We start from the raw sequence: 60,948 nt of genomic DNA on the forward strand, positions 1-60,948 counted from the left end.
GAGGTCAGGAGTTCAAGACTAGCCTGGCCAACATGGCGAAACCCCATCTCTACTAAAAAATACAAAAATTAGCCGGGCATGGTGGCGGGTACCTGTAATCCCAGCTGCTTGGGAGCCTGAAGCAGGGAGAATTGCTTGAACCCAGGAGGCAGAAATTGCTGTAAGCTCAGATGGTGCCACTATACTCCAGCCTGGGCAACAGAGTAAGATTCCATCTCAAAAAAAAAAAAAAAAAAAAAAAAAAAAAAAAAACCCCAAATACTTAGTAAGCATCTCCTGGTACTAAGTGAACCAGACCGATTGGATTCTTGCCTTCATGAAGTTTACAGTACAACAGGAAAGATAGGCATTAAATAAATAAATGCATGAATGAGTATATAATTGCAAATTGTTGCTAAGGCTGTTTATTTATATTTATTCATTAATTTGTCTTCAATGCAATGAGAAAGAATAACATTAAGGAATAGCTTTGGAATGGGAAGGCCTCTCTGAACTCTGAAGGATGAGAAGTCTGGAAAAGAGAGTGGGAAGAGTAGACCAGAAGGAGGAAAAGCCACATATTTAAGGGTTTGCTTCTTGCTGCAAGCAGGTGAATAAAATTTACTGGTGCCTAGTGGGAGAAAAGGAATCAGGAAAGAAAGACCTAAGTTCAAATTTGCTTTTGCCACATTACAGTTGTGTGGCCTTGGGCAAGTTACTTCTTTCAATTCTGTTGCCTCATCTATAAAATAGAAATGATCATATTTTCCACTTTATAGGATTGTTGTGAAAAATTAAGTAAAATAATGTTCTAAAGTGCTTACCAGTGCTTGGCATATGGTAAGTGTCAATAAATTACTATTACTGCTATTATGATTATCCTTAAATGTTCCAAGTTCTTTATTACCCCCAGGCTTTGGCACAGTTTGTTTCCTTTGCCTGGATCACACACTGTTCCTTTTACTCACTCATGTTCATCTTTCAAGTAACAGCTGAAATGTATTTCCCTGGAGGGACTTTCCTGACCCCTAGATTAGTGACTCTCAAACTGTAGTGCAAGTAAGAATCACGGCCAGGTGCAGTGGCTCATGCCAGTAATCCCAGCACTTTGGGAGGCCAAGGTGGGTGGATCCCTTGAGCCCAGGAGTTCAAGACCAGCCTGGGCAACATGGCAAAACTCCGTCTCTACAGAAAAATACAAAAAACTAGCTGGGTGTGGTAGCATGCGCATGTAGTCCCAACTACTCAGGAGGCTGAGGCAGGAGGATCACTTGAGCCTGGCAGGTGGAGGTTGCAGTGAGCTGAGATCACACCACTGCACTCCAGCCTGGATAACAGAATAAAAGCCTGTCTCAAATAAATAAATAAATAATGAGTATAAGTGATGTGCACGTGTGTGTGCGCGCACGCACGTGCTTAGTACAAAACAGATTCCAAGTTTTGTCAAAGTGCCATTGTAATGTAAGATGATAACATTAGGGGAAATGGAAACCAAATGAAAGATGTGCAGGAACTCTCTGTACTATCTTTGTAACTTTTCTGTAAATCTAAAATTTTTCCAAAATAAAAAGTTCACTTAAAAAGGCAGATTCCTGTGCAGATCAAAACCACAGTGCAATATCACCACACACTATACCCCACTAAAAATAGAGAGAAAGAAAGAGGCTGGGCGCTGTGGCTCACACCTGCAACCCTAGCACTTTGGGAGGCCGAGGCAGGTGGATCAGCTGAAGTCAGGAGTTCAAGACCAGCCTAGCTAACATGGTGAAACCCCGTCTCTACCAAAATACAAAAGTTAGTCAGGCATGATGGCGGGTACCAGCTACTCGGGAGGCTGAGATGGGAGAATCATTTGAACCCGGGAGACAGTGGTTGTAGTGAGCCAAGAATGGGCCACTGTACTCCAGCCTGGGAGGCTGAGTAAGACTCCATCTCAAAAAAAAAAAAAAAAAAAAAGAAGAAGGAAGGAAGGAAGAAAAAAAAGTGAGGATGTGGAAAACTGGAGCTTTTGTGGGAGGATAAAATGGTACAGCTGCTATGGAAAATAGTATGGCGGTTCCTCAAAAAGTTAAAAATTGAATTACCATATGATCCAGTAATTTTACTTCTGGATATATATCCAAAATAATTGAAAGCAGGGCCTTGAGGAGATATTTGTACCCCCGTGTTCATAACAGCATTATTCAACAATAGCCAAAAGCGGAAGAGACTCAAATGTTCATTGATAGCTGAATAGGTAAAGAAAATGTGATATATCCATACAATGGAATATTATTCACCCCTAAAAAGAAAGGAAATTCAAACACATGCTAAAACATGGGTGAAACTTGAGGACATTAGTGAAATAAGCCAGTCGCTAAAAGACAACTACTATATGATTCCACTTATATGAAGTACCTAGAGTAGTCTGACTCATAGAGACAGAAAGTAGAATGGTGGTTATCAGGTTCCAGGGGTAGGAGGAAAAGGGGGGTTGTTTAATGGGTATAGTTTCAGTTTTGCAAGATGAAAAAGTTCTGGGTGTTGACTGCATAAATGTGAATGTACTTAATTGTACATTTAAAAATGGTTAAAATGGTAAAATTTATGTTATGTGTATTTTACTCACAATCAAAACTTTTTTTTAAAGCAGATTCCTTGGCTTTACCTTCAGAGCTTTTGACTCAATGCGGAAATGGAAAAGCTGATCCTCAAATTCATAAGGAATTGCAGGGGACCCCAAATAGCCAAAGCTATCTTGAAAAAGAAGAACAAAGCTGGAAGACTTACACGTCCTGATTTCAAAACTTATTACAAAGCTACAGTAATCAAACTAGTGTGATAGTAGCATAAAGGATAGAGATATATATTAAGGGAATAGAATTGAGAGTCCAAAAATATACTTATATAGCTATGGGGTCAATTGGGAAAAGAGTAGTGTCTTCAACAAATGGATATCCACATGCAACAAAGGAGGAAGAAGAAGAAGAAGAAGAAGAAGAAGAAGAAGAAGAAGAAGAAGAAGAAGAAGAAGAAGAAGAAGAAGAAGAAGAAGAAGAAGAAGAAGAAAGAGGAGGAGGAGGAGGAGAAGGGGGAGGAGGAGGAGGAGGAGAAGGGGGAGGAGGAGGAAGCAGCAGGAGGAAGAAACAAGAACAAAGAAGGAAGTTGGACTCCTAACCTCATACCATATACAAATATTAACTCACTAAGGAGCTTCTGGATAGCTGAACACATGAAGATACTTAGAGGGAAGGTGGCATGCCTAGAGATGTATGAAAGCTCTATGCCCCTTCCCACATGGCTTGCCCTATCTGTCTCTTCCATCTGGCTGTTCATCTTTAAAATACCCCTTACGATAAATGGGTAAATGCTACATGTTCACTTGGCATCCTAGGTCAGGCATTTGGTCTCCACCAGAGCCCAGGAACAAGTCCAGGAGCTGTATTTTTTTTTTTCAAAGTGTGAATGAGTTATTTATGTAAAAAGGCATAGCTGCAATAAAAAACTCTAGGAGTCTACATCATGATTCCTCTATCAGGGATTCTCAGATGGTTCGCCAGCATTCCTATCTGCAATAGACATTTGGAGCACTGTTGAATCTGCTGGGTCATAAGGTCCAAGCAGGAAAGCAGCTTATATCATACCTGCAATAGCTTCAGAAACTTTTCTTGCTCTGGTCCTGTATTAACTTTCTATTGCTATGTAACAAATTACCACAAACTTAGTGGCCTAAAACAAACACAAAAAACAAACAAAAATTTTGAATTCGTTATGTATCAAATACCTAAATATAAGAGCAAAAACTATAAAACCTTTAAAAGGAAACATAAGGGTAAATATTCATGACCTTGGATTTGGCAATGGTTTCTTTTTTTTTTTTTTTTTTTTTTTGAGAGAAGTCTTGCTTTCATTCCCCAGGCTTGAGTGCAATGGCTCAATCTTGGCTCACTGCAACCTCCACCTCCCAGGTTCAAACAATTCTCCTGCCTCTGCCTCCCAAGTAGCTGGGATTAAGGCACCGGCCACCACGCCTGGCTAATTTTTGTATTTTTTAGTAGAGATGAGGTTTCACCAGTTGGCCAGGCTGGTCTTGAACTCCTGACCTCAGGTGACCTGCCCGCCTCAACCTCTCAAAGTGCTGGGATTACAGGCATGAGCCACCACGCCCGGCCTGGCAATGGTTTCTTAAACATGATATCAAAATCACATGCAACAAAAAGTAAATATGGATACACTGGACTTCAGCAAAATTAAAAACTTTCATGCATCAGAGAACATCTTCAAGAAAGTATAAAGACAATTTTCATTTCATTTGTCAATTTGCAAATCACATATCCACTAAGCTTCTAGTATCCAGAATATATAAAGAACTCTTATAATTTGATAAAAAAAAGACAATTCTTTTTTTTTTTTTTTTTTTTTTTAGACAAGGTCTCACTCTGTCATCCAGGCTACAGTACCGTGGCAAGATCACAGCTCACTGCAGCCTCAACCTTCCTGGGGCTCAAGTGATCCTCCCACCTCAGCCTCCTGAGTAGCTGGGACTACAGGTGCCACCATGCCAGGCTAATTTTTTGTATTTTTTCATAGAGATGGGATTTTGCCATGTTGCCCCAGCTGGTCTCAAACTATTGGGCTCAATTGATCCACCCTCTTCGACCTCCCAGAGTGCTGGGATTGCAGCTGTGAGCACCATGCCTGGCCTAGATAACTCAATTTTTTTTTTTTTTTTTTTTTGAGACAGAGTCTCGCTGTGTCCCCCAGGCTGGAGTGCAGTGGCGCGATCTCGGCTCACTGCAAGCTTCGCCTCCCGGGTTCACGCCATTCTCCTGCCTCAGCCTCCTGAGTAGCTAGGACTACAGTCGCCCACTACCGCGCCTGGCTAATTTTTTGTATTTTTAGTAGAGACGGGGTTTCACCGTGGTCTCGATCTCCTGACCTTGTGATCCGCCCGCCTTGGCCTCCCAAAGTGCTGGGATTACAGGCGTGAGCCACTGCGCCCGGCCGATAAATCAATTTTTTAAATGAGCAAAGGACTTGAATAGACATTTCCCTAAAGAAGACATACAAATGGCCAAAAAGTACATGAAAAGATGCCCAACATCATTAGTCATTAGGGAAATGCAAATCAAAACTACAATGAGATACCACTTTATACCCACTGTGATGGGTATAATTAAGGAAAAGAACAAGTGTTGGCAAGAATGTGGGGACACTGAAACTGTTGGACCTTCATGATGGGAACATAAAATGGTGCAGCCACTGTAGAAAACAGTTGGTGGTTCCTTAAAATGTTAAACATAGGATTGCCGTATGACCCAGCAATTTCATTCGTAGGGGTATACCCAAGAGACTTGAAAGTAGGTACTCAAACAAATACTTGTATATAAATATTCATAGTAGCAATATTCACAATAGACAAAAGATGGAAACAACCCAAATATCCATCAATAGATGAATGGATAAACAAAATGTGGTATATCCACACAATAGAATATTATTTAGCAATAAAAACAAATGAAGTACTGATATATGCTACAACATGGATGAACCTTGAAAACACTTAAGCAAAGGAAGCTAGACGCAAAAGATCATGTAGTGTATGATTTCATTTCTATGAAATATCAGGAATAGGTCAATTCATACAGATAGAAAGAAGGTTAGTGGTTACCAGGGGATGGGGGGAAGGGAGAATGGGAGTGACTGCTTAATGAGTCAGGAGTTTCTTTGGGAGATGATAAAATATTTTGGAATTAGATAGAGATGATGATTGTACAACATTGTGAATGTACTAAATGCCACCGAAGTGAATACTTTTATATGGCTAATTTTTTGTTATGTAGATTTTACCTCAATTTTTTAAAAAAGCAAGTTCCTTTAGGCCCCACATTCAGAGTTTTGGATTCAGTATATCTGGCTTTATGCCCAGGACCTGAATTTTCAACAAGTACCTCAGATACCACTGATGCAGGTGGTCCAGGGACATATTTTGAGAAACATTGCTAAACAATGTAAAGCTTCCTACTGATTCTCTTCCATAGATCTTTGAGCCTTTTGCTTTTTGTAACATATATCGTAATTGTAATGGCTTATCCTGCACCTCTTTTCCCATAGACTGTAAACTCCATGAGGGCAGTACCTATGTCTTCTTTCATCATCATAATGCTAACATTTGGAAAAAGCACCTTGAGGCTGGGCATGGTGGCTCATGCCTGTAATCCCAGCACTTTGGGAGGCTGAGACCTGGGCAACATGGCAAAACCCCATCTCTACAAAAAATTAAAAAGTTAGCTGGGTGTGGTGGCGCACGTGCCTGTAGTCCCAGCTACCTGGGAGGCTGATGCAGGAGGATCGATTGAGTCTGGGAGGTTGAGGCTGCAGTGAGCTGAAATTGTGCCACTGCACTCCAGCCTGGATGAGAGCGAGACTCTGTCTCAAAAAAGAAAAAAAGAAAAAAAGAAAAGAAAAGGAAAAGCACCTTGACGTTACATATGCCCAGTAGATATAGGGTGAATTTTTTTTTTTTTTTTTTTTTTTTTTTTGAGACAGAGTCTCGCTCTGTCACCCAGGCTGGAGTGCAGTGGTGTGATCTCGACTCACTACAACCTTGCCTCCAGGTTTAAGCGATTCTCCTGCCTCAGCCTCCCAAGCAGCTGGGATTACAGGCACACGTCACCACGCCTGTCTAATTTCTTGTATTTTTTGGTAGAGGCAGGATTTCACCATGTTGGCCAGGCTGGTCTTGAACTCCTGACCTCAGGTGATGCACCAGCCTCGGCCTCCCAAAGTGCTGGGATTACATGCGTGAGCCACCGTGCCTGGCCTGATATAGAGTGAACTGAATGACTGAATTGGATTAACTAGAAGGGATCAGAGTAGAAGGGAAAAATCTTAAGGAGCCTCTAGCCCAAGAATCCACAGTGTAAGTAGTGGGACCAGCGTTTAACCCCCCTTATCCCCATGGCTTCCATTGCACAACAAACTGTATCAGCCCACAGTGTGGAAATCAGGAAACTATGGTAGGGAAAGGAGGCCTTGCCCATGGCCCCAAACTGGGCTCCCCTTGGGGAGGCACCTCTTGGAGCTCATGGCCAAGACTGAGCAGAGTAGTCTTGGCTCTGAGACCCTGGGGCGTGGCATCCATAGGTGCACAGTTCTGTTGGCATGGCCTGGCTGGAAGACTCTGGCCAGGTTTACCTGGTCTCCCTGGCTGATCCCAGTGCCTTTTGGCTTGGTGACTGCTCTCACTCTTGGCTGCTTCCACGGTGCCTTAGAGCACACAGTCAGCAGAATAGCTTCCCTCAGCATTGCTGAGATGGGTCTGGGCCATCCCACTGTCGCCTGTGCTGACTTCTGAGGCCTCATCAACACTGCAGGAAGCATGATGCACCCAAAAGGATGTAGGTGGGACATCCAGGGGATGGAGCCTCCTGCCTGGGCATCTCATATGAAGCCAGCACAAATAATTGCATCCTCACTGCTCTTACCTCTTCTCATCCACAGGCGGGCTTCCTCGAGTCAAGCAATTTTCCTTTTCTCCTCTGTGTCTTCTCTGAAGGGAAGTGTGAAATTTTTCAAGTCTTCACTAAGTTTGTGACCATCAATTAACCCTAAATCAATCAATAATCACCACCCCTATACACACACACTTATATACACAAATATAGGCAGTCAGCCAGGCACAGTGGCTCACACCTATAATCCCGGCACTTTGGAAGGCTGAGGCAAGTGGATCACCTGAGGTCAGGAGTTCGAGACCAGCCTGGCCAACATGGTGAAACCTGTCTCTACTAAAAGTGAAAAAAAATTAGCTGGGCGTGGTGGCACATGCCTGTAATCCCAGCTGCTCGGGAGGCTGAGGGAGGATAATCATTTGAAGCTGGGAGGCAGAGGTTGCAGGGAGCCGAGATCACACCACTGCACTCCAGCCTGGGCGAAAGAGCAAGACTCCTTCTCAAACAAACTACATATACATAGTCAATGTCTTTCATAGAAAAAAGTAGGACCTTTTAAAAATATTATCATTGGCTAATTATGTGACCTTCCTCAAGGCCTCAAATCCTTCCCTCAACATGAAAAGTTACTGCCAGCCAGGGCAGAGGCGTGTGCCTATAGTCCCAGCTACTACAAAGGCTGAGGAGGGAGAATCTCTTGAGCCCAGGAGTTCAAGTCTGCAGTGAGCTATCATCATGTCACTGCACTCCAGCCTGGGCAACAAACTGAGACCCCCATCTGTAAAATAATTAAATAATTTTAAAAATAAAAAATAGTAAATGAAAAACGTTGCTTCCATTGAGTACCTGCAACGCACCCGGCAGTTGAGCTTAGAGCCTTACAAATGCATCACCTCATTCAGTTCCCACACAACCCTATCAGATAAGTAACATTTTCTTTCTTTCTTTCTTTCTTTCTTTTTTTTTTTTTTTTTTGAGACAGGGTTTCACTTTTGTTGCCCAGGATGGAGAGCAATGGTGGATCTTGGCTCACTGCAAACTCCGCCTCCCGGGTTCAAGTTATTCTCCTGCCGCAGCCTCCCAAGTAGCTGGGATTATAGACGTGCACCACCATGCCCAGGAAATTTTTGTATTTTTAGTAGAGATGGGGTTTCGCCACATTGGCCAGGCTGGTCTCGAACTCCCGACCTCAGGTGATCCACCCGCCTTGGCCTCCCAAAGTGCTGGGATTACAGGCATGAGCCACCGCACCTAGCCAGGTAAGTAACATCTTAAAAAGGTAATTGTGAAATATAACAGATATACAGAAGCTGTCTAAAACATGTATATGAATCTATAATATATTAATATATATCTATTACATATGTATCTGTAGCAACATTCTCTTTCTTTCCTTATAGTTTTGTTACCCACATATGCATTTCTAAATAATATAATTTAGTCTTGCCTATTTTTGAAATATAAGTGAATGGGATCATATTGTACATATTCTTTTGAGCTTTTTTTTTTTTTTTTTTTAAACTTACTTTTATCTTTGTGAAAGACTAGAAAATGCAGACCCTGACTGGACAGCCACATCCCAGCTGAATTCTAATACCATGGAAGAAGGAGAGAATGGATGTTGGTGGATAATTAGCCATTTTGCTACAATGTATTATTCACCCACCTCCCATTATTTCTGGAGTTATTTCTTTCCTGCTCACTTTGATTAATAATTTCCCCTTCTTTTCTATCTCATGGCAACCTCAATGATAAATCATGGAACCAATGAGTAGGCTTTAGTTCAAGAAGGCAATAATTTCATTCTAGGTAGTTTTGGGCAATGTGAGCAGAAATGCCCTCCCACACCATTAAATTTTTCTTTCCCTCTTTTTTTTTTTTTTTTTGAGATGGTGTCTTACTCTGTCGCCCAGGCTGCAGTGCAGTGGCACGATGTTGGTGCACTGCAACCTCCATCTCCCGGGTTCAAGCAATTCTCCTGCCTCAGCCTCCCAAGTAGCTGGGATTACAAGCATGCGTCACTACACTGGACTAATTTTTTTTTTTTTTTTAATTTTTAGTAGAGGCGTGGTTTTACCATGTTGGCCAGGCTGGCCTCAAACTCCTGAGCTCAAGTGATCCACCCACCTCCACCTCCCAAAGTGCTGGGATTACAGGCGTGAGCCACCACACCTGGCCTCAAATTTTCTTAAATAAACATATTTTGAGGGCTTATTTACCGTAAGATACTAAGCACATGCAAAGGCATCCTGACTGCTTACCATGTATGGAAATTCCAATAAAAGGGCGTGCATAGTTAAAGGGTTAAGGGTATGTGCACCCACAGGGTAAGTCTTAGAACCAATTTATAGAGTCTTAGATGTCCAGCCATATCCTGTCCTGCAAGGACAGTCCCATGTAGTACATGCAGAGAAGGGTGGACTGGATGTGATATACATAAGGGGTTGTGGGCATAGGAGAGGTGGTGGGACAGGGTGATGATTAGAAAGACCGTAGAGTCTTACATGTCCAGCCATATCCTGTCCTGCAAGGACAGTCCCATGTAGTACATGCAGAGAAAGGTGGACTGGATGTGATATACATAGGGGGTTGTGGGCGTAGGAGAGGTGGTGGGATAGGGTGAGGATCAGAAAAACCTAGGAAGTGTTTCCTAGCTCTGCCCTAGTTGGGCGAATCTCTTAATTACTCTCAGCCTCAGTTTCCTCATCGGTAAAATGTACCTACATCTGAGAAAGAGATAGTAATTATCCTCATTTTACAGATGAGGAATCCCAGGCTCAGAGAAGTTAGCTTGCCCAAGAATTCATTAGAGGAAGCGGAGTCAGGATTCAAGCCCAGGCAGTCTGACTCCAGAGATGGAGTTCTTCATTGCTAAGAATCACTAGTGGGATGGGGGTGTGCAGAATGAGTTGGGGGAGGAGGATATACTTTTAACACACTTAATGCATCCACTGTTAGATGTTTTCTGATTTCCAAGTTGTTAAAAAGAGAGTAAGTGTGTTTTAGCATGAAGGAAACACGATACTGTGGGTGGGCAGGAAGGATGAGGAACAGAGACTCAATGATCCCCGGCTCTCTCTGCTGTTTCTTTCTTGGGTTTACAGCCTTGGGCAGGCCCCAAGTAGAACAGCCACGTAAACGCATGCCTAGAGCGCTTGCCTCCAAGATGAGGGCATGAGTGCAGGATGTCACTGAATTTCCCTCCCCCGGCAACCAAGATTTTTGGGGTTGGGGGGTGGGGTGCAACGGTTGCCACAGTTATTGTTCCTCCACAGCCTCGGAGCAAGATTTCCCCCCAAAGCCATATTAAATAAATAAAAGGAAATTCAGCAGATGGGAACATGAATCAATGAAAACTCCCATATGAGTGCAAAGATTTATGTCAAAAAACAAAACATCAACATCTGGGAGCTGCCACGTCTCCTCTTGGCTGCTCGTTTGGAATGGATTCTCAGTGTCGCTTTCCGCCTCTTTCTAGCCCTGGGAGAGGACAGCAAGAAATAAAGAATGAAGCCCATTAAAAATAGTCATTTTTAATAAGAAATGAACGCTGCTTTCCCCCTCAAGGCTGGAGGGAGCGTGATGCAGGCAGTGGAGCTGCGGGCTCGGCCCCTGGATCGTGGGGAGAGAGAGCCCCCTGCCGGGCGCGGAGGGGCGCCCTCCCTCCCGGGCCCAGCGCCGCTGTTTAGGGTCGGTTCCCTCCAGATTTCACAGCCGCGGCAGCAGCAGGAGCGCGCACACGCCCGCGCCCACTGCACTGCGGCGATGCTCGGCAGCTCAGCGGCGGTGCTCGGCAGCTCAGCGGCGGTGCTCGGCAGCTCAGCGGCGGTGCTCGGCTGCTCAGCCGCCGGGTCTTCACGTGTGTGCGGCCCGGCCCCGGGAGATTCTGGGGCAGTCTCCGCAGGCAGTCAAGCCTGCCGCCGGGGCGCTCCTCTGGCCACGGCGAACCTGCACCTGCCTTCCCCAATCCGGGGGAAGGGAGGAGGCGAAAGAGGAACCTAGGCCTTGAGTAATGTGTAGTGCGGATCCAAGTCCGCACTTAGCTCTTAAGCTGGGCCACGAGGGCCCTAAAGGGACAGGCATTGGATTCTGATATGTGGATTCAAATCAACTCTGCCACCGTCAACTATGTGACCTTGAAGAAATTTACCTCCCTGAGCCAGCAATTTCATCATCTGTAACATGGGAATAAAAGCACCAGTCTCCCAGGGAGGCTGTGAAAAGTAAATGGGAAACCATGTGAAATACTTAACATGGTGCACATATACATAAAATTTAATAAATGTTAGCAATTATAATCAGGGATAAAGACTCAAATTCTCATCATAGGTGACAAGGCTCTTACAACCCGTGTTGTAAGCTCTTGCAGCCTTGGAGAGGTCACTGACCTCTTCCATCACTGGGTTCCAGCCGCATTAACCTTGACTTCCACCGAGCAGCCTACTTCCTATCTGCCTCAGGACCTTTGCATCTGCTGTTCCCTCTGCCTGGATGGCTCTTTTCCACCTTCTGCTTCAACCCAGCCTGCTCTTTCTTTGGGCCTCTAGTTACTTGTCACATTGTCCAGGAAACCCTTCCTGATTCATTTCTGCCCAAAATATAGTTCCTCTGCTCTATGCTGTCATAGCAGCCCAGCTTCTCCTTCCTAGCAACCTTCCTAATTGAAACGTATCATCAGTTTTGTTATGTTTCTTATCCGTTGCCTACTGGACAATTCACTCCATGAGGCCAGGAGCCCAGCCTATCTCATTCGCTGCTGTATCCTCAGTCCCCAGGACCGTGACTGGCCTAGGCTCTCCATCTGTGGTAAATGACCCAGAGTGGATGGCAGGACTCAGGCCAGAGGGAATCCTGGGTCTTCTACGTTGTTTCACCAGTTCCTTCCAACAGTAAACATTCATTTATTAAGATCTTCTATATGCTATGTCCTGTGTTGGGCACCAGAGACACAGACTCATACAATTCAATCTCTGACTTAATGGAGCTTGTAGTTCAAAGGCAGAGATGGATATGGGAACAGAGGACAGCACAGATGGGGTGAAGACAGCAATGCGGGTGGTCGTTCTTACAAGGACAGGGCCCTTGGCTCCACGTGGCATAGATGGACTAAGCTAAGTGCTTTACCTGCATTATCTAACTAAAACTCACAACTATTAGAGAGGCCTATTATCATCCCGGTTATACAGATGAGACATAAAGAATTTAAACAACTTGCCTAGTGTCACAAAAAGAGTAAAAGCAGAAACGAGATTCGAACAGGCACATACACATTCTGATTCAGAGTCAGACCTCCAAACTACTTGGTCACACTGCCTCAAGAAAACAGCTGTGAGATTACCTACCTCCCACCCTCATGACTCCAGCTCTGTGCTGGGTAGAGTGCGGCCCTGCCCCTCCTGGGTTCCTGCCAATAGGACTGCCACCACCCAAGAGCAGAGAGGAGGTAGGGAAAGCAGGGCTGAGGGGCAGGGAATGCATCCACCCTGTTCCACACATGGCACTTAATGAGGAATGTTCACAAGGGTGGCAAAGGGGACCTGCAATAGCTCAACTAAAAACAGGAGCATCTCTGACTTCCGTGCTGCCAAATCCCCAGTGCTTGAGGGAGGCCCCAGCCTAAACCCAGCTCAATGCCCTGAGGGTGTTGCTCTCACCTTTCTCACCCACTTCCAAACTTCACTGATCCTGCTACACCTCCTTTCACCACCTGAGGCTTTTTTTAAAGGTTGAATTCACATCCTCCTCCATTTGCTCTCGTAATGGCAGCTCTGCCTGCCCACCTAGAACCCAAGAGTCAGCCAGCACAGGGTTTGGAGGCTTCTGGGGTAGCTGTTCTTCAGGGCCGTCTCGGCTGAGGTCAGGTACAGGGTTCCTTTGAGGATTCGATAGGACAACCTGCCTTTTTCGAGTGTCCCCACCCTCCAGCTGTCAGAAAGCTGCATCTTCCACTAGCATCTGGGGAATTCTGACAGGTGGATCTGAGGTCACAGCATGACATCTAATGGATAAATCTAGCAGGTGGTGGAGGACTGAACTGGAACTCAGCAAAGAGGACAAAGGTAAGGCTAATGATAGTCACCATTTTGAGTTCTTTCTGTGTGCCAGTCACTGTGCTAACTAAGCACTTTACATATGCTCCATTTGACAGATGAGGAAGTGAAGCTCAAAAAATTCAAATAACTTCCCAAAGTTCCCACAACTGAGAAAGTGGTGGAGGATTCAAACCCTGATTATTAGGACTCCAGAACCCAAGCTCTTAACCACTGTATTTTCATTTAAGAGTCGACAGGACAGAGGGAGTTTGAAAGCAATAGGGAAAGAATGGACATCTGGACGATGCTGGTACTAGGGGTCAGAAGGAGGAAGAAGCACTGCTAGAGAGATGTAGAGACCAGGGAAGCTGAAGAGGAGACAGATTTGAGGGTCTGATCCAAAAGAAGGTGATTTTGACAGAACCCAGTGACTTGCTGGGTATGGGAGTGTCTGACACCTTTGGGGTATCTGGGCAGATCATGAGAAATCCAGAAAGAAAGCCAGAGAGAAAGGGCTCACTTTGTTGCCTCCTGAGTCCATAATTCTGGTCTTTCCTGGGTCCCAGCTGTCTCTTGCCCTTGGGGTTCATTAAATGTCCTGTTCACTCTTCCATACCCTGATAAAACTTTTTCAAAAGCTAGCTTCAGTGAGTTTCTAATACTTGCAGTAAGAGTCAAAACTGGTGTGGGGTTATGAGAGGACCTGAACCAGAGGAAAAAAAGAAAACAGAAAACTAGTATTGGGGAGGGCAGACAAGGAAAAGTTGAGCCAATAGTGAGTTCAAGATTCCTTTCCTGGGTGGCTTGGGGAAACTACACAATAGCAGAAAAATGGAAGCGGATGATGAGGTTTTGTGTGTAAGATTTAAGGAGTGGATGGTCAACTGAGTCAAGTGCTCTGGGTCAAGGTGTCTGATTGAGCAAAGGTCCACTGGTGGTTAATGAGGTGGTCTTTGATGACCCTAGTGACCCCTGTGTCAGAAGAACAGGGATGGAAGCTGGGAGACAAGGCTGAAAAGTGAAGGAGCCATGCAGAAATGGAAGGCAGCAGGTGTGTTACTTAATTAAGAAATCTGGCAGTGGGAGAAAGAAACAGAATAGTAGCTGAAAAGGGCAGGAGGATCAAGTAAAGGATTTTTCCCCCAAGATTGGAAAGTCCTGTGTGTATTTCACAGGCAGAAAGAAAAAAGGTAGGAGAAAGATGTATGCTTTGGCATGAGGGTCAGGATAATTATAGAGACAAGGTTCTAAAAGGGACAGGAAGGGAATCGGACTGAGAACAAACAGAGTTTAGCCTTAGAACAAAGGGAAGAGACAGACCTCTCCAACTGAGACTGTGTTCTTGTCATTTCCGCCAAATCATAAACACGCCTTACATTTATTTGTTTAGTGTGCAGCTAGCATCTAGGTGTACTCACAGCTGCTCTTAAGTTAGATTCTTCTTAGTCATCATCAAATACAGCCACCATTTATAGATCATGTGCCCAGCAGTTTAACTCTGTCATCTCGTAAGAAGAGTACAATTATCATTCCCGTCATACAGATGAAGAAACTGAGGGAAAAGATATTACAATGAACTTGACCAAGATAACCCAGCTGCTAAGGGAGACAGCTGTGTTGGATGCTAGACAATTCAATTCTAGAACCCCTGCTCTCCTGTGCTGCTTTCTGACACTTCACAGAGTTTAAAATAATTGCCTCTAGAGAGTAGGATTAGAGGGTAGAGAGCGTGTGGCAGAGGTCTGCTGTCTTTTGATATAAGCCTTTAGTATTATATGACTTTTTACTAGAGTAGGAGCTTTTCAACGACTATTATTTATCTGAAGGGTCAAATCCATTGAGCTTGGCTTGCTCTATGCTCCCTGCCAGTGGGCTCTTGCTTAATATACATCACACTTAAGTATAAATTCACCCCTGGCCGGGTGTGGTGGCTCATACCTATAATCCCAGCCCTTTGGGAGGTCAAGGTGGGCGGATCATCTAAGGTTGGGAGTTCGAGACCAGCCTGACCAACATGGTGAAACCCCATCTCTACTAAAAACACAAAAATTAGCTGGGTGTGGTGGTGCATGCCTGTAATCCCAGCTACTTGGGAGGCTGAGGCAGGAGAATCGCTAGAACCCTGGAGGCAGAGGTTGCAGTGAGCCGAGATCGTGCCATTACACTCCAGCCTGGGCAACAAGAGCAAAACTCCATCTCAAAAATAAATAAATAAATAAATAAAATAAAATAAATTGACCCCTGACCAACCCCATGTCCAGATCCCTATCAGGTAGGTTTTCTACGATATGTTCTTTAAAAAGCAATTAAAACAAAAATATTTGTAGAAAGGCATTTGCACTCTTTTATAATAAAAATCCCAGCCAGGTGCGGTGGCTCACACCCATAATCTCAGCACTCTGGTCAGACCTCCTCTCCTGAGGTGAGGAGTTCGAGAACAGCCTGGCCAACATGGCAAAACTCCCTCTTTACTAAAAATACAAAAATTAGCTGGGTGTGTGATCCCAACTATTCAGGAGGCTGAGGCAGGAGAATTGCTTGAACCCAGGAAGCGGAGGTTGCTGTAAGCCGAGATTGCACCACTACACTCCAGCCTAGGCAACAGAGCGAGACTCCATCTCAAAAAATAAAAAATAAATAAAAACAAAATCCTCACTAATAAAAAGCAAAAGCAAAAAGAGCTAGTACTAGTATTAGTGCTGAGGTGATGACTCAGCTTTCTCAGTGCTGAAGGTGAGGTCACCAGCCTAGAAGGGACAGGGTGAAAATGAGGGCTCGACCCTAATACAGCAGCCAATAGTCTTTCTTGGATCCCTCTGGCCTGGTCACTCCCCTGCCAAAACCCTTCCTAGGTGTCCCATGCCTTCAGGACAGAGTCCAAATGTCTTACAGGCTTACAAGGCGTTATGACCCTGCGCCATTTACCTCTCCAGACTAAAGGCGTATCACCACCCTATCGCCATGACTCCCTGCCTCCCTCCCCAGCTCCACCTACAGTGATCTTAAATTGTGCTTTCTTTGCCTCCCTGGAACTTTGTATCAGCTGTGTCCCCTGGCTGAATTGGGCTTTCTTTTCTTCTTCTTCACCTAGTTTCCAGGCCTCATCATTCAGGTTAATTTAGCATTACTGCTTCCAGGAAGTCTTCCTGACTTCCATGCCTAGGTTATGGGCCTCCCCAGGTGTTCCCATTGCACTCTGTACTTTCTTCACCACAGCACTTGCTTCAAGTCTACTTCCCAGTATTCGTGACCTTGTGTTTTCTCCTCCCACACTGATTATGGGCTGACCCTATGAGTTGCTTTAACCAACAGAGTGCAGAAGTGATGCTATGCCAGTTCCTGCCAGCTTCCACTTGTGTACTTTTGGAAGCTCTGAGCCACTGTGTAAGAAGTTCAGCGACCCAGCTGGAGAGGTTATGTGGAGCAGAGGGGACCTGAGACTACATGGAGAAAGAGGCCCAGCCTTTCCAATGCCCTACTTGAGTCTTCATATGACTGCCATGTGACTACAGCCTCATGAGAGACCCCAAGTGAGACCAGCAGAACTGCCCAGCTGAGCCCAGTCAATTTGCAGAACTGTGAGGGATAATGATTGTTTTAAGCCACTAAATTTTGGGGTGTTCGTTATGCTGCAATAAGTAACTAAAACACCACTCCGTATTTTAATTGCCTACTGACTTTGTTTGCACTCCTAGGCTATTTTCTGTGAGGGCAGGGACCACATCCAGTTTTTTGGGTTTTTTTTCCCTCAAGACAGAGTCTTGTTCTGTCACCCAGGCTGGAGTGCAATGGTGCGATCTTGGCTCACTGCAACCTCCGCCTCCTCGGTTCAAGTGATTCTCCTGCCTCAGCCTCCCAAGTAGCTGGGATTACGGATGTGCGCCACCACACCGGCTAATTTTTTGTACTTTTTTTAGTAGAGATGGGGTTTCACCATGTTGGCCAGGCTGGTCTTGAACTCCTGGCCTTGTGAACCACCCACCTCAGCCTCCCAAAGTGCTGGGATTACAGGTGTGAGGCACTGCGCCTGGCCCACATCCATGTTTTAAAATTGTTACATACTTAGCATATCCTTTAGCACTAAATAAGCTATCATATATTTGATTAATGCAAATTAAGAATGCCTACAAAAATGAAGGCAACAAGTATCTAGAATACTCACTCTAGTGAGTGTACACAAAGTACACAATGGCATGTGTAGTAATCATGAAAGGTGATTAACTGGACAGCAGGCAATAGGTTCCCAATGTCAGACAGTTTACCTTTGTGGAGGGATTGAGTCAACTTGAGGGACTGTGCAGAGGGACTGAGCCACAATCCAAAACCACAGAGTTTGGGGTCTGGCAGTTGAGGGAGCTGCCATTCAACCAACAGCACTCCCATGGGCTGTACTGAACAGGTGGTCTGCTGTGGGCTCCAGCCACCCTCGCCATCTACCCTCACTCAAGTGGTCTGCTGATGTTCCTGTTTATGGGGACAAGAGATGCCATAATGCCATTCTATACATGGGGACAGATGTCCTAGTCTCTCCTTCAAAACTTTTCTACTAGCTTCAAACAGGGAGGGCCCTCAACTAATGTTTTTATGTGCAATGAATACATTTCTACTCATATCAGTAAATCCCCTGGCAGGGGTCTGGTACCCTTGGCTGTAATAATCATTAGTACAAGGTGTTCTGTCAACAGGCATTGTTTGGACATATTCTTTGGGCTGACAATTTACGTCAAGCCCTATGTGGGACACGGAAGAGGAAAATGCCATTCCTGCCCTGAAAGGAGAGAATTGGGAAGGCTAGAGTTACACAAATGAGATAAATACCAAGACAGCATATAATTATTTCTAAACTGTGTAGTAAGAAATTAAGTGCTATTTAGGTATTGGGAAAAGTAGGGAGCAGGGAGGGCTCAAACAGTTGAGGAGTCTACACTGAAGAGCTGGGATTGGGCTGAGCCTTGAGAAATGACACAAACTATGCATAATCTGAAAGGAAGGAGGGTACAAAAGACTCAGAAGGAAGAACACAGCCGAACCAGCATACTTGTTTGTTACTTTATTTTGAAGACAGTAACACAAGGAATGTGAAAGGTAGCCGTTCCAAATCCCGAAGCAAGGCTATTTCTGAAATAGTCGCCCAACATTCAAACTTCTGGGCCTTTATTTATTGTTTCCTCTGCTTGCAATGCCTTTCTTCCTTCTCCACCTGGCAAGCTCTTATCAATATTTAAAGGCCCCGCTCAAATGTAACTACTTTTCTGAAGCCTTCCAAGGCATCCCACAACCCACTGCTTATGCTTCTATGGGAACATAATCTATTATACTTGCCTACTTACCTTCCCTACTACTATAATTAATAGCAACTTACACTTACTGGGCTTTTACTGTATGCTAGGAACTATGCTAAACATTTTTATTTATTTTTTATTTTTTGAAGGGTATTCCTGAAACACCAAGCTAAACATTTTTTAACGTATTATTTTATTTATACCTCACAACAATTGCCATGAGGTATTATTTTCCCTATTTTATGGATGAAGCTCTTGAGACTTAGTGTGGTTAAGGAACATGCATAAGATAACATAGCTATGAAGTAAGCAAGTTGTGATTCCAACCTAGATTTGTGGGACTCCAAAGCCCACTACTAATCCACTGGACCGAGTTCCTGGAGGCCACAAATGCTCTTTCCTCATCTGTCTTCTCACATCCTAGGACGGGCTGATACATGGTTCAAAAGTTGTTTAACGGCCAGGCGCGGTGGCTCAAGCCTGTAATCCAAGCACTTTGGGAGGCCGAGGCAGAAGGATCACCTGAGGTCCAGGAGTTCAAAACCAGCCTGGCCAACATGGTGAAACCCTGTCTCTGTTAAAAATACAAAAACTAGCAGGATGTGGTAGCGGGCGCCTGTAATCTCAGCTACTTGGGAGGCTGAGGCAAGAGAATCGCTTGAACCTGGGAGGTGGAGGTTGCAGTGAGCCGAGATCACACTATTGCACTCCAGCCTGGGAGACAGAGAATCCGTCTCAAAAGAAAAATAAAAGTTGTTTAACAAATTAATACAACTTTCAAGCCACATGCCTGGGTCTAAAAGTAGGTGCCCCCAGTACACTTTTACCCCAGGTAGAGACTTCCACCCACCTTAAAGTCACATACCTGGAGAAAGGGGATAGGGAGGAAATCTAAACATCTTACACTTGAATGTGAGCTCCGTTATTTCACGAATTCAAGTGTGGTGAAAGGAACTATTTTTTTTTTTTTTTCCGAGATGGAGTCTCAATCTCACCCAGGCGCGATCTCGGCTCACTGCAACCTCCGCCTCCCGGGTTCAAGCAATTCTCCTGCCTCAGCCTCCGGAGCAGCTGGGATTACAGGCGTTCACCACCACGCGCAGCTAATTTTTGTATTTTTAGTAGAGACGGGGTTACACTATATTGGCCAGGCTGGTCTCGAACTCCTGACCTCAGGTGATCCGCCCGCTTCGGCCTCCCAAAGTGCTGGGATTACAGGCCTGAGCCACCGCGCCCGGCCGGAATTATTCTTTTCCACAAAAGAACAAACACATACATAACTTTCGCCACGTCTGAAGATGAGGGTTCTAATAGGGTGCGGGTGGTGTGTCAGGTATTTTTAAAGGAGCTACCCAAGAATCTCAGCCTGTCAGGCCAGTCATTCCATTTGACCCTATCTGGCGCGGATTGGGGCCCGGACAAGGTAAGGGGTTGACATGAAGCTGCACAGTGAGACAAAACTAGGCCCGAGCTAGAAGCCAGAATCAAAGCCTTGCTCCGTGCGGTTTCTCGTCGCAGTCGGGCCCTGGCCTGGCATCTCCAGGCAGGTGGCCTTGGACGGAAGCTCGGCCTACTGGCTTCACTTGTGGGACCCTGGGGGTCCTCTCCTCCGCCCACGGAGCCTGGTTACTCCCACCTCTTCAAGCCTAGGGCCTGGGGAAGCCTTTCCTCGTTCGCGGCCTCACGATCTGCAAGGTCCTCTTGCTCCCCCGAAGTCGCTCCAGCACCGCTTCTCAAGGTTCCCGCTTCCGAGCGGCTCGCTTCGCCACTTGCGGTCCCCAGCCTCTGCTTGGGAACGCCAAGGACATCCCCCGCGGAAGCCCGGGCCCACATCCCCATGCCCTTGCGGCACGTCACCTCCCCGCTGGCCCGGAATACGCCTCCGCCCTGCACTTCCTCCCTGTAGCGCCGTCTTTCCGGCTGGGCTCCCTTCTAATTGGCCGGCTCAAAGCTTCCTCGGGGACTCGGCCGCTCGGGGCACTGCAGCGGCCTCTGTAGCCGCTGTCCCGAGGTTTGGCCTCGCCCTTTCGGCCTCGCCCTTTCGGCTGCTCTCTATGGTGCCGGCAGCGACATGTGGCGCCTCCCGGGACTCCTGGGCCGAGGTAAGGGACGTCCCAGCAGCCAGCATCACTCTAGGCCGCAAAGACCGAACTGGAGTGGGGGCGGGCCCGAGGAAACAGCCGAAGCGATCGTGGGCGGGGTTAGAGCTAAGGAAGGTGGGGCCTGAAAGAGGGCGGGGAAGTCAGGGATTGTTGGAATTTGAGATGTGGGTGGGCCTAGCGAGAAGACGGTGGAGTCCAAGGAGATGGTGGGACTGTTGGGAGGGGGTGGAGTCCAATGGCAGGAGATGGTGGACTGAATAAATGAAAGACGATTAGGGGCCAATGGAGTAGGCATAGCCAGTGAAGAGAGGAGGGGTTTAGAGACAAAGAGACGCAAACATTAGTGAAAGTATGTGTATGAACGTTTGGTTATCTTAGAAAAGTGGTTGGCATCCATAGGAGAGCAGCAGAATCACATGGGTGCTTTAAAAAATGTGGATGCTCTACCCTGAGAAATCTTAGTTTATTGGTTCTGGGGTACTACCCTAGAATCTGTAGTAGATAAAAGATTCCCATGTGTATCCATGTTTAAGAACCTCTGCTGAGGCAGATGACAGTGATTCCTGGGTTCTTGTTGAGGTGCCTGAGTTTTGGTTGTTCTCTTCAGCTATTCCCCGTTCGCTGGGACCTAGCCTCTGGAGGGTGACTCCTAAGTCCACCAGCCCAGATGGGCCTCAGACTACCTCCTCCACTTTGCTGGTTCCTGTGCCTAACCTTGACAGGTAAGATACTGCCATTTTGCCACTCATTTCCTCCCCTGGTCTCCCCCCCCTTTTTTTTTTTTTTTTTTTTTGAGACAGAGTCATATTCTGTCGCCAAGGCTGGAGTGCAGCGGCGCAATCTCGGCTCACTGCAATCTCCGCCTCCCGGGTTCAAGCAATTTGCTGCCTCAGCCTCCCGAGTAGCTGGGATTACAGGCACCAGTCCCCACGCCCTGCTAATTTTTATTTTATTTTATTTTATTTTTTTGAGACGGAGTCTCGCTCTGTCGCCCAGGCTGGAGTGCAGTGGCGCTATCTCGGCGCGCTGCAACCTCCGCCTCCTGGGTTCAAGCGATTCTCCCAAGTAGCTGGGATTTCAGGCGTGTACCATCACGCCCAGCTAATTTTTTTTTGTATTTTTAATAGACACAGGGTTTCACCATGTTAGCCAGGATGGTCTTGATCTCCTGATCTTGTGATCCGCTTGCCTCAGCCTCTCATAGTGCTGGGATTACAGATGTGAGCCACTGCGCCCAGCCAATTTTTATATTTTTAGTAGAGACGGGGTTTCACCATCTTGACCAGGCTGGTCTTGAACTCGTGACCTCGTGATCCACCCACCTCAGCCTCCCAAAGTGCTGGGATTACAGGCGTGAGCCACCACGCCCAGTCCCTGGTCTCCCTTTGCCCCTACTTGACAGCCTCTTATTTCATCATCTAGGTCAGGTCCACATGGCCCAGGCACGAGTGGGGGTCCAAGGTCCCATGGATGGAAGGATGCCTTCCAATGGATATCTGCCCGTGTCTCCCCGAACACCCTGTGGGATGCGATATCTTGGGTAAGGCTTCCCCAGCCTTGTCCTTGACCTTCAGTGTAGATGAGAATGATCCTGCATGGATATACAGCCTACCCTGGAAACAAGGGCTAGGGAATCACTGTGTCCATTTAACAAGCAACCCATGATATTGGAGCATATTCAAGTAGATATTGCCACTTTCCCCACCCCCGCCATGTATGTTTTCCTCATTTCATTCAGTAAACGTTTATATAACACCTTCTCTGGGCCAGGCATTTTTGCTAGGCACTACACACATAGCAGAGAACAAGATAGATATATTCTTGCCTTCATGGATTTTATAATAAATAATAGTACATTGCATCATTTTGTAAATTATTTATTTTTTAATTAGTTTTATTTTTTTCTGAGATGGAGTCTTGCTCTGTCACCCAGGCTGAAGTGCAGTGGCATGATCTTGGCTCACTGCAACCTCTGTCTCCCTGGTTCAAGCAATTCTCCTGCCTCAGCCTCCCAAGTAGCTGGGATTACAGGCACGTGCCACCACGCCTGGCTAAGTTTTGTGTTTTTAGTAGAGATGGGGTTTCGCCATTTTGGCCAGGCTAGTCTCGAATTCCTGACCTACTGATTCACCCACCCCGGCCTCCCAAAGTGCTGGGATTATAGGCGTGAGCCACTGCGCCCTCATAGCATTAGTTATTAATGTAAAGTTTTATACATGCATTATCTTGTGTAATCATTACAAAATTTTTACAAGGGAAATACCACCTTCGTTTTACAGATGAGGAACCTCAGGCTCTGCAATATTAGGTAACATGCATAGGTCTCATACCTGTTAAGTGGAGGAGCCAGATTTAACCCTGGAGTTCATGTTCTACTGCTTGGTTGCTGCATCTAATACAGAGCCTAGCCCATAATAGTTACTCAATAGATATTTGTTGAAACTGATTTATAAGGTCAGATTCTTAGTAGTGAATACTAGGTCTCATAGGGCAGAGTCTTTGCTTTTCAGGCAACGCTCCAGGTAAAAGTTCTGCTTATGAGGTTTTCTGAATGAAGTTGACACACACATCACTCTCATGTTTGTCACAGCTCATCCCTGCTGCTTTCATGCTGTGTACTTTGGACAAATGACTTGACCTCTGTGACCCTTGGCTTTCTCAATCTGCAAATTGGTGACATCAGCAGAGCTGAGCCTGGGGTGTCTCCATGACAGGGTTACCTCTCTCTGAGGAGCTGTGTACTAAGGCCATATCACACCCTGAAGAGAGGAGCATTTTCCCATGTTGCCAGAGAAGATCTGAGCCCTAGGGCTGTCCCATAGTGAGAAGTAGGAAGTGGGCCTGGATTCCAGAAGTCCCAATGCCATCCCTGTGCTCTGTCACTACTGCTCATATGAAAGGGTCTGCAAGCTGTCCTCAGTACCATAGATACTTGTCTCTGTTCTTCACAATGCTGGTGCCTTTTCTTCTGGCCTTATCTCACATGTCACCCCCACAGAGAAGCTTTCCCTGACTCCTTGTCTTGTCAGGACCCCTCTTATGCTCTGTGTAGCTCCCTGATTGGTTTCCTTCTTGGCATTTAGCATCATTAGTAGTTATTGTATTCATTTCTCTCTGTACTTGTGTGTTGTCTTTTTAAACACAAGGTATAAACTTCATGAGGGCAGAAACCATGTCTGTCTTACTTGCTATTGTATGCAGTGCCTGTAGCAACAAGTAAGTATCTGGATCAACCTCAGTGTTTTTTTAGTCTGGACTGCAGTGGTGCAATCCTGGCTTACTGCATCCTCTGCTTCCCAGGTTCAAGCAATTTTCATGCCTCAGCCTCCTGAGTGGCTGGGATTACAGGTGTGCGCCACCACACCCAGCCAATTCTTGTATTTTTTAGTAGAATGGAGTTTCTCCATGTTGGCCAGTCTTGAATTCCTGGCCTTAAGTGATCCGCCTGCATCAGCTTCCCAAGTGCTGGGATTACAGGCATGAGCCACTGCGCCCGACCCTGAGGCAACCTTCTTAAGCGTAACACAAGGAGACAGGAGACAGGGAAAACCAAGCAGTCTCTGGGATAAGAGCTAGCTCAGGTCTTCTGCAGACCTGTCAGAGAAGAAACACCTTTACAAAGCTTACACCTGGAGATGTGTGTGTGCTGGGATGACTTGATTAGGGGAATGGGAGTTGGTGGAGGGAGGGGTTGTGCAAGACTGGAAAGAGAACCTAATGAGGAACTCTGACCTGTTGCTATATTTGCAACTAGGTGCCAACCTATCCCATTATCTTTTTGCCTGCCTAGTCTTTGCTTATTTAGTCACTTGATCAAGCATTTATTCAGTTTGTACTTATTAGGTCCGTACTATATTTTAGCACTGTGCTATACTTTTGCACCAGAGATACATTGGTGAGTGAAACATACATGGCCCCTGCCCATGTTGTGCTTATAGACTAACAGGAGAGACAGACCTTAGATAAATAACTGTGGAGATGATTGTTTAAATGCCGGTGTGGTCAGGGCTCCAGAGAAGTTAGGGTGTTGGGAAAGTTTGTAGTCGGGGAGCTGCGCCACCGGGATTTCCTGAGGAAGTGATGTTTGTGTGTAAGGCCGGGTCTGATGGAGTTGACTGGTGAAGGACCGTGTCCTTAATGTGCTGTCTTTCCCAGGGCACTTTGGCCGTGCTGGCCCTGCAGCTGGCAAGGCAGATCCACTTCCGGGCATCCCTGCCAGCAGGACCTCCGCGGGTAGAACACTGCTCCTGGCACAGTCCCCTGGACCGTTTCCTCTCATCTCCCTTGTGGCACCCCTGCTCCTGTGAGTTCTCAGTCCTGGGGACAGGAGGGCTGGGCTGGGAGTTTCTCTGGGCCAGGAAGCGTCTCTGGACACACCTCAGGAAAAGAGCCATCAGCAGCTCCTTGCTTTTCCTATCTGAAGTCAGAGGAAGAGGAATGTGGGGAAGTTCTATCCACCCAGGGTGTGGGCCACACCTACCCCTCAGTATCTTTCCATTTCCTCCCATCACCTCCAACCAAGGGAGCCCCGCAGGGTCCAGACTACTTTAGATTCTGGGTGTGGCTTCCTGGCCCACATTCAACCAGTTAAATTATTCTCTGGTCAGTCACTCAGTCATTCATCAATAAATGAATCTTTATTGAGCACCTATTATGTGCCATGGTGCAGAGGCAACATAGCCTAGTGTCTGAACACTGAACATAGGCTAGAATATGAACCTCTAGAGTCAGATTCTAGAGGTTCAAATCCCAAAACTGCTGCATACTAGTCTTATGTCCCTAAACAAGTCACTTTTAACTTCCTTCTGCCTCAGTTTCTTCATCTATAAATTGGGGTAATAATAAAACCCACCCCATAGGTTTCTTGGGAGGACTAAATGAGTTAGTACATGTCAAGGACTTAGGGCAGTGCCTGGCACATAGTAAGTGTGTAGTAATTATTAGTTTAAGCATTAGTTCTTATCCTTATTATGATGATAATCATTGGCAATATTGATATCAAAGAAAGTGCTAGGTGCCTCCCTGCCACTGAAGAATTTAGGCAGAGGATTGATTGATGCTTAGGGTGGGAGATCAGCACAAATACAGGCCCCTCTAGACTCCTCTGGAGGGAAGCCAAGGAAACAGAGGAGGAGGAATGTGAAGGAAGTATCACAGGAGTTTCAAAATTCTTCCTATGGCCTCTAAAACCTCAGGGAGGACTCAGTCAAGCCCGAGCAGCCTGCACTGATCCTCTTCTGACCTGATCACTCTTTTTTTTTTTCTTTTGAGACAGAGTTTTGCTCTCACTCAGGCTGGAGTAGTGGCGTGATCTTGGCTCACTGCACCCTCCGCCTCCTGAGTTCAAGCAATTTTCCTGCCTCAGCCTCCTGAGTAGCTGGGATTACAGGTGTGTGCTACTGCAACCCGCTAATTTTTGTATTTTTAGTACAGATGGGGTTTCACCATGTTGGCTAGGCTGGTCTTGAGCTGCTGACCTCAGGTGATCCACCCGCCTAGGCCTCCCAAAGTGCTGGGATTATAGGTGTGAGCCACTGTGCCTGGCCCAGACCTGACTACTCTTGCTGTCTCTTTCCAGCACTGCGACAACACGTCCTCCCCAGCCCTGATTGCCCAGCTCCCAGGCACACTGGCCTCAGGGAGCCCAGGCTTGGCCAGGAAGAAGCCTCAGCTCAGCCCCAGAACTTCTCACACAACTCCTTGAGAGCAGCTCGTCCTCAGGACCCCTCTGAGGAAGGTATGTCCCTGCCTCATGGAATCAGCAGAAGGCAGGGGGTGGTGGTGGCAAACTGGGCAGAGGGATGTTGGTTGCTGTGAAGGGAATTGGCATTCCTGTGAGGTCCCATGCCTTGTGAGGTGATTCAGGGTTATTTCGGTTCCTGGTGAGGGTGCTGGATGGAAAGCCTGGGTAGATTGGAAGAGTCGGAGAAAAGAAGTACAACTTTCTCCTTTGCCCTGGCCAGGTGTCGGCCTTTCCCTTGCAGGTCCCAGTGATTTTGGCTTCCTGCATGCCAGTGGCAGCATCGAGTCCAAGGCAAAACCAGCCCAGCCTCAGCCCACTGGTGAAAAGGTATTATCCAGATTTGGCCACCTGGCTCCTCATAACATTCTCTTGGGCAGGTGGCAATCCCAGTAAACCATCCCTTGGTAAGTCTTTATATTTCTTTTCCAGGAACAAGATAAATCAAAAACTCTTTCCCTTGAGGAGGCTGTGACTTCCTTTCAGCAGATCTTCCAGCTCAGTGTTTCCATCGCTTTCAACTTCCTGGGTAACCAAATGGACCCTGCCTCAAGGCAGGAGGGTGGGAAAATGGAAAGGGTATGGGGTAGGTCAGATATAGTCAGGATAGGGAGTGGCTTAAATGAGAGATTTTATTTTCTCCCAGGTAGGGAGATTTTATTTGGTCCCAGGTAGGTAGACTAAATCTGGCGTGGCAGGGACCCATTCTTACGCAAATGTGTCCTGCCATTTTAAAACTGGCTCCCAACTTGAGGCGCAGTTTGGTAGTTTCAGCTCCTGTCCTCCTGTCTGTATTCTAGCCAGCTGGAAGGGGCAAGGTAGGGACGCTAAAGGATCACTCCTTCCCTTTAATCTAGACGTTGCACAAATCCTTATCCAGAATGTAGGCACATGGCCACACCTTGCCACCGAGGAGAGTAGTTACTGTGTATGAAGGAGAAAATACATCTTGGAGGGCACACAGCATTCTCTGCCACACTTAGGAAAGAACAGGCTCCTGGGGTTTGGAGCAGACCCTCAGTGTGTGAACAGGAACCTCTTACCCTCATGTGGGGACTCCAAACACCCTTCCACCATTTGTCCTGGTCTCTGCAATAGCTAGGCTCCTTTTAGGCCTTCTAATGTGGAGACTCAGACTCCCCACAGCATCTGCTGGGGTCTAGTGAGCAGATAGGCAAGAGGCTGCGATTCACTCACAACAAATTTATTGAGCATTTACCCTTTGCCAGTTCCTATTTTAGATAGTGGGGATACAGTGATTTACAAGACAAAGTCCTTATTCTCAGGGAGCAGAAAAACAATAATTGAAAAACAAATAAAAAGATAATTTCAGATGTTGATAGATGTTATGAAGAAAATAAAACAAAGGAATGTGTTAGTGACTTGAACAAGGAGTAGTTTTGATTTAGAAGTCCTCACTGAGCAGAAGACCTTTGATCTAAGACCTGTCACAAGAACAGCCTTTTTTGTTTCAATCTGGAGAAGGAGCTTTCCAAGTGGTGGGAAAAGTAAGCGCAAAAATCCTGAGGCAGGATTGGATTTTGATTGCTAAGGGAACAAAAGAAAGGTGAGTGTGGCTGGAGCTTAGAGATCTTGAGAAGGGCCGAAGGAGATAAAGCCAGAAAAGCAGGCAGGGGGTCAGATCAGGTGAGGTCTTCTGAGCTACAGCAAAGAGTGTGGATTTTCTAAGTGAGACAGGAAGTCTTTGGAGGGCTTTAAGCCGGAGCTGGAAAGGGGGCAGTCACATGATCTGATGTACTTTTCCAAAGATCTCTCTGGCTGCCATGTAGACAGACATGGATTGTAGGATTGCCAGAGGGGAAAAAGGAGACCAGGTAGGCGCTGTTGGTGACAGCTAAACAAAACGTGTCGGTGGCATGGTCTAGAAGAGAGAAAGGAGAGAGCAAGGAGAGTAGATGGATCTGGGTATATTAATGAGCCAGGTGGGAAACAGGAGGATGGTGGGATCCTTTGCGCTCCTGAGTCTTTTCCCCAATGGCAGAGGGCTCTGTGAACCCTGGACAGTGAGTTTGCAGGCAGCAGGGAGGCAACTTTGTTTAATTCACTGCTGGCTGAATGGAACCTGGTTTCTCCCTCATTAGCTTTATGTGATTTTGATGGGCAAAGAGTCTCTTCTCAGAATTTTCTTGCCCATCCCTTCATTCATATATTCATGTATTCAGCAAGCACTTGGAACGGTGGCAGAACACAAAAGGAGCATAAGCCATAATCATGTTTTGCATTTGTATGGTGCCTTCACTCTCGGCGAAGTTATTTCTTCTACATTCTTTTTCTGCTTCTGCCTCCAGGATTTTACAGTCTAATTGAGGAGACAGGACTTGTTCTTTTGAAATGGTTTAGTTTGTAGAAAAGGCTTGGTATATTAAGTAAGTGCCAAAAAAGTGTTTAAAGCCTGAGTGTGGTCTGAAGGTTCTAGAGCAGACACAGGATGGGAGCTTTGATGGTGGAGGTGGAAAGAGAGATCCCAGGCAGGAGAGACAGTTGGAGCCAAGGCTTTGAGTTGAAAATTGGCCATGCCCTGATCCTTTCCTGTTTCCTCTTTGTTTGGGCAATAAAAAGAGCATGGGCTTTGGAGTTGGACGTGCCTGCATTCAGGTCTTGACACTGCTGTATTACCGCTCCCAATTTCTTCATAAAACAAGATTAACGGTATCACTTGTATCAGTTAGGGTTTGTTGGTTATGAGCAACCTAAACCCACGCTGGCTAACTTAAGCACAAAAGGAATCTATTGGGATCTATTGACCTGCCAAGCCTCAGAAAGGACAGGAATCAGGGAAGCTCCAGAGACCCAAGAGGCAGCAGCTGATAGACAGTATCTTCAGAGTGCTGCTGTCAGAATAAACCTACAAGGGCTGTTTTCTCTCCTTGTCCCAACCAGATCAAGGTTCAGATTCCTGAGAAGGAACCTCCGTGGTTAGGAAGAACACAAGCACATTGATTGACAGCACTAGGGGACGGGTTGTTCCCAATGGGAAATCTAGATGCTATTACCAAGAGAAGGAGGAGTGGTTTATAGCAGGGCAGAACCCACTGCTATCTATGGCAAACCAGTGAAATATTCAGAGGATAGAAATATATGCAAAGAGCTGGACACAGTGGCTCATGCCTGTAATCCCAACGCTGTGGGAGGCCAAGGCAGGTGGATCGCCTGAGGTCAAGAGTTTGAGACGAGCCTTGCCAACATGGTGAAATCCAATCTCTACTAGAAATACAAAAGTTAGCCAGGCATGGGGGCAGGCATCTGTAATTCCAGCTACTTGGGAGGCTGAGGCAGGAGAATCGTTTGAACCTAGAAGGTGGAGGTTGTAGTGAGTCAAGATTGTGTCACTGCATTCCAGCCTGGGCAACAGAGCAAGACTCCATCTCAAAAAAAAAAAAAAAAATACATATATATATATATGTATGTAAAGTGTCTGGCACAAAAAAAGAAAGGGAGGAGAATCAGATGTGGAGTCTGTAGGTACCTGGCTGAGGGTGTGGGGAAGTTCACTGAGGAAGCTGTGAGTGTTTGTGCCCTGTGCCTTCTTACAGGGACGGAGAACATGAAGAGTGGCGACTACACGGCAGCCTTTTCTTACTTCCAGAAAGCTGCAGCGCGCGGCTACAGCAAAGCGCAGTACAATGCGGGCTTGTGTCATGAGCACGGCAGAGGCACCCCCAGAGACATTAGCAAGGTATTCCCCTTCCCCCAAGCCCGCCCGCTGTGCTGGGCTGCTGAGATTGATGTCTAGAAATGAGCAGTGGGCAGGGATGGGGGAAAGTTTGGCTTCTTTTCTCCACTTGGTTCTAGCCAAGCTGCGAAGGAAAAATAAGAAAGAAGCTCCTAACTTCCAGGAATTTAGACTCAAAATTCAGGGAGGGCAGGGATTTTGCCTTTCTTCTTTGCAGCTATATCCTCAGCGCTAGAATAGCATCTTGATGAATGGATGAATGAATTTTTAAAAAGTGGGATAAGAACACAAAGAGGTTATATATAAGAATGTATTTCTTAGAGTTGTATGTGAAGGCAGAAAAACCCAAAAAACCCTGAAAGTTTCTTCAATAGAAAACTGGTTAATTACATCTATTTGGGCCTTAAAATGATGTGCTAGATATGTATGTCAGGGAAAGACATTCATGGTGTACCATTAAAGTTAAAAAAAATAGGTTATAAAGTAGTATAGTATGTATAGTATGATCTAAGTCTCTCTTTGCCCCCCCGCACATACACATATGTGCGTGCAAATGCATAGATGTCTAAAATGTATGTGTGTATGTCTAACACATACATGTGAGAAGATATTTACAAGGCTGTATACACTAAAATGTTAAGCAAGAATGATCTTTAGGAGGCTGAATTTCTTGGGATTTTATGTTTCTATTTTTGGTTTATATTTTAAAATTTTGGCTTATCTGAATTTTGTGACTAGTCTATAATTATTATGTATTATTTAATTAAAATAATTTTTAAAAATTTCACTGAAAGGAAAAGATGTACAGAGTTACCAGCTGACTGAGTGTTTCTCCCTTTGCCCCAGGCAGTCCTTTATTATCAATTGGCTGCCAGCCAGGGCCACAGCCTGGCTCAGTACCGCTATGCCAGGTGCCTACTACAAGACCCAGCCTCTTTGTGGAACCCTGAGCAGCAGAGGGCAGTGTCCATGGTGAAGCAGGCTGCAGACTCAGGCTTGAGAGAGGTGAGTGCCATTGGCAGGGTCTGTCCAAGGTCTCTGGGGCTTGTGGAGCCCGAAAGTGACCAAGGTGCCTTTTTTTCCTTCCTCCTTGACCACAGGCCCAAGCTTTCCTCGGGGTGCTTTTCACCAAGGAGCCCTACCTGGATGAGAAAAGAGCTGTGAAATATCTTTGGCTTGCAGCCAACAATGGGGTATGAGCTCTCTAGTGGGCAAGCATGTTGGGGATGAAGCCTGATAAGAGAAGGGATTTTGGAACTGGTACTGAGTTCTTCTGTGCTGAGGAGATTGTTTGATAGGAGCCTTGGCCTGGCTTCAAGCCTTAGCTGTCACTGACTTACTGTGTGACCCTTGGGCAGCTGCAATAGAACGCCGGAGCTGGCTTGCACCAGGCTGTGAGAGCTGTTGGCGGCTTAAAATCTGCTATGGTGGGAATATTTTCACCACAGGAATTGCTAAATGCCACAAAGCAGAACTTCCCCCCCCCCCCCCAAGAGCCAGTTGCTCAACATTTACCAGCACACTACTGGGCCTGCTCACTTCTTGATTCAAACCTGTTTCCTCCTCTGTAAAATCAGCATAATAATGCTTGCCTTACGTGTCCACTACTTCACAGGGTGGTTGTGAGGATCAAAATCTAACCGAGATAACTAACAGGTGTGACAGTGCTGTGTGACCTGTACACATGAAAAACGCATCATTACAAGTGATGGTAACCCAGGGAAATCAGAAGACGCATCAGGTGGAGACAGTAAACAGGGAACACTGCTCAGTTTGGGGTGGGTGGGGATGTCTGGTTGTTTGTGAACTGGGGTCATTGGCATTCAGACAATTCAGATGTGTTCCATGAAGCATTAGTTCTCTGGGATGTTTATAAGTCGTAAGAGGAAAAAAAAATGGTTAGATGGGTTTGGGAAGTACTGAGTTAAACAGTTCATGCAGGAAGTCTCAAAGCTTTATGTCACTGTAGATCACTGAAAAGGCCATCTGTAATTCGCTGTATTCCTCAAGTGTATTTGACTAGTGTATCTTTTGAGTTGCATCTTGAAGGACCAGGAGTCTTAGATTAAATCAAGCAATATATGCGTGAACTGTAATCTCCCTACATAGGGGACTGCTGCTTCCTTTGTTTTCTGGCCAACACACTGATAGCTTCATTGAACTCCTGGGCATCAGAATGCTTTTCCTTGTCTACTCTGTGTTGCCCAAAGTATCTGTAGTAGCTGTCCAAAGGGGACCAATGCCACCAAGTATCCACCAGATAATCAGACCAGCATGCTAGCAGGAGAAATGCACAAAAGGATATCTGTCACCTGCTATGTGACACTGTATTGGGACTCAGACCTGACACTCTTCCACCCCACAGGGAATTGTATCTTTCTGGGTTGGTACTGAGCAGCGATGCAGGGGTGGTGTTTTGGCCTCACATGTGTCCACTGCTATGTTGTAACCTGGTCTGTAGGCATGAGTCTGCCGTGTGTTATAGAAGTAGGGGGAGAATGTGTAGACAACTCTTCCCAGAAATTTGACTGCGGAGGGTAGAAGAGAAATGGGACCATGGTTGGGAGTCAATAATGTTTTGTTTTGTTTCGGTTTTTTTTCTTTTTTCTTTTTTTTTTTTTTTTTTGAGACAGAGTCTCACTCCGTCGCCCAGGCTGGAGTGTAGTGGTGCAGGCTCGGCTCACTGGAAGCTCTGCCTCCTGGGTTCAGGCCATTCTCCTGTCTCAGCCTCCCAAGTAGCTGGGACTACAGGTGCCCGCCACCATGCCTGGCTAATTTTTTTGTATTTTTAGTAGAGACAAGGTTTCACCGTGTTAGCCAGGATGTTCTCGATCTCCTGACCTCGTGATCCGCCCTCCTTGGCCTCCCAAAGTGCTGGGATTACAGGCATGAGCCACCACACCTGGCCTGTTTTGTTTTTTTAATTGGGAGAGTGAATATGATTCGTATAGTGAATGTAAGCACTTTTCATATAGTGTATTTAATCCTTGCAACAACCTAATAAAGTAGGTGCTACTAGTATCCCACTTTATAGGTGAGGAAACTGAGGCACCATGAGTTAGAGTCACATGCCTGAGTTAACACAGCTGGTAAATGGTAGAGCTGTGATGGGAGCACAGACAGTCTGGCTATGCAGCTGGACACCCAGCCTCTACCTCTACCTACCTGAGCCTATTCCTACCAGGAGCATAGTTCTCAGTGAGAGGAGAGAGAATCGAGGATCCAGAGCTGGGGCAAAGAGCATGGCTTTATTTTTTTTTATTTTTTATTTTTTGACATGGAGTCTTGCACTGTTGCCCTGGCTGGAGTGCAGTGGCGTGATCTTGGCGCACTGCAACCACCGCCTCCTGGGTTCACACGATTCTCCTGCCTCAGCCTCCTGAGTAGTTAGGATTACAGGTGCATACCACCACACCTGCCTAATTTTTTTTGTATTTTTAATAGAGACGGGGTTTCACTATGTTGGGCAGCCTGGTCTCCAACTCCTGACCTCGTGATCTGACCACCTTGGCCTCCCAAAGTGCTGGGATTACAGGTGTGAGCCACTGCGCCCAGGCCGAGCATAGCTTTTTAGAGAAGAATTGCTTTTTCTGTCAGCCCTCCCAGGCAGAGATTCAGGAAGGCACAGGGCCTTTGGGAAGACAACCCTCCACCCTCGCCTCCTTGCTGTTTCAGGGCAACGTAGGAGCCCGACTCCCAGGTTTCCTGTAACTGGGCTGTTTCCTATAGTCTTCCTTGTGCATGCTTTCAGCCACCCTGTGCAAGAGAAGCCTCTACACTGCCCTGGCTGGAATCTCCCTGGGTGGAGGGATCCCCCTCTCCTTTGTGTTGGGTGAGCTCTGAGCCTCTGGCGTTTCATGGTTGAGATCCCTTGTTATGGGACGGGCCAAGGCTGGGTCTTGTTCCTGCATGGATGAAGTCCCAGCATGCCTGACTTCACTTTCCTCCTGCCTTAGCGTTTCAGTTCCTCATTCTTGCATGTGTGTATCTGTTTGTCCATTTTCTCCTTAGGACTCACAGAGCAGGTACCACCTTGGAATTTGCTATGAGAAAGGCCTTGGTGTGCAGAGGAATCTGCGAGAGGCCTTGAGATGTTACCGGCAGTCAGCAGCTCTGGGAAATGAGGCCGCCCAGGAGAGGCTGCAAGCCCTCTTTTCCATGGAGGCTGCAGGTACAGACCCAAGTCCAAGCCAACAGGTTCATTCCCTGAGCTCAGTACTCTGTGACAGAGTAGTAGATAGCAGTAGTCTCTGGTCTCCTAATCATTTCCAACCCCAGTGGTGGCTAAGAACACAGCTTTTGGGGACGGGCACGGTGGCTCACGCCTGTAATCCCAGCACTTTGCGAGGCCAAGACTGGCGGATCACGAGGTCAGGAGATCGAGACCCTCCTGGCTAACATAGTGAAACCCCGTCTCTATTAAAAATACAAAAAAAAATTAGTCGGGCGTGGTTAGCGGTGCCTGTGGTCCCAGCTACTCAGGAGGCTGAGGCAGGAGAATGGCGTGAACCCGGGAGGCGGACCTTGCGGTGAGCCGAGGTTGCGCCACTGCACTCCGGCCTGGGCAACAGAGCAAGACCCCGTCTCAAAAAAAAAAAAACCAGGCTGGGCGCAGTGGCTCAAGCCTGTAATCCCAGCACTCTGGGAGGCCGAGACGGGAGGATCACGAGGTCAAGAGATCGAGACCATCCTGGCTAACACGGTGAAACCCCATCTCTACTAAAAAAATACAAAAAACTAGCCGGGCGAGGTGGCGGGCGCCTGTAGTCCTAGCTACTTAGGAGGCTGAGGCAGGAGAATGGCGTAAACCCGGGAGGCGGAGCTTGCAGTGAGCCGAGGTCGCGCCACTGCACTCCAGCCTAGGCGACAGAGTGAGACTCCATCTCAAAAAAAAAAAAAAAAAAAAGAATGCGGCTTTTGGAGTCAGACAAACCTGAGTTGTTTTTTTTTTTTTTTTTAATTTTTATTCGAGATGGTGTTTCACTCTTGTTGCCCAGGCTGGAGTGCAATGGCACGATCTCAGCTCACTGCAACCTCTGCCTCCCAGGTTCAAGTGATTCTCCTGCCTCAGTATCCCGAGTAGCTGGGATTACAGGCACCCACCACAATACCCGGCTAATTTTTTGTATTTTTAGTAGAGACGGGATTTCACCATGTTGGCCAGGCTGGTTTCAAACTCCTGACCTCAGGCGATCCACTCGTCGCGGCCTCCCAAAGTGCTGGGATTACAGGTGTGAGCCACTGCGCCCAGTCAAACCTGAGTTTTAACCCCCACTGTCACTGAACTTGGACTCCATGGCTTTGTGCCTCAGTTTCTTCACCTCTAAAAATGAAGGTAATGGTAGCACCTAACTCATTAGATTGTCATAGGGTTAAATGAGATGACTCTAAGGGACTTAGCACAGCCTGACAGCACAGTAGGTATTGAACAAGTGGTAGCTGCTCTGATGATTTTGTAGGAGAGACAATATCCCAAGGTTGCCTGAATTACCCTTCTAGGGCTCTGAGAGCCCTGCTCACTCATGAGTCACTGGGGTTGGGAGTTAACAATGCCTGGGGAACCAAGTCCTTGAAGAAGTGCTGGCTCCAAAGTCGGAGTCCAAGAATGTACAGCATGAGTAAGAGTTGCTCTCACCTCTTCTTGTAGCCCCAGGGCCCAGCGACCTGACAGTGACAGGACTGAAGTCTTTCTCCAGCCCCTCCCTCTGCAGCTTGAACACCCTGCTAGCAGGAACCTCACGCCTACCACATGCCTCGAGCACAGGGAACCTTGGCCTCCTCTGCAGAAGTGGGCATCTCGGAGCCAGCCTGGAATCCTCCAGCAGGGCTATCCTCCCACCCCCCTACCCACTGGAAGGGAGTGTTGTAAGACTAGGTTTTGGCTAAGGTGAGATAAAACATAGTCCGTGGTGCCTCTTAGGGGCCAGAGGGAGCAGGAGGTTGGATAACAAAAATAAAGCATCAGTAACCCTTTCCAGGTAGAAATTACAGCAGGAGTTTAGGTTCCCAAGCAATTTCACGTACATGGCTAGTAAGTGACTGATCTTCCCCCACACTTGGTAGCCTCACAGATGAGCCTTGGATGCATCCACAGTCATTTCTGGTCTGTGCGCCAAAGGATGCATTCAGTGACCTATGAAAAGCCCTACTGAAGGGTCCAGAGACCCTTGTGCGCACCTTAGCCTTTGTCTTTGAGCAAATAACTTACCTTCTCCCTTCCTATGCCTTGGTTTTCTCACACTTAATCCTGTACTGCTGTTTGCCAATGTCTGATGTGTGTATCCCTGGTTCACAAGAAGATTTTAGGTGGTATTCAAATTAATATTTTCTATTTCAGTAGCTACATATTTAATGTATAATATAAAAATATGACTAGCATATTGAGCTGTGTAGTTTGGCAGATGTTCTGTCTAGGATAAAGCTAACTGTAAAAAAAAAAAAGTGAATCAGTTTAAAGAAAAACAACGTAAAAGGGGGCACAGGTCCAGAGAGGGAGCAAAAATCATAGGGGCGGTTCTGTGAATGGCTGGCACTTAAAAATACTGAATTAGGCCATCCTCAAGACTAGCTCCACCATTCACCTCTATTCATCCCCCATGGGCTCATAATCATTTTCATTTCACCTTTGATTTGGAAGGAAGACGTTTCTTGCCCAAATGCCTGGATGTGTCTGCTTGACTTTCAGAACTTCTCACCTCAGCCCTAAAGATGGAGCCTGTGGGTTCTCAGAGAGATATCACAACTTGAGTCCCGAAGAAGAGGCCGGTTCCCCACCCACCTTCCCCCAAACCCTAAGCACCTGCGCCAGTACAATCAAGAAGAGGAAAGTATGTGAAGACCCAGGTCTGGCTCTGCCACTTGCCTGGCCATGTCACCTTGAAGCAGTGACCTGACTCCATATTGCTTCCTCAGTTGTATACCAAAGGCAATGGTGTCTGCCTTCCTACCTTACAAGACAAATGCAAGGGCATTTCACCACAGAGAGGACCTTTGTGCTCACTTTGGCCCGGGAGGCAGTGATGCTCATGGTTGCATGACTTTATGAGTTGCTGGGCCAGGATGAGGACCTGGGCCTCCTGACTCCTGGCCCAGGGTTCTTGTCCATCAGTTCAGACTGCAATTTTATGTGAAAGCATTATGACTGTCCTAGTCATGGGAGAGTAAATGTAGATTGAATGCTAGGAGTCCTAGAGCTGGAGAGTGTGATTCTGAGGTCCCCGTTTGGGAAACGTGTGCCAGAAATGTCTAGGTGTTTAATAAAACAGATATTGGATTATATCATCACTCTTGCCCTTGAGTATGTTGGGAAGAGCCAGGTAGATGGGCAGGGGGAGCTGAAAGCCGAGGCTCCGTCCTCATCTCTAAACTCTCCATTAACCAATTTAAAGGATCTTAAAAGCTTCTCTAAGAGAGAGACTTAGGGTAAAAAAAGATTTCTGAGTCAACGCTAATGAGTCCAATTACTGAGTTTGTGAATAGCTATTCCTTGGCTTCTGGATGTTCGCCCAAGTTGAATAGCATAGATGTGGTTGAGGGTGGGGGCTGGGAGGGATAGAGGGCCCACTCCTCACAATCCCGTGACTGTTTGAGTGGAGACCAACCAGCTTGGCCAATTCAAAGGCAAGAAGATTTGAGGGGGGAGAGTTGTCCACATTTCCCTCTCTGCTTCCCACCCCACCTCTCCCAACTTCTAAGTGGTCCTGCCACACTTTCCTAGCACCTCCCTTTCACCTGGGGAGCCCAAGTGTCCTCTAGCTCCAGCTCCTCACCTGCTCCCTGCCTCCTTTTCAGGGCTTCCCTGCACACTGGCTCACCGCTATTGGACCCTGCACATGGCCACCTTCCACAGATGGCACTCCTTGGGAGCAGGGATCTTATCTTTGTATTCCAGTGTCCCCAGCACTGAGCGCAAGGCCCCCCGTGCAGGGTAGGAAACCTGAGGTTTCAAACTCAGGGTTTTAAGCTGTGCGTGCACTAAGCTCTCTGCCAAAAAACAAACAAAAAAAGGTTTCTGTGGTTAAATAAGTTTGGGAAACGCTGTACCAGACGTCCCCTTTTTATAGATTCACAATATACATCAGCATATTTGAGGTTCCAAGAAGTCCTCCAGTAAAGAACTCGGTTAACCCAATGTTTTCCCTCACTGAGTTGAGCCCAGAGCCTGTTTCCCTACAGATTGCTTTTGAGCCTTCCTGGGGCACCCTCTGCATGAAGTGTCACTGTGTGCCCTCCCTGTGGAGCCACTCCCCAGCCTCCTCCCCTCTGTGGTCATTTTGGATTTTCTGACTACTGCCTTGTAGCCATAGCCGGGGCCAAGGGCTGGTTCACAGTCTGGACACTCGGGGTCCTGTGGTGAAGGCCACATGCAGCCCTCCCTGAATGGCTTTCCCTCCCACTCAGTCACTACTGAGCTAAATACTGATTCAATTTGGGGTACCAAAGGTTAGGGGTAGGATATTTTTAAGCTCTCCAATTTAAAAAGGAAGGGCCTCTCCTGTGGAAAGAGAAGGATGGCAGAGTTGTGAGAAAGGTGTTGTCAAGGGACCAAAAATCCTTGGCTGTTAGTCACTGCGGTCTTGATCCAACACCAGGGGGATGGGCTTCATTGGCAGAGCTGAGGACTGCTGTGCTTTTGCCATTAAAATTCTGTTATTAATGACTCATCATCAGTGCCCCAGAGGAAGTGTGAGAGGACGAGAGGGAGGTGGCTCCCATCAGCAGGGCCAGCCTGGGTCAGGATGCTGGGTTAAAGCCTGGCGTCCTCACCAATGAGACCTCTGTGGGAAGCTCTACTGCCTCAGTTTCCCTATCCGGAGATGCTGTTTTCAGGGAGTCCTGACACTACGATGAGAACAAGGCTATTTGGTTCACTATATCTTTAGTGCTAATATAGTGTGGGACACCCAGATGTTCAGTAAATATACATTCAAAAACCCCCCGCCCCACCCAGTGCCCAGTACCAAGCCTACCCAGCACATAGTAGGCACTTTAAGTAATTTGAATGAATAATTTTAAATAACTTGAATGAATAATTCTGTATTGCCCCCCACTCGCCACCTACACACACACACACACACACACACACACACACACACACACACACACACACACGGTTCCCTGTGCTACTTCTGGCACTCAGTAATTGTTCAATAAATACAAAATGTTTGTTGCATGAGTGTTTCCGATCATGTCCTACTACTTCTCCGCCATCGTACCCGAAATTTAGTAGGAGCTAGAAAATGCTTATCTATTCTCTAGGTACACACTATGTACCAGGCCAGGCCTCTCCCTCCTCCTGTCCTCTCTTTTGCGGGATTTGGTTCTCTCCAGAGTTTCAAGGGTAGTGGTTGCCACATCACTCTTATTTCAGCCAGAGAAGAGGCAGGGTCAGTGAGCTGCCAAACTGAAGTTGGGTGACAGACAAGGCAGCTGCCTGTCAATCTCTGAGCTGCCCCCAGGCTCTGAGTGAGTACTGCATTGCACTCCTGGTGCTGGAGAACGGCTGACTATTGATTTAAAAAAAAAAAAAAGTCCCTCTATGCCTCTATGCTTTCCAAATTAAGACAACATTTAACTGAGTGCTTGTTGGCTCGCCTGCTCCCTCAGTCTCCCAGGGGACAGAGCCCATCTTGGTGGAAACTGTTTTGAGCATGTCCAAAGTCTCAGCTTTGACATCTTGGCTGATGTCAAGAAGTTTCTGTAACCTTCCTGTTCAGCACACCCGGTTCTGTCACCATAGACACGGTCTCACTCTGAGCCTGTTATCAGGCAAAGTGCCGGTAGCAGCTCATCAGGAGGGGATACATGGTGCAGGAGAGAACACTGTCCCTCACGTACATACACCCCCATTCTGATCAAAGTTCAGAACAGGAGCAGCTCTACCCATGAGTTCTCCAGGTTCTGCAGGGAAGGCAGGGCTGAGGGCTGACCTAGAGGATTGTAGTGCTTCCTAATCTTAATTGGACCCTAAATCTCTTTGAGAATCTGATCTAAGCACCTACTTCTTTCCATAGAAAAAATGCATATCCTTCCAATTTTGCATGCAGTTCAGCAGGTTCATAGATCCTGAAGTCCAACCAAGGACGTCAGATTAAGAATCTTTGACGTATTAAAAAGACCACCATACTAAATCCCAGATCCAAATCCTGATTTGAGCAACCACTCAGTTAAATGTCATCTTAATTTGGAAAGCTCTCCTCCACAAACCTGCCAGGTGGCCTTTGGCAAGTCATCTGCCGTTTCTTTCTATATTCTTGGCTATAAAATGAAGAGTTGAAATAGATAAAGTTCAGACTCCTTATGACAATTGCCCATGTCTGTGGATGTTTAGATAGTATCTTAAAGCAATGCTGCGTAACCTTTTAAAGGTCAAAGTTTCCTTTAGAGAATCTGATGAGAATTTTGTATCTTCTACCTAAAAAAAAAAATGCCTAGACACAAAGTTTTACCTAGTATTCAGGGAGCCCAATGAGTACAGATTTATAGCTTTTGAACTAGAATGATGCAATGGTCCCATGTGTCTAGTGATCCAGTTGCCACCTATAATTCCAGCTTCCTCAGGTCATCTCCCCATGCCCACTGTCTTCTCTCTACCCTCCCAACATCTGCTCAGCACTGAAAATCTGCTGGTAACTGGGAGGTCACCATGGTCTACTCTAGTACTGTGGTTCTCAGACTTTGCTTTTGCATAACAATCATTTTTTCTAATGAAGTCCTACCTGGAGCTCCAATATGGATAAAAGGGGCCTCTGAAGCATTTACTGACACATTTATTCATTCATACATCCATTCAACAGGTATTTATCAAGCGTTGCTTTGTGGCAGGCACCTGGCTGTTCAGGCTGGAGACCCTGCCTGTCTGCTTGGTTTCCCCCAGCTTCTCTCACTGGCCCACAGAACCCAACAGTTCTGGGATCCAGCCTGAAAATCACAGATTCTGTAAGGAGATCGCTCTGGCCTAGAGTGAGGTGAGGAGAAACCCAGAGACTCTGCCCCGGAAACTCATAACTTTGGGGAGCCTCATTTTCTTCATCTGTAAAATGGAATAATGGAATAATGACACCACACTGTATTCCAAGTATGTATGAGGCCTATTATCCCTAGTTGGGAGTATAATTGGCCCATTTCTGTGAACAGTGAACATGAGCACTGAGCTCCAAGAAAGGACAAAAAGAGGAGCAGATAGAGGAACTTTTGCCTGCAGTGTCCAGGAGAGACCCACGCTATTTAGAAGCTAGCTGATTGGCTGCTCGGAAATTTCCAAGAAAATTATAAAGCTGAACCTTGGGAAAATATCTGCTATTTCTTCCCTCCTCCATCCCCTGGAAGGCTGGCTGCTGTCAGTGCGGATTTCATAGACCCAGTTCACACAGTGTCCTCTGGGATTCACAAGCCTAAACCTGCAATAACAGAGGAAGGTTTACCGGCAAATGGGGTCCAGAAAGATGACATCTGCACTTGAAGAGCTACTTGCTCAGAAAGAACAGGGGTCTGCATCAGTTCAGATCCAAGTTCCTTTTGCCTTGTGCTTGGAAATGTAGAGAGGTGCGGGCCTGCATGACTTTGGAAATGTTCCTTTCAACAGTGTTTCCCGAGGGAGCTCTGTCGGGCAAGTTCACTGCTGCCAACAGCTCACCTCCAGGGCCTTTCCTTCTCCTCTCCTTGGTTGGCAGGCCGGTGTCAAGGTTGAAGGCCTGGGTTTTGGTGTTGGGCCAGCCCGGGTCCAAATCCTGGCTCTGGCTGTACTCCCTGCTTGATCTTGGGAAAGCCATTTGACCTCTCCAAGCCCCAAATCAATGTCTGTGAAATGGGGTTAATCATACCTCCCTCCCAAGACTGTTGGAAAATCAAATTAAATCCTATTGTAAAGCCTGGTGCCTGGCTCATGGAAATGCTTTATAAATAGTTGTGCTTTCTTAGCTCTAATTTTGCAGCTGAGAAGCAGATTAGTTGGTAACATAGTGGTAGGGGAACGGGGTTAAGAGCACACATGTCTGCTATTTGTGTACCTGTCACTGTGTACCAAGGTGCCCCACGCCTGTCCAGGCCCGGTGTGACAGTCTTGCCAGGGATTGGATGACAAAGAACCCTCACTCTATTACTCTTCCCTTCTCCCTCTTGACAGGTGCAAACAGCAGAATGAATCACTGCTTTTCCTTTATTGGTAGGTCAGAGAGCATTTCCTGGCACCCCCAGGGTACAGCCCCCTGACTCCTGCTACTCAAGAAGGCCATCCTTTCCTGCTTGTGGTACTCCGTGGCATCTGTTCTGCCAGAGGACTGACCCTTTGTGCTCTACATATGTTTTGCCAGCAAACACTTGCCTCAGCCACAAACTGTCCCTGTCCTCCAAAAGACTCAGAGCCGCTTACAAGGGGCTGCTTTGGTCAGTCAGGTGTTAGTCCTGGGGCTCCTGCCTCCTCTGTGGGGGTAGCATCAGTCACCCTAAAGTTCTCAGACCACCACTAGCTAGTGAGTTATAAGATTTTAGAAACCAGCTCATGTCCCCAGATCCTCAGGCCCCTGATTCTTGGATCCAGAGGCGTCCGAGGTATGTTCACAGGCAACTGCCACTGCTGCTGCTGCCTCTGCTCCTGCCCTCAGTCCCCGTCTTTCCACCTGGGTCCCCCTGCACTTTCATGCCTGAGGCCGCACTGGTGGCCAAGTCTAGACTGAGGGTCCTCCCGCAGACCGAGAGCCGCCGCAGTGCCTCAGAGGCGGCCTCCACGGGCATGCCGGAGCGCTGTTCCAGCAGCATCTCCAACAGTGAGCTCATCTCCGAGACAAAGGTGCTGGCCAGCCTCGTGCCTGTTGGGCTCAGCTCTGGTGCCTCTGCCTTGCCGAACGTCTGGAAGGTCCTCGGCTCCTCCGTGGCTGCAGCATCCGGGGAGATCACATTGTCATGGTAGTTGGTGGTGAGGGGCAAAGAGAGTCTCGCCATCCAGGCCGGGTCAGGGGCGCTCAGCCGGTCCAGGGCCAGACCTGTGTGGGGAGCAGGGGACACAGTGAGGGCCAGGCTCCGGGAAGGACCAGGCGGGTGAGGGTGGGGCAATGGGCAGGGCAAGGGCAGTGGACAAAGGAGGGAAGGGAAATGGCAGGGGACAGACAGAGTGGCCAGACAGGGACAGGAAGGAAGAGGCCCTGACAGGGAAGCTCCCTGGGTAGGAAGGCAGTCAACTGACACACCCGGGCGAACCGAGTGGGGAAGCAGCAGGAGGAGGAGAAGGCCTAGAAGCAGGAATTAGCCTTTTTCTAAAGAACTTCCCAATCTGGGCTGTGGTGTGTTTCCAGTCTCAGTGTCTTCTATATTTCATCCAGGATTTTTACCCCTCAGGGCGCCTTCTCCCCTCAGGGCTCCACTAGCTGAGGATGGAGGGAAAAATCCCTTTTCTTAGCCGAGGCTGGAGTTCCTGACTTGGCGCTGCCCTTTGTTCCTATCCATAATAATAGGGACCACATACTAGGTACTTATGTGATGAACAATTTACATAATTATTTAACTTCCACACAAACCTTTGAGGTCAAGAGTATTATCCCCATTTGGTGGATGAGGAAACCGAAGCTGAAAGAAGTTAAGTCACACATCTGCTAGGCAACAAACCTCAATTTGATGCCAGGTCTGATGACTTTGAAGCCTTCCTATGATGGCACCACCCTACCCTCTCTCTGAAGAGCTGGCCCTTCGTCCCTCTGGATACTCCAGGTGCCCAGCTGGGGCCTCTGGAATTCCCAGGCTACCTAAGGTCTGCACTGTTATCACCTGGCCCCCGATCCGCAAATCCTCCTCAACATCATCTCTCAAGCTGCCGGAAACCCTGGCCTAGAGTCAGGCTGGGGAGGGGCTGCCTGTCCAAGGGCTGTCCCAGGAGAGGGACTGGGGTAGTGGTGGTGGCAAGTCAGCCTGGTGGCTGGGAATTCAAAAAACTGGCCCCTACATTTGCAATGCCACAGTCACACTTCTTTTCCCATCCCTTCAACAGAAAATCCTGTTTCAAGAAACCAGTCCCAGGCCTGGTGGTAGAGACCAAGCCAGAGGAAAGAAACTGTAAGTCTTATAGTTAAGAAACAGTGTCTTAAAAAAAATTAAAAAAAAAAAAGCACAACATCTACTTAACATTTATCTAATGTTTGCCTAAAGTGAGTTACTTTAAAATCTGTGCACAGAATAAAAGACTGGAAGGAGATATGTCAAAATGTTAACTGAAATTACCTCTGGGCAAAAGCAATCCGTTCTCTTTTTGTTTATCTATGTTTTTCTGTATTCTACTTATGTAATTTGAAAAAGTTATTCTGAAGTACGGGTAGTCATTTTTTGTACTGATAAATGAATCTCTGTCTTGCATTCTGGACTGTGCAGGTTGTGAGACAGTGTTGGGCTCCTGCCCTACAGGATCCTTGGGTTTAGCCCCATGCCTGGGACTTAGTGAATGTTTGTTGAATGATTGAATGAACATAAATATTCACCTTCAACATCTGGGAAATGCAAACCTTAGTTTCTTGAGACTCCGAGGCTATAAGGTTGGATGGAACTCTTGGTGGTGTAGAATCAGGCCTTTCCTTGTACACGGATCAGAGAGCTTCAGAAGGAGTGAAGCTTGGAATGAGAAAATCGCTGGGGCGTATGAGAACAGCTGAAAAGTGATGCTGAATTCACCCAGCATTACCCACCAGTTCTAGCTGCAGGTGGGCGCTGGGCCAACCCGGGTTTGATTTCCCAGCTTTGCCGCTTAGGGGCAGTGTGTGTGACCTTGGGAAGATGGCTTAACCTCTCTAAGCTCCCGTTTCCTCTTAGGAAGTGGTGAGACAGTAGTACTTATCTTGTGGAGTTGTTGTGAGGTTCAATGAGTTCATGCAACCAGTAAAACATTATCATGGTCACATTCTCAAGTGGGGCAATCTGAATCTGAAGCAGCAAATCTGAAGCAATCTGAAGCAGCAAGATCCCAGTCTCCCCATGGCAGTCCAGCCTGTGAGCGGCAAAGGCTTTTCTGCCCCTCCTCTTTCCTTACCCCCCACTCCTTACAGTGCTCCTGTGTTCAGTACCCTTTGTGCTATGGGCAAGCAGGACCGTGTGGGAACTGACCCCACAGGTTCCAGCCAGAGCTGATGAATAGAGATAGAATCCAAAGCTATATCCCCCAGCCATACGTAGCTATTGAGCACTTGAAATGTGGCCGATATGGTAGAAGAACTGAATATTTCATTTTATTTAACTTTAATTCATTTAAAGTTAAATAGCCACATGTGGCTAGTGACTACCGCATTGAACAACACAGCTCTAAAATTTAGAGCCACACTGCCTGTGTTAATAACTATCCATGAGCTGCACAACCTTGGGCAAATTATTAAACACCCCTGACCCTCACATTTTTCCTTTATGAAGTGGGGATAATGAATAGTCCCTATCTCATAAGATTTTCTCATGAGGTACTTAGAACAGGGCCTAGCACATAGAAAGTGCCCAATAACTATTAGCAATATTTTTTTAACCAGGGAGAGAAGTCCCTGCCGTGCCTTCAATGTGTCTGCAGCCAGATGGAGCACATGAGAAACAGTGTTAACTACATAGATAGAAAACCACAGCACAGGGATGGTCCGCTGTGGGGTGTGTTACCAAAGAAGGCTGACCAATGTCCGTAGCAGGGGCAGGGGGCGCTAGCAGATTCTTGAATTCAAATTCACATTATGTATTTATTGTCAAAGCTAATTGTTTGTCTGCAAAATTCTTTTTGTTTTAATTGCAATTGTTAGCATGTTAAAGAGTTGACCTGGTTCCCAGGGCGAAAGGGTATTAAAACACACCAGACGCAAATGAGTGGTAAGAAGTCCATAGAGGACAGGCTGGCTCAGGGTTTGGCTCCCCTTCGATCACTGGTGAGCTGGGTGACTCTGGGACGGCTACTCGATTTTTTTGAGCCTCGGTTTTCTCATCTGTAAATTCAAGGTAATAATTATCTACTTGAGGAGATTGGCTGGAGGCTTAAATGAGATCATGTACATAAGATGCTTCCACTGTGCCTGGCATGTTCACTATTCTTACAGTGATTTTTAAAATGAATAATCAAAGTAGGCCGGGTGCCTACTTTGGCTTTGATTACAGGTTGCTCATGCCTCTAACGCCAGCACTTTGGGAGGCTGAGGTGGGCGGATTGCTTGAGCCCAGGAGTTGGAGACCAGCCTGGGCAACATGTGAATCCCTGTCCCTACCAAAAAAAAAAAAAAATCAAAACTTAGCGAGATGTGGTGGTGCTCACCTGTAGTCCCAGCTACTTGGGAGGCCAAGGTGGGAGGATCACCTGAGCCCAGGAGGTCAATGCTGCAGTGAGTTGTGATCACCCTGTGATCACGCCACTCTACTCCAGCCTGGGTGACAAAGCAAGACCCTGTCTAAAAAAGAAATCAAAGTAGAACCCAGTCTTTAAAATACTTTCTGAGGCTGCAAGGGTGAAAGGGAAGTTAAATGTTGCTGATGTTCCTCCACAGAAACAGAATGGCTTTTCCCTGCAGTGGATTGGAGTACAACTCTGAAGCCTGGACACCATGGGGCAAGGTGACTCTAGGAGGTCCCTACCTGTGCAGGGGTCCAGCAGACTTGACAGCTCTTCTTCTAGCAATTGCTTCACAGAGAGGTCCTCTTCAGGATCCAAAGGCCCTTCCTCCTGTTCTGGGTCTGTCTGGCCTCCAGCCCTCGCACTCGGGCCATCTGTGTCTGTGATTGCACTCCTACAAAAGAAACCAGCCAGTCCACGGGTAAGGACATTCCTATATAGATCCATTCATTCATGCCCATTTATGTTTGCATTCATTTACCCGTATAGGGAACTGGATTCACAGCCTGGCCTCTGCAGTCAGACCAACCTGGATCATGTGATTCCAGCCCTCCTCTTACTCTGTTTCCTCATCTGTAAAATGAGAGTAATAAATAACACCCACCTCACAGGGTATTGTGAGGGTAAAATGAGACGCTGTAGGTAAAGGGGCCTACCACAGAGCCTGGCACATTGTAAGCACTCAGCAGACAGAAGTGAAGATGAGTTCATTGATATCATTCTTGTTGCTCCTCCCATGCCTAGGTATTTCCTGGCACACAGGAGGAGTTTAGTAAACCTCAGTGGAGCCAGTGCAGCCGTCCATCCATCCATAGAAGAAGAGCTCCAGCAAGGCTGGGATTTTTGCCTGTCTCATTCCCTGCTCGCTCACTGATGCTCAGAACAGGGCGTGGCACACAGTGGGTGCTGAATCAACACTTAATGAATGACTGAACATTCCTTCCTTCCTACTTTAGGCCAAAACCTAGGCCAGAAGAACAGACCTATGGAGGGTGCAGCTGGAGTGAGGCAGCCTAAAGCTGCTCAGAATCTGCTACCTGCATCCCAGTCTCCTGCTGTCTCCATCCTGGCCCCTCTCTCCCATGGACACTTGGGGACAGGCCTGGACCCTCATCCCAGCAGGTGGAAAGGCTTCTGAGGGGTTTTAAGGCGTAGGAGTCCTTTCTGTTTGTTTGGGATTTTTTCCCCCTGTAGCCCTTTCTGCTGCTGTGAAGAAATGAGCAGGGAGGTGGCAAGTGTGTGGGTGATAATGACAACTAATGTTTATTAAGCAGTGAGTCTGAGTCAGGCCTCATGTGATGCAAGGTCCATGCACCGTCTCATTCAAACCTTCCACACCTGTAAAGGGTTCTCTTCAATCACCCCATTGTACAAATGAGAAAACCAAGACTTGTGAAGATTTTGCAGGTTCCCAAGGTCCCCGTAGATTAAGAGATAAAGCAAGAATTCAAATCCAGGCCAGTGTGACTCTGGAGTGTGTGGACTCACCCCTGCCGTACACTACCTCTTGCCATCCTTGTAAAAAGAAGCTATAAGTTGTCAGGGCAAGAGCACTGATGCAGGAGTCCAGAACTCTGAGAGCTGGTCCCAGCTTTGCCACTCACTTGTTACATGACCTTTAGCAAAATTGCTTCAAGGGGAAAGGAGTTAGCGTTGTGTGTGCACCTACTATGCGTCAGTCCTGGGCTATGGGCTTAGAATACAATTGATCATGAAATTCTCACCCCATTACTACAAGGGAAATGGGATGGCTTCTATTTTACAGATGGGGAAACCAAGGTCCTGAGAGATTATCTCACTTGCTCAAGTTTACATAGCTGGTTTGAATCAAACTATCCAGAGCCTCAGTTTATCCATCCATAACAAGAAGTTGGATTGGATGTTCTCTTAAGGGCTCTTCAATTCTAGGATTGCCCAAAGGGACACGCCCACATATCCATGTCTTTAGTGGGGAGCCTTCATATTACGTTTATGGGCCCAGAGAAAGAGAGGTGACAGTTACAGATATAAAGGCAATTTACAGCACCTCTGTAATCAGGGGACGAATCGAGCCTCAGCGATGAAGTCATTTCCTTGGTGACTACTGTATTGATAGTATTTATTAATACATCTTGATAGTCCTATAGGACTTCTAGGTCGTGTAAATACTATCAATACAGTCACCCCATGACCAAGCCTCCCAGGGTGGGAGGATGGATGCTGTCTGCTGCACCCTCCCAGGGGACCGGTGTCTGGGATGGGCTCACCCTTCCTCACTCACAGAGGCTGCAGAGATGAGGGGCAGCCAGTAGGGGCCATGAGATGCCTGTGGGGGCTACGTGCTGCTTACCTGCTGCCTCCTGGCTTGGCCAAGTACTTATTTCCTCGGTGGTTTGGTTTCGGCTGGAATTGGCCCTGATGCAGCAAGGACAGCAGCTGGGAGATTTGCTACAAGACAGGAAAAATCTGTTGACTCCACACAATTCCGACTCAGCACACTTCCTCGCCGGATGTTTCCCTCAATGCCGGTGCTTTCTTTTTATAGTCTTTCCTCTGGCTTCAGATGTTTGTGTGATCAGATGGGGGATGGTGCCCAGTGGCAGAGACAGGGACCTGGGCAGGCAGGTCCCCTGCTCTGTCATGTCACCCCAGGACCTGAGTGTCTGAAGGAGAGCAAGAGGACCCTCTGGGCCCATCCCCTCACACTCATTCCTCCGAGTGTCCTGCGCCTGGTGGACTCTGAGAGATAGGGGTGAAAAAGGCATTTCCTGACCATCAATTTGTTGTCACTTTGATAAAGATTATCTTAAAGAGTTATGTTCCCCTTTAGCAGTATTTGGACATTTGGTCGATTTTTGTTGACCAGATGTAAGACTATGTTGTAGAGAAGGCAAAATGGTGTCATTAAATTATTCATTTATTCATCTTTTCATTCATTCATTCAACAAGTACTTAATAAGTGCCAGGCAGGATGGTTGCAATGGGAGTAAGAAGGAGAAGGAGACCCAGCTGCTGCCCTCAGCATGGTCATATCTGTCAGGAGGTGAAGGTTGCAGGCAGCCCCACAGGGAGTGGGGGAGCAGTGAAGAGTGGTTACCACAGGGGTTGCCTCTGGGCGTAGGGAAAGAGTGGGGGCTCTGTGGGAGTGGAGGAAGGCCCCTAACCCAACTTGGAGCAGGGAGGAAGCAGGGGGGTGGTACTGGATTAAGTTCATTCATTCATTTCAACAGATGTTACTGAGTTCATACTACATGCCAGGCACCTCTGCTGAGACCCAAAGGCTCCATAGGAGTTTGGCAAGTGGAAAGAGAACGAGGGTCTGGGCAAGGGGTGATGGTGACAGGGGGGTGGTTTCAGGCAGAAGCACTGCACACTGAAAGGCTGGAAGAGAAGGCAGAGTTTCAGAAAGATTGGAGAATGGAGTAGGGGATGGGTGAGCTACCAGGGCCAGACCCTATAGGCCATTGGGAGGGAAAGGCAACAGATCAAGTCCTGGGAGGCGGAGTTCTAGTTCAAGGCCATTTGTAGCTTATTGTATAGTGTTAGACAGGCTTTTAGACCTCCTCAGACCTCAGTTTCCTCATCTCTAATGGGGGGCTAGAAATACCCATACAGCCTTCTTCTCGGTGTTGTCAAGATTAAATGGTTTGAAAAAGTTAAAAATCCTTTGCAAAAGCAAGGAGTTTGGACTGTTATTCCTAGAAACACTGCTTCAACCTCCTGGGTCCACCCCCATTCCTCCCTTAGGAGGTCCACCGTGCCCCTCGGTGCAGCTTGAGGTAGGAAGTGTCAACCTCAGAGGAGAGTTGGAAGAGGAGATGGCCAGGACTGGGGTTTCACTGTGACTTGGGAGACTCAGGGTCTCATTGCCTGCCTCAGGGAAGATCCCACCTCCCAGCCCAGGCCCAGAAGCCCTCCTAAGATACCTGCCACCCTTTGCTCAAGTGACAGCTGGCATTTCATGACATGACTCCCTACATGCCAATCCCTATGCTGAGCACTGTCATTCAGAGTCACTTCACAGTTACAGCCCAGATTCAAATCAGTCAGACTCAGGTTCAAATCCCAAATATGCCCCTGCCCCAGTTCCCATCAATGTGGCCTTGAGGAATTACTTAAGCATTCTGAGCCTCAGTTTCCTCAACAGTAAAAAAGTGAATATTAATGAGACCCAGATCATATGGTGGGTTATGAGATTTAAATGAGCTTATTAATAGATCCCATGATAAACAATGATTGTCCAGTGTCATATAATCTCCCTTAATTCTTTTTTTTTTTTTTTGAGACGGAGTCTCGCTCTGTCGCCCAGGCTGGAGTGCAGTGGCCGAATCTCAGCTCACTGCAAGCTCCACCTCCCGGGTTTACGCCATTCTCCTGCCTCAGCCTCCCAAGTAGCTGGGACTATAGGTGCCTGCCACCTCGCCCGGCTATTTTTTTGTATTTTTTAGTAGAGATGGGGTTTCATCGTGTTAGCCAGGATGGTCTCGATCTCTTGACCTCATGATCCTCCCGTCTCGGCCTCCCAAAGTGCTGGGATTACAGGCTTGAGCCACCGCGCCCGGCCAATCTCCCTTAATTCTTACAACAGCCTAAGGGAAGAGATACCATTATGGCCATTTTGCAGAGGTGGAATTGGAGGCTTACAGGGGCTACATAGAAGTTAGTGGGAGGGCTGGAATTTAAACTCAGATCTGACTCTCTGTGCTGCTGGAAAGATATGAGCATTGGGCAAGCAGCCTCAAGTTGATCCCAAATGGGCACCTTTCTTTCTGTCACCTCAGTGGGGCCACCCACGGTGCCTATTCTCTGTTGTCCTGTCTACCAGCAGCCAGCACAGTGCTCAGCACAGAGTTTATCCAAAAAGCACCTGATCAATGGATGGATGAATGGAAAGATAAATTAGTGGTTGGCTCTGGCAACCTCTGGGTCTGCACTGATTCCAGGGCAAGATTCCTAAGAGAACAGCTGGGCCATCTCCAGGTGGCTTCCTGAGGAGGGAGTAAGGGAAGGAAACTGTGTTTTGCTTCACAGGAAACATGAACTGATGGCCTGGCCAAATAGAGGTGTGCCTTGGGCAGGCAGCCTGGCACAGTGAAAATATCTGAGGTTCACAGAAGCAGATATGGGTGTGAGATCAGGCATCATCCCTGAAAAGGTTTCCACACTTGTGTCTAGAAAATCCCAGGTCCTTAGACATTTTGTCACTCATCATCCCATTTAGACCTCACACTCTAAGGAGGCAGACACAGGGTAAGTTTGGGCTCATAGTCCGCATTTTATAGATGAGGAAAATGAGGCTCAGATGTTGAAGGATGTGTACAAGGTTGCCCAGCTCCTAAGTGACTGTTGAAATTTGAATCCCAATCTGCCTAACTGCAAAGTTCTAAGGTTATTTCCTCTGCCGCATCCTGCAGGCCCAGCCAGAAAGCTCTGGGGTCTCAGACAAATTATTTGCTACACCTGGGTTTGGGTGCAATGATGCCTATCCTGGCCTTCTTCATAGGGAGGTTGCCCAGATGAGATGAGGGCAGGCAGAGAGTGGAGATGGAGAAGTGCTTTGAGGAAGGAATAGCAATAATTTGCTGAGTACTGACTACATGTCAGATGGACGCTGTTCTACAGGCATTAAGAGCATTCACTCATTTTATCTTCAAGCAAACTTAGAAGATGGGTGCTGTTAACACAGACATCTTTCAACAGAGAAGTTAACTTCCCCTGTGGTTCAGAGCTAGGAAGAAGTGGAGCTAGGATTTGAACTCAGGCAACCTTGCCCAAAGCTTATACTCTTAGTCACTACCTTTGCTGTGTGTCTACTTGTGAGGCACCATAAATGCCTTGTAGGAACTAATTGATCAAATCCTCTGGACAACTCTACGAGGTAGATACTCTTACTATCATTTCTAATTTACAGATAAGACAACTAAGGCCCAGAGACAGTAAGGAATTTGCCTAGGATCACACAGCTAAGTTCAGCCAGTCACAAAGCTGTGCCCTGAACCACTGCTATCCAAAGCATCAAAAAGTACCAGGTGAGCCTAAGGAAGAAACATGAGGACTGTGCAGGTTACGGGGGTGTCTGATGCTGTTTCTGGTGGTCAGGAGTGACCAGAGAAAGAGCTGCCCATGCCCCAGGTACCTGAACAGGAGGAGAATCCACAGTGAGCTCCTCCACGGGGTTCCGCTCGGCGAAGGCAGCCACAGACAGCCGGACCAGACTCCGCAGGATCTGACGGGGCCCTAATTCTTTCTCAGGGGACACTTTGCCATTGAGATGTCGCTGCCGTCTCAGGGTTGCAGAGGAGGCTGGTGGGCTCTGTGGAGCCTCCTCACTGCCCTGGTCTCCAGCCAGCCTCCCTGTGGGGCTGCCTGCAACTTTCAGAGGCCTGGAACGTGGCTGGCCTGTGGCAGGCTGGGGCTCGGGAAGGTTCAGGTTCTCCCGGGAGGCGTTCCTCTGCCTGGGATGGTTGAAAAGCAGATTGACGGTGTCTTGCAGCACCTCTCGGCTCTCCGCCGGTGCTCCCTGGTTGCCTTGATTACGTAGCGTCCTGTACAGGGTCGGGGTGAGGTGGAAGGGGGCCTGAAGGCAGGGGTCCCAGCCTGCTTCCATCATCGCCTCCTTGTCCACGTCTTTGTGGGACTGCCCGACTTCACAAGGCTCACCTGCCTGACCCCTGAGCATAGGCACGAGGTGGATGTCTGCCTTCTGAATGTGTTTCTGGGGCCTCTTGGGCTGCTGGCGGTAGGTGGACTCGGCCTCCCGACAGTTGTAGGCCCTGTTGTCCTTCTTCTCTGTCCGGCAGATGGACATGAACAAAGCCAGGATCAACCCGAAGATGCCCAGCAGTACAGTCAGGCAGATCACTGTCAGCATCGACATGCTCAAGGCCCCAGGCTTGCGGGCTGAGTCCCTCAGGTGGTCAGCACTGGTGACAAACATGATCCTCAACAGGGCTCGGGTCTGTAAAGGGGGGCTTCCCTGGTCCTCTACCACTATCTCCAGCTCCCACTCACTCCCAATGAGGCTGCTGGCATTGGTAACGTTGACGAACAGCTGCCCTGCATGGGGGCTGAGGATGAAGAGGTGGGCTTCATTTCCACTGCGGATGCTGTAGAGGGGCTCTCCATTTGCCCCCGAGTCTGCATCTCTTGCCACAATGGTTGTCAAAAGGAATGGCCGGGAGCTGTGAGTGGCCAGTGGAGGTGTGTCAGTGCCTGCTGGACCCAAGCCATTGGGAGTCTCGATGGGCACTAGCAGGTGGCCTGTGGAGGCGTTCACAAGCACGGAGAGGCTGGCTTTTCCATCGCTGAGCACAGGCTGGACCACCTCTGGGGCATTATCATTGGCATCCAAGAGGCTGACCCTCACAGAGACACTGGATGCAAGCATGGGTTGCCCGCTGTCCTCTGCGATCACCTGGAACTCAAAGCCGGCCATCTCTTCATAGTTCAGTGACCTCTGAGCAGTGACCTCTCCTGTGTTGGAGTCAATAGCTACTAAGTGAGCAACTGGGGAATCATGGATGCGGTATGAGACTTTTCCATTAATACCCAAGTCTGCATCATGAGCCTTGATGGTAATGAGGTGAAGAGAGGGTACGTTGTTTTCCCGTGTGGAGACTTCGTACCTGCTTTTCTCAAACACAGGTGCGTTGTCGTTGATGTCACTGATGTGAATGCTGAGCTGTTTCTTGGCTGATAAGGGCTGCAGTCCTTGGTCTTGGGCTAACAGAGTGAGTGTATATTTGGGCCACTGCTCTCTGTCCAGTGTGGCATTGGTTAGCAACATGTATGTGTTGCCATTAGTTCTTTTCAGCCTGAAGTGGCCCAGCTCTTGGCTCAGCCAACAGTGGACCAAACCATTGTTTCCTGAATCCAAGTCATCTGCCATGACAAGAGCAATAAAACTGTCCTTGGGAAGAGCTTCTGACACCAGTGATGGCTGGGAGGCCCATGTGACATGGATGCTTGGGATGTTGTCATTGACGTCCAGAACCTTGATGAGAACTTTGCAATGGGCTGGGATGGGATTGGGACCCAGGTCCCTTGCCTGGACATCCACCTCGTAGGCAGGGTTCTTTTCATAGTCTAGAGGTCGACGCAGAATGACCTGGCCTGTCTTGGCATCAATACTGAAGGTGTCCAGCACCTCTGGAGGCATGTGCTTACTGAGGAAGAACTCCACCTCCCCATTGGGGCCTTGGTCAGGGTCCGTGGCAGTCAGTTTTATGAGAAGAGTACCAGGGGCAGCATCTTCTTGGATTTCTAGTGCCAGTGAACTCTCAGCAAATACAGGGCTATTATCATTGGAGTCCAAGACGTTGACCTTGACCAAGCTGGTGCCTGACTTGGGGGGGTTCCCATTGTCATAGGCAGTTAACACCAGATCAAAAAATGAATGGATTTCCCTGTCCAGCTCCTTCACTACTACGAGTTCTGCGTGTTTGGTCTCATCAGGGCCCACAATGACATCCAAGGCAAAGTGCTCACTGGGAGACAGAGTGTAGGTGTGCAGGGTGTTAGGGCCCGTGTCTGGGTCAAGAGCTCTGTCCAGGGGGATCCGGGTGCGCAGAGAGGCGCTCTCAGAGATTTCCAGCTCCTGCTCGCCTTTGGGAAACCGTGGCTGGTGGTCATTGATGTCCAGCACTTGGATCTCCACGTGGATCAGAGCCAAATCCCCTGTGGCAAGCACATCAAAGGAAACCAGGCAGGGATCCCACTGTCGGCATAGCTGCTCTCGATCCAGCCGCCTACCTGTGCTGAGCAAGCCTTCCTCAGAGTCCACCTGAATGGGGAGCGCCTGAGGCAGCTGCAACACCTGGAAGGCAGCCCCAGCTTGCCTCTGCCTCTCCTCCCGGCCCAGCTCCTGGGACAGCTTCCCGATCACTGTGCCAGATGGCACTTCCTCTGACACTTGGTATTTCACTGTGAGAGTGGTTACCTCCTGACCATCCCCTAAAAGAAAGAAGTAGCCACCTGGCCCCAAAAGCCCCAGCAGAAGTTGCAGAAGTTGCATCATGCTTACCACCAAGTGGGCCACATTCAGAAACTGCTAGAGTTCTTTCAAGCCTGGACAAGTCCTCCAGTGTTTCCTGGATGGCTCAATCAGCCCTGTGCTCCTTCCCCCGGACCTGCTGGCACAACCTTGTCCCATAGTTAGATGATGATGGAACAAGCAGGACCCCCAGGCAAGGCCATCTTCATCGGAAGCGATCTGAGATATCCAAACGCCGATCAAGAATTGCCAGGATAGACCCCTACAGGGGAACTAGCTGGTCCACTTCAGCAAATGATGGACAAGAGCTGGTCTAAGAGGGACCTGACCCAGTTGAGCAGGATGTGGGACTCTGACTTCCAAACAGTTGCTAGGCTGGGGAAACAGAGAAGCAGCTTTTTCCTATGGAAACCCCACCTACAGGAAAAGGGAGGGCTGTGAGTTTTCAATGCCAATTAGAGAAAGAGCATTTCCTGTGAAGCTAAGTGGCCTGCCACTGAGGAGGATGAGGCTGGGGCTCCGGGGACAGGCCAGATGGGAAGCTGCTGTCCATGCAGCAAGGCTGCTGCTGAGGGAAAGGGAGCCTCTGCATCACCAAGTGAGCAGAAAACTTGAGCCTCCACCTGCTTGCAAGCGGACTGATGCCCCTCCCGGGCAAGTCATGTTTCCTGTTTCTCTCCCCTTCCCCAACTCTCTTTGTTCCTATCTTTTCCCCCATTGTTCCCCTCTCACGCCTGTCTTTTTCCCACTCTTGTTTACCTCTCTGTCTTGACTCTGCCCTGATCACCTGTTTTTGTCTCACTGCAGCTGTGATTAACAGAGCAGCCATCAGAGCTAAACTGCCTGAGTTCAAATTCTGATTTTGCAACTTACCAGCTGTGTCATCTGGGACAAGTCACTTAACCTCTCTGGGCCTCCATTACCTCATCTGTAGAGTGGGGATGGGAGTAAGAATAGTAGCCCTTTCAGCGGGAAACTGTGAGGATTAAACGAAATGATGCATGAAGGGCTTTGGCCTGGGCCTGGCCCCGTGTCACAGGCAGTGACGTTATTGCAAGGGATGAGTGTTGTAATCTGCACAACTTGTCACACCCTATGGCTACCTCTGGATCTTGTATTGGCCCTGGGGCAGTCCCTGCCCACACTGATCTATGAGGGTGCCCATGGTCTTGATTCCAAAAGCTGCAAGAACCCGTGTGACTTGACTGTGTGGCTCTCCTCCTGCTTCCCTTCAGCCCCCGCCCCCCCTCCAGCCTTGAAGTCCATTGTTCTCTGCATCTGGTCCAGCCTGAGTCTCTGTCTGGGGAACCCCCAGCCTCCCACTCCTCTTGGAAGCTTTTATACATTTCCCTCTCCCACACCTTCCCCTCCCTTTCATCTATGTCTTTCCCCCTTCCTCCAATTCTTCTCTCCCCAGTTCTGTTTATAAGAGTACCGTGAAGCACAACTCCTTTGCTGAACCCAACTCTCCTTTTAGATGTTTTAAGGGATGCCCTCCCTCCCACTCACCTCCTCATAAGGTAAAATTCAGTAAGGAAGGAGGTGAATGTGCAGTTTGCTTGGGTGAGCTTTGAGGTGGCCTTACTGCTTCTCATTATGCCCTTCAATTTGCTGCCCCCAGCATTCTCCCAGCCTTATACCCACTTCACGGTTGATCCCTGAGGCTTGTGAAGCATTTGAGGTGATGAGAATGAAGACCAACTTCCCTAGATGGGTGTTTGCTACTAAGCCCTTGGGGCCAGAGGTGCCATGTTTGGACCCAAGTGGCACTAGTCAGGGCTTATTGGCATGGAAGCCTGTGGCCCTCAGGACTGAGGTGGCTAAGGGACAGTCACCTGCACTCCTTCTCTTTCTCTCTGGCTTTTCTTTCCTTTAACTCCATATCCCACTCCTGAGGTTTCCCAACTATTTCACTGAAACCCGTTAAACCATAGCAAGTGGCCTGAATCCAGGGCCACCTCCTATATCATGGTCCTGGAGACAGACAGGCCACTCACAAGCTCTGAGACACTGCACAAGGGCCTTAACCTCTCCCAGCCTCTGTTTCCTTCTCTGAGGGCTGTCATCCATCTCACAAGGTGGGGTAAGGACTCAGCGCAGGGCCTGGCTCAGAGAAAGCACTCAGCACATCGGGACTATGATTTTGCCTTTTGTTATCTTCCAGGTTTTATGCCTCATATGCAAATGGCAAAGATGGCCTTGCATTTGTCCCTTCACTTTTTTTTTTTTTGCCTCTTTGGCAGGAATCCCATTTCTCAGGTCTCCCTCAGCTTGGTGTGAGCAAGGTGCTGCCAAAGCTACTAGGAGCCCCTGGGAGCTCAGGGACACAAGGGTGCCCATTGCCCCCTGCTGGCAGTTAGCCCATGTGACAGCCTCACTGTTCGCCCCACATTTGTCCCCCTGTGTGCCTGACAGTGAACAAGGCAGGGGGCTGACAGTCGCAGGTGGGGGCAGGGAAAATGAAAGGCGAGAGGCCAGTGGAGTGGCTCTGGAATCAGGCCTGGGGGTCTGGGAAGCTCCTCATGGAGGGCACATGCTGAATCCTGACGGACCTGGAGGAGTGAGCCCGAGGAAGTTGAATGGGCAGGGGAGAGGCAAAGCTGGTGGTGGCAGCAAAATGGGCAAAGGCCCCGAGGTGGGTAGGCTGGCTCCCGGCTGTGTTGCAAGAGGGTTGGTGCAGTAGCGTAGGGAGGAAGGTAGGGCGGGGGACATAAGCAGGGGTCCTCAAATGATGCAGTGGCCTGGGTTCCCATGGCTAAGAATTTAGACCTTGTCCTGAAGGTCGTGGGGCGCTTTTGAAAAGCTCAACACAGGATAATGAGAACAGCGACCACATGCCAGGCTTTGTCCTGAGTGCTTTGCTTACATCCTCTCATGACACACAGCCATGCCATCACATTGAAGATGCTGAGCACAGAGCGTTAGGTAACTTGCCCAAGATCACACAGATGTACCCTCCAGAAAGGCCTTTTGGCTGCACCCTGGAAAATGACTTGGAAGGGAACAGAGAAGAGGGAGGGAGCCTAGTTGAGAGTAATGCAGGGGAGCTTTGATGCAGAAAACTCGTTTCCAGAGCGCCATCTGGTGGCCAAAGGTAGAGAAAACCGCACAGAGGCAGGGACCAGGGTCAGCCACGGGGACAGCCACGAAGACAGGAAGTGGGTGCCTGGGGTTCATGATTCCTGGGGTTCATGAATATCCACAGCTCCAGCCCCGTGCTGCACAGAAGAACACAACAGGAGAAGCTACTCACGGGTGACAATAGTATCTCTTAATGGAAAACCTAACGCGGACCAAGGCCACAGAAGGAGTTATGGAATTCATGATAATTTTACTTGTGTTAACATTTATATTCTTCGGAGGACGTTGTTTTATGTATATATATCTTACATGCAGTTATATATCTGGTATGTGTGTGTGTGCGTGTGTGTGTGTGTGTGTGTGTGTTTTGACGGGGAATGTGAATGCCAAAAAATGATGCATAGGTCACAAGAAAGTTTGAATGTAGATTTCATAGGTAACCACCTATGAAGATAACCACCAGGAAGATCTTACTGAAGTTTGTTTGTTTTTTTCACACTGGGGGCATGAAGCTAAGATAACCCTTTGAAATTTCAAAGCTGGCAAACAAGGCCCCAGACTTTTTTAAGGTGATCACCTCTGGGAACGAGGTCCCTGTTTAGTAAGTTTCTCTCCTCCTTCTGGCTACAGGGGTCAGCTGATCTTTAGCAGTCAAATGCCAAGGGGTGAATGGAGCTGTCACTAGAGTTCGTCTGGAAAGGCGACGTTTTCCTGAGTTTTGAAAATAGGTTTGAAGGAGTGGAGGTACTCTGAAATAGGTTTGAAACAATTGAGGACAGCCTCTCTCAAGTCCAAAATATTTTTTTAAAAAGGGCAGGATTAGAGTTTGTGCTTGAATGCCTCACTAACCACCAACTTTGGGGTTGTTCACACTTGAGTTCTTAACCACAGGGAGGGCTGAGGGGTGAAGTGGGAAGGGTGGGGAGTCAGAGAATTTTCTTAAAACACCTGGAGTCCTAAGGAACCTTGAGGGGTCAGACGAGTTGGGTATGACTCTGGCCCTTGGAGGACTCCCAGGTCAGCTGAATGAAGGCTGAGATCACACTTCGCCCCAACGAATGTCCTGCTGGGCTGGCTGCCCACTTCCAGGGCTCAGGTCTTCCAGGCTGGCTGCTCCTGAATCTCCCTGTGGCTGCCACAGCATCACCACCAAGGCAGCTTTGGGGAAGCCAAGAAGTATCCTCCAGCTCATCCCAGATAGAAAGGTGGTTGGACCATCCAAGCTCAGCATCTTTTTTCAGGAAGATCTTATTAAAGTTAGATTCCTAGTCAGACCAGGAATCTTGACTGGGAGACTCAGGTAGATGTTTTGGGTTATCTGCTCCTAGCAGGGCAATTTGTGGACTTTGTTGAGACAGATGACAGTATTTTCTCCCACACAATGGCACCTCTTTCTGGGGTCAGTGCAGAAAAAAGAATGCACTTTGCAGGGAGAAATTTGTCAAGAAATAGGACCTTTCAAGAAATGAAAAAGATTTATGTCTTGGTTAAGAGCAGCAGTTCTCAAAGGGGTCCAGATATCAAAGTCACTTGGAAAGCTTTACAAAATACCAGGGACAGGGCAAGAAAATTCGTACTTTTCCCTTTCCCAGAATACTGCCAAAGAATAGTCTGTAATTGCCAGCTCAGTTCCGCACCCTTCATTTGGGACAGGGTTGGGGAAGTTGATTGGACCTTTTTGCTGGAAAGAGAGGCTAAGTTGATTTATGTGATAAAAATAAATAGACGGGAGGAGGGGGATTTCTGCAATCTGAGAAAATTATGGAGAGCAGTACAGCAGACAACAGCAGAGGCTGTGAAGGAGGTAAAATGAAGATGAGAAGGACTTTTGAATTCATTATTGCAAATTATAGACCTCCTTCGTGATTTTCAACAAAAATACAAGAAAAGATTTATATGCTCTTTTCCAAATTTGTTTTGTGTGTTAGTAACCATAACATGGACCCAAAACTTGACCACTTGAGTTCTGGGTTGATAAAAGTTACACACACATGTCTTTCTCCCCACCCCTCGAGAGGAAGGGCACTACTTCTGGTACATAGATTTCAATTTTGATATATTCCGACTGATTCCAACATGCATCCTTATCTCCACCCCAACTTCATCAAGAACCACTCATTAGAACTTCTCAGAAGCACCATCCCCCCTTGCAAAGGCCAAACTCTATAGCGATCAGGCCTTTCTTAACCCAGCATCCTCATGGTCCCCACCTCTCCCCGACATGTGTGTCACTATTCAATAGAGCTCCATGCTCACCTGGTTCTCTCTCCATAGTTCTGCAGACTCCTCTATCTGCCTCTCTGGCTC

General features: G+C 47.7%; 2 protein-coding genes and 2 long non-coding RNA genes across 10 annotated transcripts; 3 read left to right on the top strand and 1 right to left on the bottom strand.

The window, feature by feature from the left end:
- Positions 1-18,847: 18,847 nt before the first annotated feature.
- Positions 18,848-20,570, top strand: LOC144329554 (uncharacterized). Its single transcript, XR_013394912.1, has 2 exons — positions 18,848-19,195; positions 20,025-20,570. It is a non-coding gene; the product is annotated as an uncharacterized LOC144329554 (long non-coding RNA).
- A 94-nt stretch (positions 20,571-20,664) lies between these two features.
- On the top strand, positions 20,665-37,546 carry DELE1 (DAP3 binding cell death enhancer 1). Of its 7 annotated transcripts, none has more exons than XM_015140837.3 (13): positions 20,665-20,828; positions 21,436-21,550; positions 22,251-22,368; positions 24,984-25,131; positions 26,407-26,565; positions 26,792-26,898; positions 27,001-27,097; positions 30,123-30,265; positions 31,109-31,267; positions 31,363-31,455; positions 34,274-34,433; positions 35,910-36,149; positions 36,900-37,540. In XM_015140837.3, the coding sequence occupies exons 1-12, from the start codon at positions 20,798-20,800 to the stop codon at positions 36,146-36,148; spliced, it is 1,569 nt and encodes a 522-aa protein (XP_014996323.2). In that variant the 5' UTR covers positions 20,665-20,797; the 3' UTR covers position 36,149; positions 36,900-37,540.
- A 3,783-nt stretch (positions 37,547-41,329) lies between these two features.
- On the bottom strand, positions 41,330-58,913 carry PCDH12 (protocadherin 12). The gene is made up of 4 exons (XM_015141096.3): positions 52,705-58,913; positions 48,919-49,016; positions 46,832-46,983; positions 41,330-43,242 (listed from the first exon to the last, which is right to left on the bottom strand). The coding sequence occupies exons 1-4, from the start codon at positions 55,582-55,584 to the stop codon at positions 42,818-42,820; spliced, it is 3,555 nt and encodes a 1,184-aa protein (XP_014996582.3). The 5' UTR covers positions 55,585-58,913; the 3' UTR covers positions 41,330-42,817.
- Positions 43,359-49,493, top strand: LOC106998974 (uncharacterized). The gene is made up of 3 exons (XR_001445580.3): positions 43,359-44,305; positions 46,744-47,010; positions 47,334-49,493. It is a non-coding gene; the product is annotated as an uncharacterized LOC106998974 (long non-coding RNA).
- Positions 58,914-60,948: the final 2,035 nt, after the last annotated feature.

This window comes from Macaca mulatta, chromosome 6, assembly GCF_049350105.2.
Source record: "Macaca mulatta isolate MMU2019108-1 chromosome 6, T2T-MMU8v2.0, whole genome shotgun sequence".
Taxonomy (NCBI): Eukaryota; Metazoa; Chordata; class Mammalia; order Primates; family Cercopithecidae; genus Macaca; species Macaca mulatta.

What these genes read in the sequence shown, in the direction of transcription:
- PCDH12 (XM_015141096.3), bottom strand. Translation starts at nt 55,584, where the DNA reads ATGATGCAACTTCTGCAACTTCTGCTGGGGCTTTTGGGGCCAGGTGGC. An exon ending in GCCAAGCCAGGAGGCAGCAG is followed by an intron (nt 46,984 to 48,918) that starts GTAAGCAGCACG and finishes TTTCTTTTGTAG; the next exon opens with GAGTGCAATCACAGACACAG. An exon ending in TCTGCTGGACCCCTGCACAG is followed by an intron (nt 43,243 to 46,831) that starts GTAGGGACCTCC and finishes CTCCCCACACAG; the next exon opens with GTCTGGCCCTGGACCGGCTG.
- DELE1 (XM_015140837.3), top strand. Translation starts at nt 20,798, where the DNA reads ATGTGGCGCCTCCCGGGACTCCTGGGCCGAG. An exon ending in TCAGGACCCCTCTGAGGAAG is followed by an intron (nt 26,566 to 26,791) that starts GTATGTCCCTGC and finishes TGCCCTGGCCAG; the next exon opens with GTGTCGGCCTTTCCCTTGCA. An exon ending in CTCAGCCCACTGGTGAAAAG is followed by an intron (nt 26,899 to 27,000) that starts GTATTATCCAGA and finishes TTTCTTTTCCAG; the next exon opens with GAACAAGATAAATCAAAAAC.